Consider the following 69,956-nt stretch of genomic DNA (forward strand, 5'->3'; position numbering starts at 1 on the left):
GTTCCCTCAGATGGAAGTATAGATTTTAGTTATCTTTGCGTGACAGACATGAAATGAGAAGACAGATACTGCCATACGTAGCACAACTGACTCAAGTGCATAGAGAGAGTGAGAAAACTGCAACTCGCATTTTAAAGCCTCCCAAGGGATTATCCAGCTTGTCATTTGCAGAATATATCTCTCCATGATGCCTACACAACTGTAACCTAGCAAGTTCACAGTGTGGGAAGCAATCTGTAACACAGATGGTAAGTATTAAAAAACCCTGTTTATTAGTGTGTCATGCATGGGGATTAGGACGACAATAAGGCAGATTTGCATTTCAGCAGAGTACAGGCATATTTGCATGCACTAAATACATTTCTCTGCACAAGGTCTTCTGACTCTTTGGGTGTCCCAATTCTCCTGTGAATTTGCTGTCCTTTGAGTGTAAAGACCAGATTAGATTGGAACTATGGGCCTGAGCGGCAGTGGTATGTGTCACAAGGCTTTTAGGGATCAGGCATTCCCCTTTTCTGTACCATTTGCTTGTGTGTCAGTACCTAAGTACTCCACAAGCAGGATATTGGCTCTGTCCTAGGAAGTACCATTACTTGCTTAAAGCAGAAGAGTAGAATCATCAGAAAGGTTAAAAAGCCTCTTTCAGAGCTGCCGAACCCTTTCACAACTACATGCAACATCAGCAGCGTCTGCAAGGCTGCTGTAGCTCTGAAATTCAACCCTTGCTATAGTGGTGTGCTCAGGATTATCTGTTAATCTTGACAAGGGGGAAACTTCATACAATTCTACTATATTTATCGCAGGACTTTGTCTTTCCTAGACCAATAACAATTATCTGATTTTTACAGTTTGCTCATAGTTGTATTCAATAATCAAGGCATCGCACACAAACCTTAGTGCTAGAGAAAGCCACTGTCATCTTTATTATTTTTCTTTGACCTTTGGTTTAGTGATGTTCTCTGACACAAAGCAACTACTGTCCACCGATGGTGGAGTCTTTTGTGAACATCTGTTCAACATTGAGTGTTTTTTTAGAAAGATTCAGAAGTCATATTTTTTTTTTTTCACTAGTGATCCCAAATTATGACTTATTTTTAGCCTAAACCTGCTGGTAGTGGATAGCGTGCCATCATTCAGGAGCTGAACACAAGCAGAGCAAGCTGGAGCATTGGTGGTGAGAAGACTGAAGTCGGTATTAGTGTGCTGTCTGGGTGCCTGCTGGAAATTGTTTTGTTTCAGGTGGATACAGGTGCTGACTTTTGGGTTTATATTTGCTGCTCTTTGGTGCTGATTCAAAAATACTTTTGGAAAAAAGGTGCAGTATTGAACAGTAGAAAGATTGAGACCTTCTGACCTCCAGCTCACCACCAGAGTTTTATCCTGTGCTTGCAAATTGCTCTATTGTGTGCAAATACGTAAAGGTAACACTTAGGACCGGTTCCGTCTCTGGGTTGGTAGCATGTTTACTTGCACTTTAAATCAGTCTCGGTTTGGCAGGTGAATATGGACTAGGCTGAGCAATGAACTGAGCCATCAGGCGTAATGCTCACAGCTGCCAGGAGGCTGCGGCCGGCACCTCAGCTTCATGTGACACCTCTGACCACCCAGCGACCTTGAAACCTACCCCAGCGTGCAGGAAGACGAGCAGGGTGACACAGGGGACACCACGCAACATGGTCTGGCTCTGCAGCCAGGCACGGGCAGGGCTCTGGTTCTTCCAGGGAGAGCGGAGGGCTCCCCAGCGCACATGCGCACAGAGTAAGCGATGGACTTCAGCAGTAGTAAACCAGGGTGATGGGGTTTTTTGTGGTGGTAAATGTGAGAGATTCCACCCACTGCCGAATCGTGCTTCCACCCTGTTCACAGATGTGCCCACATTGCCTAACTTGCACTCGCACCAGGCAGTAGAAGGCTTAAAACTCAAATTCAAAACAGTGCTTTTCTTTCTTCCTCTGGATCAAGTCATCTCTGTCTAGAATAGCATTGTGAAAGCTTACTTGCAGTTTTACATAGAAACTTGGAAGGATTAGGGACAACGTTACTGCTAGAAAGCTAAAACAGGTTGAGTGCCGTGGTTTTAGTTTGGTTACTGATCCTGGCAGAGGGGTGCAATAACTTGGGTGCTGCCCCTGACAGCATATTGATGGGAGCCTCAGAAACATCTCTGGACGCCGTCCCTGCAACTGAAGAAATGCCTGGATGGAGCACGCTAACCCTGGGGCAGGTCACACGGGACAGCAGCAAGAGGAACCCAAAGCCCAGTGCCACCGAGGCTGATGCATCCGCATCCCTGAGCTGTGTCCTATCCTGGTCACATCAACAGCAGTGCTTTCCTTCTAAAAACGAGCAAGCACATTCACGAGGAGTCTGCTCACGCCTCTGTGGCGTTAAGGATACAGAAACCGATTAGCAAACTGGCTGCAAAAATCTTATTTTCTACAGTAACAACATGGAGGCAACCAAATTGCTGTGAACCGCGGGGATGGAGACCACAAGCATTTTCACTGATAACGAAGACACAGACTGGTCTGAAGCAAGGCCTGGTGCTTCAGGCTAGGGAAACGTAGAAGAGGCAGCGTTTCTTACCTTGCCAGAGGAGCTGCCCCTTCCAGCCGGCCCTGCTGCAGCAGTGGCCACGGGGCGCTCGCCCGCTCCGAGCACCTGGGACGCCCTGGACCACGCTGCGAACAGACGAACAGACGTCTTGCGAGCACGACCCCACGCCTCAGCCCACCGCCGTGCTGGCACCCCCCGAAGCCCCGGGCAGGCCTGGGAGCTGAGGGCTGTCATGCTAATCTGAGCACATCCCCACCAGCTGCGGGCACCGGCAGCGCCTCTCCTCCGGGCAGGGAGCAGCGCCGACAGCCGCGCACCTCCCCGCCAGCTTTCAGCGTGCCTCCTTTCGGAAGAAACCTCGCTAGGCTCCTCGCTGAACGTGGTATCTTCTGCCGTCTACGGGATCTCATGCTATTCTTGCATATGTTCATTTAAAATCAAATTTAGCTTCCAATTAACCAATTATTGGAGGTAGATATTGCAAGTGAAGGCAGTTGAAGATGCCCAAGCGTTGCCTTTGTTACAGACAGAGTAACTTGTGACTTCCCAGTTACTGGGTGTGACGAGATCGATGAGCTTTAACTTTTTTTCAGAAAAGATTTTTTTTTTTTCAAAAAAGGTCTGAAGGTGGATTGATTATATACATAAAGCTGCTGCTAGTCCTGGAATAGACTCACAATTTTTACTCTTTTCTTTATAATAGGAATGGGGCTTGATCTGTATCACCGACTCTGGCCAACCATGAACTCCTTGGCGACAAATTGTTGGTGCTAGTTAGCAAGGATTAAGTAAAATAACTACCTAATTGCTTTTAGTCTGGTCAAAACAAGGAAGGAGGATTTTTCTGAATTTCTAGTGTCCAGGACAAATATTAACAACTTTCTTGTCTAGCGTGAGGCAAGTAATTAGAGCTGAAAAGGTTTATATTGCCTTTTGATGCCATTTGTACAGTGTCCTCTCAGGTTTTCCTGGTCTTGCTCAGGTCTTTCACACCGGAACAATTCCCTGTCTCCATCTACATCAAACATCACCAGTCTAAATTAGGAGATTATTCATTTGTTGCAGGTGGGAATCTTTTGGAACCACAGGTCATTCCCGTTTTATCAGTCATTTACAAGAGGACCCAGAATGAACAAAGAAACACACCAAATTTTGAAAAAAATGTATATTTTAAAATCTCAACCAAGTACAGCTTACATGTACTGCATAAACCACATGCAGGTGAATACTATAAAAGATAGAAATATTTGTGCACATACTTCATAAACCCAAGCACTTACATAGAATTTATAAACTTTTCATAGCAGAAAATAGGTGCATAAAACCGCCCGCCTGCCCCAGTCATGCTGCGCCTTTCTTGGGCCGAGCCAGGTCCCCGCCCCGGGACAGGGACCCCGCCTGCCGCACGGCACGTTCCCCACTTTGGTCCTGTTCGCTGCGATACGGGACCTCCGCAGGGCTCGAGACCCTCCGATGCCATCAGTCGAGCCCCTCGTCGCTGCCGTGTCCCGGTCCCGTGGGCTGCCGCGGCCGTGCGCGCATCCCGCCGCAGAACTCACCCACGCTGTTTGCCTTCACGGGTGAAGACGGATGTGTCCGCACACCCGACTTTAAAACAGTCTAACCACAGCCTGTGCAAATCTAAAAAGCGTTAATATTTCTGCTTGCATTTCTTACGGAGATTACTAACCTTGTTTTAAAATCACGCTGCTCCTGCAGGTGCGTGGCTACAGCTAGTCAGACAAAACTTTCAGTTCAGTTTTTTGAGCTTGATTTTATTTTATACAAACAGTCAACTGGTAGAAACGCACCTCCTTTATATTCTTGAAGTTAATTTTTTTCGTGGCCCGAGAACATCAATATATGTGCTTAAAATGCCGATTTTACTACCCGTTCTGTCAAGAAAAGGCACGCAGGCCATGCTGGAAGCTCTGCAGGCATAATGTGAAAACGTTGCGTTTTCTTCTCCTAGCCGAGCAGACCACAGTCACCGCTGTATTTGTCAACAGCTCATTGGCCCAATTGCAGATATAGCTTTAAAATAAGCAGCCTGAAAGCTATGGCAGTGATGCTCCTATGAACATTCCCAAACTACTACTCTACAAGTTTATACACGGGATTGCAAGACGCATGGAAGACCTATTGTAACGCTGTGTAGCACCAGAAAATTATGGCATTTTATCCTCACGAGACATTATAGTCATCTGAACTGATGTTACAGTCACTCAGCATTTCCCACACCACAGTTCATGACCACTGATGGTCAGAGGAGGCCTGCACGCGGGTGAGGCTTTGCCCCCTTCTTCCCGCTGGGTAACTAAAGCAGAGCTCAACAATCCTCCGGACTGTGGTATCAACTCTGTTAAATTGTACGTGGGTAAAGGATCTGCGAGTGGAGGTTTTCTCATCAATATTCTAGATAAATTTGTTATAAATCACTCAGATGTTGGTTTCTTTCTTTTCTTTAAAAAAAAAAAAATTAAGAATCGTGATGGGTAAAACCGTACGCACCGACATCGCCAAGGCTGGCTGTGCCGTCAGAAGACGACATGACAAGCGACAAGTACAGCGATCATCAGCTCTCTGCGGGGCTGCGCCGACCTCCCCAGCGTGGCTGTCCCCAGCAGCGACCTCGGCTCTGCACCCTGTGCTTGTCATGTCCCCTTGTCCGGGCCACGGGCCTCTAATGAAGGGACACAGCGGAGTCCATGATTTCTAACCCTGGGTTATTTGCATACAGCCGTCCCCATGAATCTTCACAATCAGGTGTTTTAGGCAGTGCAGAAAGGCACAAAACGCTTCTTGGTCAACTTACCAGCCTGGAACAACTTAGTGCATCTCTGAAATGGTGGTGGCATGAATTCTATTTTTTTTAAGGACCTGGGCTCAAATCAAGCCTAATAACTGATGCAATAACGGCACAATCACTGTAGCACTGAAGCCAACCGAAGAATATGTTATAAATTTATAGGGCACCTCAACTTCCAGTCGTCTCCTGGCTTCTAGATCACCAATAGGAAACTTGTACCGATAGCGCAGCATGCCGAGGACCACGTTTTTCATGAGCTGCCGCATCAGGAGAATAATACAGATGCCCACGAAGAACCGGGCTAGCGCAACCACGAGTATCGTACCGATCAGAGGAAACCCCAGCTGAAAATTTTCCCTGGTGTAAACTGGCGTTGCATACTGGTTATTCAGCCAAAATCCCACAGTCGCTCCAGCTCCTGCTCCTAAGATAGCGGTGGTGTCTGCCCTGGTAGGGCTGTAATACTCTAGTTTGGGGTAGTTGTAACACAAGACAAGAGGCACAGCTATGGACAGCAGTGGACAGAAGGGACTCGTTAACAGCAGGTGATCGATGATGTCCCACACGGGATAGAAGAGCACCAGCAGCACGGCCGAAATCAGTGCTCCACCGATTACGTCCTGCAAAGAGAGCATTTTCAAAAACTTCTGTCAAACAGAAATCCTCAGATGGTTACAAAGAACCGACACCTGCATTCGTAAGAGCAGAACAGCAGAGGCACTCTCTGAATTCAGCATCTATCCACATTTTCTAGTCCACAGAGCAAGACTAAGGCCCTGTATACTTAATAGTGGAAACCTAAAGTTATGCTAGACAAAGTAAGATAATGGGTAAACCTAATCTTGGCCTTGTTCATATGACTATGTCTACAGACTCATATTTCCCCCCCCAAAACCAACAGCACAAATGAGATTTTCCCCCTCACCTGCTTTCATGTCTTAAGGGCACCATCTATATATTACTTCAACAGAAAAGACCTTTTTTTTGCACAACTTCATCTCATGGATGGTGTTAAGGTAAGAGACCTTAATACGAACCCGTCCCCTCCCATAATCCTGTCAGTAATTTCCTCCTATCAACAGGATTATCACTTGCTTTGCTTGCATAAACAGGAAGATGCTCTTTAGTCAAAGGAAACACCAATCCAGGAACACAACCTGAAGGGAAGGCAAGCGCAGAGCTGCAAGACATGGTGTGCATGTGATGGATCCGACCTACTAGGGCAAGAGAGATCACCTCTAGGCAAGAATAAATCTGTAAGAAATTCGTTGCCCAAGCCTCTGAAATCTGGCTTGTAGTTAAGTGCCTGAAGCAAGTGCATAGTTAAAACCTAATTTATTAACAGAGGCAAATAAACTGTTTTGAGAACTTGATTGTTATCAACAACAATACTGGGAAAGGAGACAACAGCTAACCCGTAACAAAAGCTTTCTGCACGTCACCGACAGCCATCACATAAAAAGCAACGTAAGAAGTTTCGCTGTGCTCCTCTCTAGACATCAGGACCAGCAGAATTTGTGTTCTTACCATGAAATTGATTGCAAAAACTACAGTTAATCACAAACAAAAACATCCTGTTCTCAAGATTTTATCTTTTTCATGAAGTCATGACAGTTGACTATTTCTATGCTTGGTCACAGTCTAAAATGAATTATTTATGAGACCTTCAGTTATAGCTACACCTTCCGTATAGCAGGAATGAGTGGACTTTTCTTCACGACAGAAATATGTCATTGCTTTCTAATAAATGCACTACTCAAATATGGTTGAACTTCAGATACTTACAACTTCCAGGCAATAGATTCACAGCACATTTAATTTTAAGCTACTCAATGAGCCATTTTGCATATTCCTAATACAAATTTCCAGTTAGGTTTATTTCCTTATCCTTGGCATTAGGATAGTCATGGAAATATTTGCAGTTGTTTACAGATGTATAAAGTGTAAATACCATTAGGTGTCAATATTTCACAACACCAGAATAATCCACCTTTTGATACCAATTACCACACGAGCACTTCCCGCCCAAAGGCGCACCTCGGCTTAAGTGACCACGTCAGGACGCAGCAGCGCCGGGTTTGCCCTCAGCGCCGACGCTCCGAAATTGCATCCCCGCTGCGTATCTCCCTTTCCCGCTCCACTATCTGTCCACCTTACATTGAAAAAAAATTTTTTTTTTGAGTCCTGACATCTCAACACCGCCTCCACGTGTGATTAAGGAGTGAAACTGAAAAGCTGTTCATGTGTTTTTCTGTTCCAATTAAAAGTACTTAATCAAACATTAACATCCCTCAAGCCAAATGCTTTACTTAGATTTACCAAGCTAACTCCAAACGCTACCTTTCAAGCTGTTTCAACATTTTTATCACTTTCTAAACTCTCTCCCCCACGGTGCATCAGGAGAGACTGGCCAAAGGAAACCTGCGCTGAGTTACGTGACACTTAGTCCCCCCAAAAGACCCCAGTCCCCAGAAGGGAGCCGGGCCTGAAACACCGTTTCCACAAGGCAACAGAGCTGGCTCCGCCAGCTGGTTCAGAAAGGATTGGACTAGTCCGACAATATGAATTATTTTCAAATTAGATTAGCCAGATTATTAGTTTCATTTTGTCCTTCCCCTCCAAATGCTTGAATGCAAATTTGAAAATGCATACTGGTATGCACAAGCAGAGGCTTCATTCTTCTAAACCCTGAAAAGGCTAAAGACCAGTGTTTTAAGAAGATAGTTCGCAGTGCAGAATTAATGACTTTGGCTCTTTGTCTATTAAACTTTCTAAGCAGATTACCAGAAGAGGAAGAACTGCTTGATTTTTGCAAGGAAAAAATGCTTTTCTGGAATCTTTGTATTGTACATTTAGAAGGGGGACCTTAATTTTTTTCCTGTCTTGGAGACACTTTTAATATTCCCAGGAAGCACATTCTTTGCCTGTTTGTCTGTGTAAACAGATTAGCATCCTGTCAAACCCGCAATTATATAGGAATGTTTAAATTAGGGAAGGAATGGCTTTTGCTCAAGGTGCAATGCTACCCGGCAAAGTTTAAAGCCGCCCACTTCCGAGCTTGGGCGCTCCGGGTCGCTTGACGCTCCCAAGTGCCGCGTCTGCCCTAGACGGGGCTTCTTCCCCCCTGCGAAGCCCATCTGCTGCTGCGCCAGGCCTGCGCTCGTCCCTGGCCCGCCCCCACCTCGTGCAGTCCTGCTGGTCTTGACAAGCAAAAAAGAGGCTTTATTTCTATCTATTTTAACTGGAAAGGAGGAATTTTGCTTTGCTACCTAAAGAATAAACCAGTATCAGGTTTCTAATGCTGCAAGTTTTAGCTATTTTCCTGTACTACGGGAAAGTATGTAAATAAAAACAATCGACATAAATATCCAGTTGCAATCGATACATTAGATACAGGATTTGAGCAATTTTAAATACCACTGACTTATGCTTGTGCACGGGTTCAACACCAGTTCAACAAACGCTACTTTGGGGACTTTTCCCAGGAAAATCGGGCATGTCCTCATGCGGTCCAAAGCTGGCAGCAGCACTATCGGCGCATGTCTGGTGATGAACTTTTGGTACAGGATTTTATGGCAGATTACTTTAGGATTGCAAAACCATGCGGTTTGGCTTTTTGAAGGCAAGACCATTTTATACTCTTCCCATTACAATTAAACTTGGGCTGAAGGCTGGAATTGCAAACACTGATAAAAGACCCCCGGGGCATCAAATGGCACCCAAACTTGGTGGCATTCAGTGGTGGCATTCTGGTATTTCCAGTCAAAGCAATAATAAGACTTTTCCTGCTCTCCCTTGTATGTAGTCACTTAATGCCTGAATTCCCTTCATGGTTTCACTTAGAAATAGGGTTATGCTATATTGGCTTTTCTAAACAGAAACATATTGTTGGCTTTCTACTCTCGAGAGACACCCTGCTTCGCCCTGTGAGGACTGTACTGCTACACAGTGTAAAATGATGCCAATATGCTGTTTATCAGCTTTATAATATTTAAGACAATTTCAAGATTAATGGTGTTATTAAAAAAAAAACCCTGAGATACAGCACAGAAATGAGCAGGGTGCCCGCTACCGAATCCTCTGTCTTCATGGTAGCGTAATTTGCAATAAGAGCATCAAGACTGAATCTAATCTATTGAATTGATCATTAAAAAAAAAAAAAAGGCCTTTTGATTTCTCCTTCCGCCCTACCCCCAGTGCTGGCCAGCACAGAACATTATTGCTCTTAAACCGGGGCTGCACAATGGGGAACTGCCGCGTTAGCAGGCTGCTCACAAGGTTAAACGTGGCTCTCAAGCGGCTGCCTGCTCCCCTAAGCTCACGTCGCCCGCCGGAGCCGGGCCAGCGCGTCACGGCCGGGGACAGCCCGGGGCTCCTGCGACAGCTAATGCAAAATCCATTAGCTTGGGGCATTAAGGAACTGCTATCACTGCCCTGAAGGGTTAAAGGAAGGACAAAAGCCTCCCTGCCTCCCCCTTGCTTTGAGGATCACCTGCAGCGGGTCGAGTCCTCCTGAACTTGACCTGCGTGGTGTTTCTCGTATCTTTGGGGGACGCTGTGTGCCCAAATGAACGCCATCGTTCATTGTTGCAAACACAAGATGACTCAGACATGCTCCAGCAATGGTTAGAGAGAAAAACTTATTCATCTCGCTGAGAGCGGGACCAAAAATTAGGCTGAAGTTTTAAGACAGAGAGTAAAGGGATATTCAAAGCACAAATGTCTGGAAAAAAATGTCCCAGTCCAAGTGTCTCCAATTGCTCTTTGTTCCTTAAAAACGGTCTCTTTAAAACTACGGACCCTCTGCTTCAGAACTAGACTCCAAATTTTTACGTCGCCTTTTCCTGACGACCCCAAACGGGCCCGTTGCCGCTCTCCAGGCCCCGTGGTCTGGGATCTGACAGGCCAGGGAAGGCCCTGCCTCCTGCCCGCCTCTCCGCGAACACGGCACAGCCTCGCCTCCAGGGCCAGAAGGAAGGTTGTAGCCATTCAGTTACCTACGAGTGGTGCAAGCTGCTGGCTCCCCCCGCTTTGAGGCCGCTCCTGACACGCGGGCAACGCCGAGCGGCAGCCCTCCCTCGCCGGCCGTTCACCGCCCCCTGAACTCGGAAACATTCGTGACGTCACTGGATACATTTCACTTGTTTGTTTGCTTTAATAAAAATATTATGATCACTTAATGCGTAACAATATCCTTTCCGTATTCATCTTCTGTTGAGGACCTAGTGAGAAGTCGATTTGGCAGAAGCGCTGGGGAGAAGGAAATGGTGGCCCAGCGCCGCCGTTTTGGCCAGCGGCTCGGCTGGGTCAGGCCCGCGCCCGCAGCCCGGGGGCTCCGAAGCACACTGCTGTTGGTAGGGAATCCTGAACTGCATGGGGAAAGTCGACGCCCAGGGTGGGGCCACACCAGCGAAGCAGCGACCCTGCCAAGCGCTGCTCCCCGCTCCTGCCCCCGCGAGACCTCGCGAGGCAAAGACCAGAGCGAAGCCTGTTTGGCCTATTGACGGGCAGGACTTCTCACAGTGTAACTGAGGAGCTTTCTTATTTTAAAGCCTTTTTTATGGTGTCAAAGGCACAAAGGACTTTTTCTTCTTTACCCTAAGATCCATCTAAATTTAGAGATGTCCTTCATTATCGTGGAACAGCAAGGGAAATATGCTAAGAATTTTTACTGATTGACTTGAGGTCACTAGTTAAGAAAGGATGTCTCCAGCTTAGATTTAAGATATTGTTTGGATCCACCAGGGCTGGAAAGAAAGGTCAGGCCATATTTTATGGATAACCTTAATCTCATAAGGGCTCTCTTTTTGATTTCATCAACTCTCTTTATTAGAGCAAACATGATTATTACTTAATAAAAGATGTAATATTTCTTCCTGTGCAACCAACGCACAATGCGCACCAGACACACGCATGGAGCCAGCTGGAAGTCTGTGGTCACACTTAGGGCCTTGGATCACTACCCTGACCGCTATGCGCAACAGATCTGTAACAGTCCCTCTCGTCAGGAAGCCACTTTGTAATCAAGGTTATGCCAAAATCTGCTCCTAAAGCAGGATGGACATCATTTTCTCTGAAACACTATGGTCTACAAGTTTATCCTACAAAGGGTCACAGATACTTTATGAATATTCTTGGATGAAGTACTTGTGCATCTAGGTCCTTTGAGTTTCCTGCCAGTTTAATACTTTTCGAAGCTTGTCATAATGACTTTTTAAGCTCTCACGTCCCTGCATGGTGATATGAAACCTGCTACTCCTCGGTCCCCAGCAGACAGCTTAGTTGTCAAGTTTTACCACGGCTGGCAGCCGGCATGACTCACGGAGCTGCTATTCCTCCCCGGCACTCCCAGGCGGACCCAGCCCACAGGGCTTCCTGCTGACAGCACTGATCCTATTGCCCAAAGAGCTGAGCTACACAGCAGCGTGAAGTTGCTCAAGTGCATTCTTCACAATTAAAATTTCAAAACATGGGACTACTAACCCCCACATGCTGGCAGGTTCCTTAATTGCACACATAATTCCCTTTCGCATTCAAATAGCAGTAGCCTGGGGGTTTCTCCCAACAGCCTTTGAATGCACAGCCTAAAATTTAGTGGCATTACTTATATATTCCTGCAGTGCCACGGCGGAGGCAAGACGTACATCATTTGAAGATTCGGAAACGGGAATCGCGTTGGGCACACGAGGGTGCGTAACGAGACCGCAGAGACGTGGGCGGCACGGGGGCCGCTCTCCTTACCAGCACGGTGTGCATCCCCGTGTAGAGCCTGCTGAGGCACACCAGGGTGGAAAACACCAACGCTCCCGTCAGCCCCAGCTCGAACGGGTACTGCGGAAAGAGAAAACACACACATTACCCTTTATCCACTTTAACGCCAGTATATATCTGAAATACAGTATCTGGACAGACAGCCTGACGTAGACCTAGCATCGGCCGATCTCCCACCCTGGGGAAAGGTCCCCTGCAGTCAGGGACGGCCTGCCCCACTCTGCAGGGGCCAGGCTGAGCGCGAGAAGCCTGGGCAATATGGGACATTTGCAGAGCTGGTCCCCTCGACGTCCCTCTGCAAAATGCAGTAGACCTGGCTCTAAATGCTAGCAAAGACCTTAAAGAAAAGAGAAAGGCAGAGCACATCCTACGAGCAACCACCAAGGTTTAATTGCTGCCTCTGATCACCTGGGAGAGAAAAGCGATACCCGAGTCTGATCTGATCAATAGTTCTCAAGCAGCAGGGTGGGAGGGAAAAATCAATGTCTAGGCTGAAGTGATGATGCAGTTATTAGAGCAGTCAGGACCACTCTTTCCTGTCACATTTAAAGATTAATAATCTTCTTATGAAGCTGTTTTCACGATTCCCTCTCCAAGTTGCCCAATACCATGGAAGCAAGTGTTGAAAAAAAAAAATCAGCATTTTTAAAAGGAAAAAAAAAATCACATTTGGTAAAGAATAAGCTTAACACATTTGGTAAAGAATAAGCTTAACACATTAGCACTTAATGCACTCATTTGAATCCTCTCTTAGGGCTCCGCTGAAGATGAGTTTGGTGGACTCATTTTAGTCCATAAGGGACGTTTTTCTGAAAAATAAAACAAAACTAAATATAGAAAAATGCAATAAATTCACCCAATTTGACACACAGACTCCCAAGAGTCTCCTGACTGAATAGATGACCACGGTGGCTATAGGTCAGGGCAAAAACTCTTCTACAGTTCTCTTAAGCATAACAACTCACTTCTGACCCTTTCCCTCTGGCATATTCTAGCCCCGATATAGATAGCTCAGACCCTGCCTACAGATGTCACTCCCAATTCATAACGCACTATTTTTTCCTCACTTCTCTAAGCCTTCAGAGTATTTACATCTGCTTTATCCTCTCTTTGGCAGGCAGGCTGGGAGCTAGTCCGGGTCAGTAATTGATTACCAGGGCAGCTTTGGAAGATGGCAGCATAATGTGCTGGTGGATTTTTCCATCTTAATAGAGGCAATTAAATCATTTAATTATTTTGCAGCAGCTTTACTGTTTCACGGCAGTTTCCAACGAGTGTGAGACTGCCTGTGAAGAGCTATGCATGCCACTGTTAGCTATCGACTGAGAAAAGGGAGAAGGTACCACTAACCTGGTCCTTCGGGCAGATCTGCTGAGGCACTGCAGCCTTCTGAACAGCGCACGGCTAGAAAGACAACGCAGCCTTCAGGAGAGGCTGGAGAACAGATTTCTCCTCAGATCTGATCTACTTAGAAGACCTCTGTGTCAAGGTTCTCACTTCTTATAACCAGAATTATATAAAACCACTGTATCCTCTTCTAAACAAAAACTGGAGTCCGTCTCCACTATTTAGAGCCCCATAACTTTTACCAGATGGCTGGTCACACTTTGTTCCTGCGCTTATGCTGGAACTACCCAGTGTGTCCCGGAGACGACAACCAGGGATGCTCAGACACTGGGAAACACCCAGTCAGACCGAGGCCCCCTTGGTTACAGGGGCTTGTCTCTGAAACACACTGGAGGAGGTGGAGAAACACATTTCAGTATGATGGAGCCAGGAAGCTATTATTGCTAGAATACAGGAAATAAGCATTAGGATTCATAAAAAGAAATAAAAATAAGCATCATGGAGAAAGGAGTCTGCAAGATCCAGGAGACAATTAGAAAAATATTTATTTTAGAATTTTAGACAATTTTAGAAAAATAAAAGGCTCAAGTTTAGGGAAATAATTATGAGATCTCCCCAAGCAGCCCACAGCAACAGCGCCGTGGAACTGATGCTGCTTGTCTGGAAAACAAATTGCGCTAGGTGCTGTTAGTCCGACGCAAGGAGATTTCCAAGGATGCTCTTCCTGCCTCACCCAGCGCATGAGGTGCCACGCAGCTCCTTGCGTTCCCGGGGCAGCTGGCATTTCCCGACGCGGAGCTAGGCGTGCTCGGCGCAGACAGCACACGGCCGCCCCAACGCTCGCGCAGGGATCCTCCGCGACGGCACCGGGGCTCCCCCAGGCCCCGCCGGGCAGGGCGGCAGGCGGTCACGCAGCGAGCTCCCAAGCCTCAGCGTGGTAGCACAACCCACGAGTCACCCTGAGTTCATTTCGAGCTACAGAAGGGACATTTCCACTAAATTTCTTTTGGAATCTACTGTCTGCCAGCTATGGGTAACTACACGGAAAAGCATATGCCTGTGGAAATACAGGGAGCTCCTCCAGAAGTGGCAACACCTTTGGATTTGTTAGTGCTTTCTGCAGCTTAGGGGAAGCAGCCAAATGCTTTCTCTTTTTTTTTTCCTTTTTTTTTTTTTTTTTTAACCCCCTTACCTTGTACTGGTTCATGGTTGCGATCAGAAAGGAGAAGGAGATGGCAGTAGCTGCCATGGCGTGGGTGGACGGCATCCCGAATTCTGCATCCACCCTCCTCTCCAGCTTCACCACGGGCGGCGAGAGGGGCCGGGGCCACTTCAGGATGTCCTTGGAGACCTGGCCGATGTACATCACTATCTGCGGGGAGAGGACCTCACAGTCAGCGCGGGGGACGACCGCTCGGCCCACCCAGGGGCCCTCTCTGCTTCTGAGCTTTTTGCTGCCAAATCCAACACTCCGAGAACAGAGTTAATCCCCTGAATTATTAAAGATTTTTCCATTATCCCGGGCAGTGAAGGAAGCAGTGGCTTTACTGCACAGCGTTGTAACTCGATCAGATCTGGGACCAAAAGGAGGTTTCACCGAAGATATACAACGCTCTGGGACGGGCTGACACAGACAGCTGGCTCCTATCCCACGTTAGCGAGGGTTAAGTTTAAATCGTTTGCCTTCTATCCCTTAAACCTTTTTCCTGCCAAGCAAACAGGCAGAGGCAGTTTTTCTGCCGCCACCTTCAAATCACGGCCTTGCCCAGGTGCACCGTGGCCACCTTAGAAGCAAGGTAGGACAAGCTAGGTTATCAGAAGTCTTCTCTAATGACAATTTCCACTTGTTAAAGTATTATTAGCACTAATACATAAGAGTATTACAGAAAGGAAAATAAGTCATCTTTGAAACAAGGCCGGTGCTATGACTCATCTGACGGTAGAAAGCATGCCAAACACTGGAGGTGGCACGGGTAAGCCGCAACATCAGGCGTGCTCGCCGCTTGCTTTTTCTCTCATTCCAAAATCACTTGTGATCCTCTTACTTTTTAAAAAGTATGTATGGTACAGACACAGTAATAAGAGCTGAGCCAATCTGCATAAAATACCCAGGGGAACCCAGAGCCTTTCAGGCTAAGCACTGCTCCTGCTTTTAGCTCCTCTGGGGGCTGTGCACGTGGTTTCACGTGCAACGTCCTGGACTGCGTAGCAGAAGTGGCACTTGCTAAGCACTCAGTCAGCCCCCAACAGCCGAACTGACACGTTTCTCCTGCAAGGCAAAAGAGGACGAGCGTGCCACTGCCAAAAGCCACCCAGCAAGGGTGCAATGCCCTCATGAATTTACCAAGGATAAACTTCCAGAGCTCATCCAGAAAGGGCAGGAAAAAAAAAGCAAGCATGATTCACCACAGATGTGGTCACGAGCGTTGCCCAGAGACCTGCAGCGCTGCGTTTCATGGCAGGAGAGCTGAACCGCGCTCTGCCGCGACTCTGAGCCTCCGAGGAGAGCGCATAGCTGCGTGGTTAAGTGGTGTGTCCTCTCTTAGGTCACATTTCATCATTTCATGACCTTATCCATTTTGGATTTTTTTCCAAATAATCCCAGGAAAGAAAGCAAGCAGACTGGAAGTTTTGGCCTGTTATTGGCGTTTTTCAGCCTAGCAGACAAGGAAGCCCCCTTAATAAGTAAGGAAGGATTGAAGAGCTAAACTTCATCTGCTCTTGACTTGAATTTCTTAGTGTCAAAAACCTTTGATGGCCCTGGGACACATTTAGCATGGGCAGAAATTGCGCAGCCCCAGCCCAGCAGGTTACCTGCGGCTGCTCAGGTCACCGGACGGGGCGATGGTGCTGCCGTGCCCAGCCGACCCGACACCAGCCAAGAGGCATTTCGGCTGCAGCTGGTTTTGTTTTAAAGTCCAGACACTTAACCATGGCTTTGGACAGATGAATAGGGGACAGCAGCTTAAGGAATGACCAGGGCACATGTCACCCCATAGCAGGTGACAGAAGGTTACGCATTTCCAAGCCTGAAAAAGGATGAGCCCCCAAGTTCGCAGTGCTGGTCCTCCTCCAGCACAGCTTCCTCCAGGAGAGAGCAGGGAGATTTGGGGTATCGGCTCCACCGGGTTTATTCGAAGAGGAGTAAATGGGTTCGCATCGTCCTTCTTTGTTTTGGGAGAGTTCAAAAGGGAGAACAAAAGATCAAACCATACTCATCTAAGATTTGAATAAAATTCATGGCAAAAACTCTTAGGTGCTTGTGCAAGTCTCCACCCAGCAAGTCTCCAGGCTCAAAGCGGAAAGTTTAAGAGGAAAGGGAAAAAGCCCTTGAAAACTGAGCAAGCGGGCACAATTTGCTGTCTTATACACACAAAAAGGAGAAACCTTGAAGTAAATCATTTCTTCATGCATTATTATGCATTTTGCTTCTTTCCTATGTTACTAACATTTTTTGTGCTTAGAGCATTACAGCTGTGTACATTACAGTGTACATTACAGTGTACAGTGTACATTACAACTCTCAATGCTATTCCTCTGTGATTATTTCTAGCGCAGGCTCTCTTCCATTCAGTTTGAGTGATGCAGATCAACCAAATTTTATGCTGTTCTGGTGGAAAACAGTTTACGGACATCTTTGGCATAAATAATTTTAATTTGCACATTAATAAGTACCTTTGTCTGTGCACGTGGAATTTGTCTGAACGCGGAGACTCTTCCCTCACTGAAGCAACAGAAGTCAAAAACGTGCTGGACGGCACAAGACAGAATTAGCTGGTGAAGGTAACTACAAGGAAACACCTAGAAATTTAGTTGAAATTTCACAGAAGTTGATGGGACAGGCATGGCTAATTCCCTTTGCATCGCTCTGTGAGCTGACAGCAGCAAACCCAACTACAGAGTAACTCGTACTGCGCAAAACTTCCAAAATAACCCCTACCTGCTTCGCACCCGAGTCACAAGCATGTTTGCAACGGAGCAGGGCTGCCCAGGCTCCCAAGCTGAATATACAGGCTACAGCAGCAAGCCTGGCACAGAAGTGCATTTTTCTAATGACAAAACACACAAAATTATTATTTCGTTCTGTAACTCTTTTCCGCATTTCCTTAAATACGTTTGCTCTTCTCTCCTGTGCATCCGCACTTTCCCCACCACCAGGAAGGAGAGTCTGAGGTCTTTAGAATTAAAATATTGTAACACGTGCAAGAAGCATACAAAAAATTGGGTAAAGACTTCTTACTCATTATATACACTTCTCCCACCCTCAGAGCGGTTTTCCGCAGTGCTATAAGCAACTTAAAAACCAGACTGGCCTCGGACCCCGGGGCCGCCGGCACTGCTGCGACTGCCCGGGCCACGGGCAAGAACCACCACCCCCTGGGGCCAAACGTACCGGGGGGGGCAAGGCAAGGGAAGGAAGGCAAGGCAAGGCAAGGCAAGGGAAGGAAGGCAAGGCAAGGCAAGGCAAGGGAAGGAAGGCAAGGCAAGGCAAGGCAAGGGAAGGAAGGCAAGGCAAGGCAAGGCAAGGGAAGGAAGGCAAGGCAAGGCAAGGCAAGGGAAGGAAGGCAAGGCAAGGCAAGGCAAGGGAAGGAAGGCAAGGCAAGGCAAGGCAAGGCAAGGAAGGCAAGGCAAGGCAAGGCAAGGGAAGGAAGGCAAGGCAAGGCAAGGCAAGGCAAGGGAAGGAAGGCAAGGCAAGGCAAGGCAAGGGAAGGAAGGCAAGGCAAGGCAAGGCAAGGGAAGGAAGGCAAGGCAAGGCAAGGCAAGGGAAGGAAGGCAAGGCAAGGCAAGGGAAGGAAGGCAAGGCAGGCGTCATGGCCACCGTGGGTCAGCAGCGGACGCCTCACCGGGGACATGCAATCAGCAGTGGCTATGGCAGCCCGCTAACCGCCGCAGCCTTTCCCCGACGGCTCCCTGCGAGTTTGGTCCCAGTCCAACGCAGTGCTGCTCCAACGCACACCCTCCCCTGGGGGTCTGCACGGGGAAGCGAGACGAATCCAACCGGGGCACCCGCGTCCCCGGCTGCCGAAGCCCCGCGCTCGCTCCACGGGCTGGGGCCTCCGCGGGGAAGGGGGTTTCTCCTCCCCATGGCATCAGGGTCCTGCAAAGCCACCAGGCTCCTTGGTGCTCACCAAACTCCACTATCGCTTTAGCAACCTCAGAAGTATTTTCCTCATCCGCAGGTGTTCACGACCACGCTGCCTGACCCTTTTAAATGGCTTTCCCTCGCTCCATTTGCCATCGACGGCCCTCCCACCGCCGGGAGCAGAAGACCTGCGCGCAGGCTCACCGCCCACCTCACTGCCTAGGAAAAAGATGCGACTTCCCACCTGCAGCGCTGACGCGGCACGTGCCGAGACCCCAGGCTTGGCGGTTTTTTGGGAGCGGGAGGCGGGCGGCAGGCCCGCTGGTGCTGCAGTGGGGCACGTCCTCCTCGCACGCCGGCCTCCAGCTTCAGCCGCGACGTCGGCACAGGGACGGAAACACCAGCTCTCCTGCACACGGGGAAAGCTTGGCAGCAGCAACCCGATCGGTTCCTCTTTCTACACCCTGCAATATGACTTTGCCTAAAGAAGGTGAACCAGAACATACTCGCTTTCAGCCCTTGATTTTGCCGCTTTGCCCCCTGCAGTGTGATCTACAAAAAGGACACAGCAGCTTCTCGGGAAAAATACCTCCCCCACAATAAACAAAACAAAAAAGTAAAGAAAAAGAACAGAGCAACCTGGGGCCTGCCTGAAATTACCGAGAGCTTCGATCTTCAGCCTGCCCGGCACAGCGGGTCAGTGCCCGGTGGCGACGTGCCCCGCTCGGCAGGACCTGCTGCCCGAGGTCCTGCACGCCAGCGCCCCGCTCCGCTCCGAGCCTCGGCCACCGCTTCACCGCCCGGTCTCAGAAACGGGAGAGGGGACTCTGGGTCCCTCAGGTCAGACCTTGGCAGACCTAAACCAGAATAACCAGCCTGACAGGCCACTGCCTCAGCAGAGCGCCTGGCTTCTCCAGGAGCATAACTGACAAACCCTCCGGAAGTTCACTCTATCTACAGAAAAAGTCTTCAGACAAAAACCCAATTGACTATTTCATGATGGATTTAATTTAGCTGGGGAGGAGCTAATGAGGGGAATTTGGGCCCACTGCTTCGTGGGAGCAGCAGAAGTTACTCTCACATTGATTCTGTTTATCACTAATACCTAAAGCTGGGGAACTGCTGCACCTCGTAGTTCCAGTGAAATACAAAAATGTCTGATTTAAACTTTGCCTTAAATTATTTCCAGCCAGGTTACTGGAATTTGGCACTCCTGACATCACATAGTGCTTATCCTAACTCAGTGTCTCCGTTATGAAAGCTTCATTTGCAGTTTCTGCACGTGCTGTTACTAGCGTTTACAAAATTCATGTTCAATAAAGAGTTCATCATCTTGCACATAGACCTACACAGAGCTAAACTTCATCTCCAGTTGACTTAAATTTATGTCAGAAACCTCTGATGGCCATGGTCTATATACCATTTATTTTTGTCTTCTGACATTTTGCGTTACATACATGCCCGAATACAGTTTTACACGTTCGTAGGCCGTGTGCGTGTCACGTATGGTGCTTTGAGGAGTTCACACTGAGTGAAAACGCTTATCAGCCGTGAGGAACTTGTTTCAGCGAAATGCTGCAAAAGCACAAAACCTGAGATATGTGTAAGAGCCAATAAACCACAGTCTGCTGCAAAGGGAGCTTCAAAGCAGCATCCAAGAATTCAGTGGCTGCACAGCAATGTCCTGCTGTGCAGGGTCCTCCAACAGCAGCACCCTGAATAGGGCCAAACTCCTGCCGGGTATTAATCTACCAGACACCTGGAAAGCCAGAGTTCAGAGCCCACCGTTTGCAAATAATCAAATGGTAACAGCCTTTGCAAGATCGTTCCCCTGGAAAGCAGGATGCGAAAGAAAACTCTGAGGGATTCGGATGTGGCCCCGCCGCTCCCCCCCGCGCAGGAGCCGCGCAGCAGCACTCAGACCCTGCTCGGAGAGCACGAGCTCGCGAGCGGCAGCAGCTGGGTGGCTTCTGCCTTGCCCTGCGAGCTACGCAGGCTTCCTCCTTCTTTCTGACCTGCCAGTTCCCATTAGTCATCAGCTTATCTCCGTGATTCACCGACGGCTTCCAAGCCTGCCCCGGCAAAGTCCACGCTGGCCAGCTATTATTTATGTCGTACACATTAAAAATTTATAGGCCTAAAAGAGGCGTGTGTATGTTTTGCATTCACACACCCTGTAGAAGAATAACAAGAAAAATATTTCCAGGAAGGATGCTGAATGGCAAGCAGAAAATAGAGCTTTTTTTCCTTTTTTTTTGCAGGTCCCTAACCTTACAGCTGAAATTCCCCACCAAAATAAAGCTTCCAGCCCTGAAGGAGTGTAAAGATAAACAAACAACCGCACTAAACCTTCACCTTTTAAGCTCCGATGTGCAGTAAATTTAAAATACACTTGAGAGCTGGTTTAATTGAAGCAGTTTTTCACCTTTGCGCTTCCTGGTTTAGGCAGGGAGCCGCGTGAGTGCAGCTGCTGGGAGCCACGCGGGGACGCGAAGGCACCGGGGTACCCTCAGCACTGCCCTGGCACCTTGCGCTGGGACTTCTGGCAGTTATTTCGCCTGTCTCTCTGTGAAGTAAGGGGTAAAGCCAGGTAAAGCTGGTTTGGAGGACAGAGGTTGGAGAAGACATCCCAGGGCACCAAGCCCAGTCCTCCGCTGCTGCGCAGCACTGTACGCACTCTTCCACGATCCTCCCTCCAAAGCTCTCCCAGAAGCTGGCCCCCATGCCTCAAAGCCTTCTGCTCCACCGTACCTTATTCACAGCTACTTTATGCCCATTTGTTCTCGTGGCTATTTTAAGGAGTTCCTTCCTTTCCCTGGTTTTTACAGGCAGCATCAATCTCTCCCAGACTTCATTTTGTTAGGAACTTATCTAAGCTTTCAGTCTCTGCCTGTTCCCTCATCATCCCTGGACCTGCTCCAGTTTAAATATATCTTTCTCAAATGTGGGTGCCCAGCACCGCATAAACTCTTACAGACAAGATCTCACGAATGCCTTGTAAACGCCATTAATACTTCTTCAATTTTTACGGGCAGGAACTGCCCTGATCGCTCCTCCATCATTTCTGACTTGCAACACAAACTCATAGGTTTAATTCCCAAACAATGCAAAATAAGTACCACACTTAGCATCACTTCTATTTCTCTGCTACTCAAGGGACATACCCACTTCTCCTGTATGGTGCCCACGCTGGCCAACCATGTTTTATCAGCACGTGGCCCAAACACCCATATTTTTGCGCCAAAATCACTAGAAGATCACTTTGTCCCCCTGCTGAAGAACTTCACTAACACTCTCTCTTCATCGCAGACAGTGTTAAAGGGGAACAACAACTACCTTCTCCTTAGCCCTCAGAGTTTCGATACTAACTCTCCTCTCCAGCTGGGTAAGAGCTTTCTGCAGGCCGTGTATCGGGTGCCGGACTCAAATTAACACATTCAAAACACCACATTTCCGGTGTCCGACAACCTTACCGACATGCCACAGATGGTCTAATTCCCTCTCTACCTTTTCCCTTCTGAAGCCTTACACACTGCTGAAGTCTCACCACCCAGCCTCAGCTTACCTAACCCACTTCTGCTCTCTCCATGCGGACACAGAGAGCTTCCTTGCCTTTGTACTTTCCTTCTAACTTTCTTCTAGCAGTTATTGTCAGAGACTCTTGGGCTACATGGACTTCTATCTACCATGGCTGTCCTCGGCCCTGCATCATTAGCCACACAGAAAAAAGAGTATTTGTGAAAAACGTTGAATTGCTGATGGCCTGCAGACCTGCATTCCTGTTCCCCACGTCGCTGGTCAGGCACGTTTTCAGTGCTGTCACTGACAACCTTGCAGCTGGAAAGCACAGGTTTGCCATATCGAACACCCTAGTATTTCCCACGCTGCTCAGCCAATTCTGCTGGTGCATACATGGCTAAGGTCTCCAGGCAGGCCAAGATCACTAATAACACAACAAATGCTTATTACTGTCCAAAGGCTGTGTGCCAGTAATTAAGCCATCCAGCTGCACTTGCCATAACATTAACACAGAGCCCTCAGACGTTTTCAGCCATTCCACAATTACATATAATTAAAATGTTTTTAAAACTACAGATTGTCAAAATTTTATGTTTAAAATATCTTCCCCTTTTTCCCTTTTCAGTACAAAATGCAATTCCACAACTCTCTGAGCAACTGGAAAAAATAATACTAATAATCGTAATATCAAATGCTTGAACACTAATTAAGTTGGGCTAGATCTGGCCAGTACTCAGACGGACTCCTTGCAAGGTAAAGCAAGGCAAGTCTTCAGAAAGGTACGGCACTAGCTCTGAAGAGTCATTCTTTGAGCAATGTGTGAGAACAGGAGGCTGTGACTAGCAATTCTCATTTTCGGTGGCACACTTCCAGAAGCAGTAGGTATACTCCTGGCCAAACCCCAACTCTAATTATACAGTGTCCACCTACCTCTAGATTTCATCTGCAAGTTATTTTTCCATCTTCTCTTGATAAAACTTATCGACTAGGGTTACTGCCACAGAGCAATGGATGCCTTCCATCCAAGACTGGCTGTATTTTAAGTGCGTGACTCAATTCAACTTGTATTTATTATTTTTGATCATATTATTTGGACAAAAGACAGAATATTATTCATCAGAATTGACTCAGTCAAGGCGACGTTTCACTGTAAAGAAGCAAAACTAGCTATCACATCCAAGTTTTCACCAAGTTTCAATTTCTCTAATCAATGTAGATTGACAACCAAACCCCAAGGGTCTGTCATTTGCCAGAGATGGTCTAAAGTGCTCTTGTTTGGGCAGCAAAGATCTGATCAATAACAAGATGAGCCACAGTAGTGATAAAACAATATAGTCATTCCCGGATAACAGAATAAAGTGCCTTGTTATCTATTCATTTTGAGAGCCAGAATGGAAATACATTATTTTGGCCGCCCCTAACTGCATTTGCAAAAGCTGAAGCAGTGCTAAAACCTGTTGCAGGTTTTCAGAATGCCCCTGTATTAACAAAAATTAGCCCTTTGAGCCTTAGCCCGCAGCAGAGAACTCGATTTTTGTTTTGAAGTGGCTTTTCTTTTGAAGCCCCCCCTTTATCCAGCCTCAGCCTGCGTATCCCCTTGCTCACAGATTTACACCAATACGGACCACGCCTGAACTGTACGAACAGATCATGCAGAAGAAATCGGGGTGAGAGAAAGAGCCCCCCAACAACGAAGAACGATCCTTAAACTACCGGGATGCATCAGAAAGGGAGGGTTTTCTTGCCTGTTCTGTGCAAACCCTAGCAAAAGCAGCTAAATCAGTCGGTGGGCTGAAAAAACATCAGTCGATCCAAGATGCCACACAGACGAGGAGATGCTCTGCACGAGCGGCCGCCTCCTGCCTCCCGTCTCCAGCATCAGCTGCCGTCGCTGCAGGGACCCGCTCCAATGACGCCTATCAGCCCCTGCCATTCGGCAACCAGGCCAACGGCAGCTCCGGCTGGGCAGCGTTTCCAATCGGATGGAGCAGCAAGGCAACGCCAGAATTCACACGGCAACAATTAACCTCTTTAAATGCTTAAAAGCTAGAGCAGCGGCCGCCTGCGCCGGAGAGCATGGCCGCAGTACCATGGGGCAGCACAAGGGGCGACCACAACGCGTGTCCCAGCGTGGGCAGGAAGGGTGCGGGGAGGGTGCTGGGGAGCTGCTCCCGGCCACCGGCGGGGTCCCAGCACTGCCCGAGGTGACCCAGCGGCGGAGAGGGCAGAGGGCTCCTGCGCAGCCTCCCCATGAGCCCTGCTCCTCTCCCAGGGACGGCGACGATGAGCTTCCCCGGGTGAGCTTAGTCCGTGCGTTTTCCGTAACAGAACCAACGCTCTGCAAGGAGCAAAAATGAAACCCTGGGTGAAGCCAGGCTTCGTAGCTCTAGCTTTCGATAAGCAAATGCCCAAGTATTTCAGATGCCTTACAGCCAGCACAGCGGAGGGGAAAGGAAGGGAGCAACAGTCCAGGATTTGCTCGTTCGATAGTTCATCCTTGTGAGAGATGTAGTACACGGCTGGAGACACTTACTGAGAACAGCATAGACAACATCGGGGTTTCTTGTTCAAAGGAGTTTTGTCTGTTAGTGTTATCCTTACCCTTAAATATTCATTTGCTACAGCTACAGAATTAACAAGTATATGTTTAAATAAGTCATAGAAATACTTACAGACCAAATGACTGTCATCCTTCTAGACACAGAGTGATCTATGTTCCAGTAGATAAATGGAAGGAAAGTGATATAAAACACCTCTTCACCCAGAGCAGCCGAAAACCTGAATAAGTAGTAGTAGAAATAGTTCTTCACAACATACTTCTGCGCGCAATCCTGAAAAGAAGAGGATTTTAGAGAGTATTAGTGAATTAAACCAAACATCTAAGATATTTTCTGTCATAATTCCCAGCCCCATAAACCAAATTGTTAATCAAGTAACAATTGATTAGAACGAACCTCAAGAAATTAAGTTCAATTTTTATACTAAAACAGACACCACAGTGTTTGATCACATTGACTGTATATCAGAAATCTGTTCAAACTAATTAAGGGTAGCAGTCACTTTGAAAAACAGTTTTTCAAGAGATCAGACCAATCTTTGCTCTAGGGAAATCATCTATACCTAACAAAAGGGTACCAATGTTTTAATCTTAAAGTTTCTACAGCTAAAAAAAAAGAAAAATATTGCTTTTGCTAGAAATGTGTTTTGAGACAAAACAAATGAATGGATGAACAAAATGGTTCAGTAACTGTCCATAATTTGCCTCGCTGGATCAGCCAAAATTTACCCTGCTAGCGGGCGGCTCTTCCCTGCTGACGCGAACACCCCGTGAAGGTGATCAGGTCACCCCCGGACCGAAACGCGGCAGCTCTGACTACAATGCTTAAACTGGAGGTGATTTGGCTTTCAGAGCGGTATGGACAGATGTAGGGAACAGCAAGGCTGTGGATGGGCACGAACAGAAGAGCTGCATGTTTCACCGCCTGATTTCCACTTCTTCCGAAGGCAGCAGGACAAAGTGGTGGTGGGACCCTTTTCTGGGGACACCCCGTGCCTCTCTGGCCACCGGCTCTGCCAGTCGGTCCCGGCCCCCGTGGGAGCTTCCTGCGAGCCAGGGCAGTGTGTTTTATTAAAGACAAGAGATTTTGGTCATTTCATGGAGGCTTTTGCCATTGCTGACCTTTGGGACGAGTCCGTCACCAAGAAACCTTTCACCTCGTCACCAGGAGCAACGGGCAAATGAATCGGATTTTATACAAATGCCTGAGTGCTTCAGAAAAGAGAAAAGGAAAGATTTTTGAAGAGGATTTTTAATTTAGGAGGGTAAGGGAAGCCAATCCCTTCTCTCTCCATCTCTCTCAAAAGAAAGAAGGGGGGGGAAAAAAAAAAGGGAATTTGGCAGTGTAAATACGAGGCAAAGCTTCCTAACCATGAGAGCCGAGAAGGGATCAGGAAGGTCTCAGCAGAGGCGCTGGCGAGTTAGGCTAAGACACAGCTTCACCATAAGCTTCTGAAACCCTTCTGAGAGTAAAACTATTAGGCTTTGAGCCGATTGTGAGCCTAATCTACCAGAGAGAAATCCTCATCCTAAATACCAGTGGGAAAATGTAAAAATTGCCTGAAGAGTCTAGACATTCAATTGCAATTCATTTCAAAAGCAATTAGAAGTTGCAATCCCTTAATCTCCTTTCAATACGGAGATTATTAGGCCAACTGTATGAAGGCAACAAAAGCAAGACAGAAAGAAGTAACATCCATTTGCCTGTCATAGAAAAAAATATATATATTTAAATTGATCTTAGCATCAATAAGCAGAGCAGAAAAGATGAGTCATTGCTTTTGAAACACTCAGGTTGCAGGAGTGTTCCCCCATGCATCAGTAATAGAGGTCACAGATTAGTTACCGACATCACTAAGTAAATTTAGAAGTTCGAGTTAAGGAACAAGCCGCCTGAGTGTCTTGGGTCTCCTACATCAATTAGAAATCACCATCAGTGCAATTAGCAGCTCTGACGCTTCTGCTCGAGATCGCTAACCCATCCGGGGATGTACTTATGTGTCCCGGAAGGACGCTGCCTTCTCACAGCGGCGATTCTGCAATTAAGCAGCCCTCCCTGATGCACCAGGAGCTCTGTGCTCGCGTGCCTCAGGCCAAAGAGGAGCAGACGCAGCCCCAAGGCAATTCCTATATACTTGAAACCTCGTGGGGGGAGGGATAAAGCTTTCTAATTACAGTAATGTGTTCTGCGGGGAAAAAATATTGTTTTATAATTCTTCGGGTTCTAAAAGAAATCTGGAGTTAAAATATTTTGAGGGGGGAAGCAGGTAGTCCTTCTATATGATTTTTTAATTTTTTTTTCTTTCTTCCTCTTTTCTATCACAAATCATCTCCCACTTGATTTATTTTTTTAAACACTTTTTTGTTTTTTAATACACCAGCAGTTCTGAAGAGCCTCGCAGGTGAGGTCCGAGACAAGCGGACCATGTCTATGATACACGATGGCAACAACCACACTTTAGGAATGAGAGGTAGCACAGAAGAGCTCCATTTGGTATTATGTAGTGTATGGTTATTTAAAAAAAAATTGCAATCATTATGGTCCTAAAATGTGACTACAAGAAGCCTACTAAAAGTCTGCTGCATGCCTTATTGCACTGGCCCATGCGAAGTCCACATGCAGTTCCAACATTGCCAGTGCTAAAGCCAACCAGTTACTACTTTTTATTTACTGTTTTAACTCATTATTTCTGAAGAAAGCAAACATTGCTGTAAGCATCCTGTGAAGCACGTTCCCCACTTTATTCCCATTCTAACCTCCATGCAGGAGAAAACCATTATAATTAATTTTCATGTGAACATTTAGAGTCTTCTCACTCTCAGAAGTTTACTCAATCTCTACTTTTAAGTAACTTGGACTTTTAGGAGACTTTCAAATTATTAAAATGTAAGAGTTGTTTATACTTAATCTAGTGAAGTGACTCGGTGCCTTCAACAACCTGTGAAGCACTCTGAATGAGCCAGCCCCTCCATCCATCTCCAGCGTTACTCGGTTGGAATCGGAGAGGTTTTACGGCACAGTAATTAAGGCTGTAAAGAAAGTCAGACTTTTAAGAACATTTTAGAAGTGTAATGAGCAGCTGAGCCACTAACACAATATATACTCAGTTAAACTCTGAGGGTTAGAGCCTGACCCAGAGACACCGTTAAACAACGGTTTGTTCTCGGCTTTCAATTACCTTGGCTCTTCCAGGAGACATGCAAGCTTAACTGAAGCTCCGGAGGTCACGGCAGCACTTCGCAGACAGCAGAGCTGCCCTGCAGAAGACCTGCAACTTCCCTCCCCAAGCCCCTACTTCACGCGGTAGGATACTCCTTACTTAAGGGTTTTTTTAAGCTACAAGAAAGTCGTAAAATTTAGAGAAGCCACCAAAGACCAGGCACATGAAAGAAAAACGCTGGAAAATCCTAGCTAACCCCGTTTTTGGCAGCCTCACCGGCCAGCCGGGAGCAGCAGGAGCGCCCGGCACGCAGGCAGGACGGAGCGCGGCCAAGGCGGCGGAGCCAGAGGTGCTGGCGGGGACGGGCCCTAGAGCTAACCGACACCCGAGACGCATGGGGACGGAGAAAAACAGAAGCCATCTCCTCCATTTCATGGAAATCACAAGAAAAACCCTTCTTGAAACATTAGAAAGTTCTGACCAGCTCTGATCTCCCCAGACAGGGCTCGTCTGCCTTGCTGATTAATAAATAAAGAGGCAGTGTCCTGCGTGCAGCTGTTGTGCCCTTATTTACAGCGGCACGCGCTAATGGCGTAGTCCTGAGGCACGCAGCCTCCGACCACCATCTCGCGCAGAAGGCGGACAACCTCCGCGTGAGAAGCGGCAGCGGGCGAGCTTCCCGCCGGCCATCCACGGCCCCTCCAGCGGCCTCCGGCAAGCAACCCGCAGGGAGCCTCACAAACCGCGTGGACCTCTGGCAGCGTCTCCGTGGTTCCTTACAGCATGCAGAGCACCAAACAAAAAGGCCAATATGTAAAGCTCTGAGCAAGGCACTTTAGCACTTTCCTAGCCTTAAATGTAAGGTCTAATCCCAGTTTTAGTAACAGCTATTACATACCTTGCTGAATCCCAAGCTACAGGAATATTACACAGCTCGTGAAAAAATCTCAAGCATAACTAAGCAAAATCAGCCACTTCAGACACGAAAAGACGGTCAGCAGAGACGGACACGCACGCGTGCAGGACTGCTCAACGTGCCCAGCACACAGTAGCTCTGACAGGTCCAGGATGCACTTAAGAGACCTCATTTTATCCCTGAAGATTATCATTTTTAATCTTAATTGCAGATGAGTTTCCTTTCCACCCTGATTAGTACTCAGGTGGTAGACTGAATTATACGCTAAATTACTGTCCGCTGCCCTTGGAGGAACGTAATAAGGCCTCCCTCCTTTCAGCGAAAGGACACAAACAGACCCCACAGAATCTGTCAAGTCACTTAAGTATAAAACGGAACAGAGTAAGACCAGAGTTGACAGAGCACTCATTTAGGCAATTAATATGAAGAACTAATGAAGGAAAAAATGTGATTAAGTCATCTTGCTAAAAGGAAGTCTTCTTAATTAAAAAAAAGGGGGCGGGGAGTGGAAGGGAAGAAGAAGAGACAGAAAAACCCATAAGCCTTCAGACTTCACGGCAAACGCCTACGCGCACATCCCCGACACGAAGGATAACACCCTTGCCTCGATTTCCATACATGCTTTTTATGGAAAATCACCCTTCTCGTGAATATCCCAACTGCTCGAGCAGCTCCCCAAGCTCCCGCTTCTCCAGCTGCTGTTTTTAATTGCTGATGAGTGCCAACAGCAGCTTGCTGCCAAGAAAGCCCTGCAACACTAGCGTAAATTAGGCTGTGCGCATCTATCTTCTGACAAGCATTCGGAGGGCTGCTCATCTTCCCGGCTTAACCTGCCAAAGGTTAAGCGAGCTGGCTACGAGGGCCTGCGGTGCCCTGACAGGGCCATGGGCTGCCGGCACGCTTCGGCGTCCTCCCACATTCCTGCAGGAACTGGCTGGTTTGTGCAATAAGGAAGGAACACGGCAAGAGAGAGGCAGAAGAGGGAAGGGCAGAAGAAAAAGCTTCCTTCCTCCCTCCCTATTTTGCAGGAGAACGGGTTTGTTTAATTGTGTTCTAATTCTCCAGGATTAGACTGAAATTTTGTGGGATGCACCAAGGAGCCTACATCTGGAAGTGCTGGAAGAAGTCACTGCAAGGATTAGGAAGCTGCAATGTCTGTGGACAGAGGGGAAAAAACGCTGCAAGAACTGGAGAGAGCAAGTTCCCGACCGCACAGAAGGACGGAAGTCTGACTTCCAAACGGAGATCAGAAATCGCTCTGACACCCAGCTGTACTTCATAGCTCTGAAGGCTGAGCGTTACGAGCAGCATTTTTGGATAGAAGTATGTGTCACAGAACAAGTTTTCAAATCACGCAATATTAGACGGCCAACCTGCCCACACACTAGCTCCCAGCCAGCACCGCCACCTCGTACACTTTTGACTTCTTGCCAAAACGCCTTAGTCAGTGCATCAGCAGGAGCGGCACGGTTGTGAGATGCCCACACTGCTCTGCAGGAGCAGGAGAAGGGGTCAGGGGGAGGCGGGGAAAGCTGCTCGCTCCCCTTTTCCCCAGCACGCCGGGGTCTGGGGAGTCTCAGCTGACGGATGACTTAAGTCAAAGGAAGCATGAGGGAAGGGCCAGATGACCATGGAGAACCAGGACTTTGCTGTTACGTTTCTCTTTGGAGCAAAAGGCTTGCTCTCGACTTAAGATTTGGTTTTAGACACTGACCACAGCCTGGAAATTTGAGCCCAAGGATTAGTAACCTATTTCTCTCCAGCAGCATAACGAATCCCCTTGGCTTGCCTCTGTGCAAAGGCTGTTTCCACTGCAGACATCTATTTGTAGAGGCACAGAGCAGCAGGCCCTTTTTTACACTATCTTACAATCAGGCAGCAGTACAGAGAGAAATGATTGTTTCCTTGGCAGACAGTTTTAGGGTCCAAGCCAAAGAGCAGTTTTCTGAGGTGGGGCCAAGAAGGCTTCAGGATCGTTGCATTAACGATCACTGTAAACACACAAGTCCCAGGCAGATATCCCCCGCTAAGGCAGAGACCACTGCAGACGGGCAAGGGGCACGGTGCTCAAACTGCAGCTCTGAGCAGAGAGAGGCACCTGGCAGACGTCGCAGCAGCGAGCCAGCGCCGGGGACGAGCCCGTAGACAGGACGTGCTCAATCCACTGCCTTCCTCGTGATTAGCTGCAATTAGCCCAGGCCACACTGCTGTTGGTCCCGTTTCAGACGGGGTATCTCACAAGGAGGACAGCAGGTAACCCAACGTGGCCAGCCAGCGCCATCAGGAGCAGATGGCCATGCTGAAGGGGCTACTCTGGGACTCCAGCGCTGCCACCCACCGTGGCATCCTCCTCCTGTCCCTGCTTCATGCAGCAGCTCTGTGCAAAAGGGCCCCACCTCTGCCAAGGCACGGGGTCCTCGCTGCCGATGCCAGCGAGCCCTTTCACACGCAGACGAGCACTTTGTCTCTGCCCTCTCACGGCATCAACGAGGTGTCTAACTGACACTGTCTTCTGTAAAACAGACTATCTGGACGTTCTCCATTTGCACAGAGAGACGTCGATATGGAACACTGAAGGCAATACATTAATTAAACTCACTAGCAGTTTATTGTTACAAGTATTTCTAGCTGCAAAAGGGATAACAGCAAAATGGCCTGCTATTACAGAATGATTACGTTATCTTCATGGGAGCCACAACCGGCAGACTCAAGGGACTATGTTAGCAGTAGTCCACAACAGCCAGTTTTCTTCAAGAGAAAGGATTAAACATACACATTTTTTCTTCTGTTACAGCTAGCAACAAATATGTAAAATAGTAAATAATATACTGATAAAATAGTAATACATGAGTCACATAATCCTAAAAGCAACTGTATACCTCTAAACCCTTAGTGGTTTATTTCAAAAAAGAAGATCCAGCTGCTGACTATACTGAAATAATATGAAGCCCTATCATACAGGAACTTTAATAGTCATTTTAAATAAATAAATAAATAAACTATGTAGTTTCTCATATTTAGACAACACTACGTGTCCCTTCTAGATCTCAGATTTACTTGCCTGCAAGCCCATAGCAATCAACAGTCATCTTTCACTGCCTGTGCAACCCGTGCAGAGCACATACACGAGGTAAAGTAAAGGAACGGCCTGTCCAAAGGATTTCCCAAGGAGAACAGATTTCCTCTGGCTCCTTGCCCATAAACCTAGCCTGTACTCCAGAGATCCAGAGGAGAAAAATGACAGCAGATGAGGTTTTATTCTTCTGTTTGATATCTGAACTAATGGCCTAAGACGCTGAGCAGAATTATAAAACAGTAAGTGGCTTACCTCCGAGCACCGGCATTAATCCCAGGACCCTGACCGCTCCTCACTGCAAGGTCCAGCGGCCTCCAAAAAGATGACTGGAGCCGTGCACTGGGAAGCACCGAGTCATGAAGCCCCTCATCACCGGTTCCCCACTCGGGCCAACTGCTGCCTTTCTGCAGCCGCCTCCGTCGGCCTGTCCACCGCTGCCAGCTGCCACAGCAGCGCTCAGCGCGCCCCCGCACCACCACCCATGTCCCCCCCGTGAGCCATCTCCGGAGCAACAGGCACCGAATAATTAAACAGGATACACAACACAATCCAGCAGCGCCAGTTCACAAATGTTTACTAGCATCAGGTGTTTCCACAGCAAGACCTAAAAGATTACTAAACGCAGGTAGCAACCTGCACGTGCCTGGCTTTGTTTGCTACCTATTTTCTGGACTTTTTTTTTTAAACCTTTTCTTATGGTTTTCCAACTACTTTCTGCTGTCATGCACTACCAAATCTTGGCTATGACTGTAGGTACTGTCATCTTCAAAAGGACTTTCACTCATAGGACTCAGGGACCAAATTGTCTGATCAATCCCTCTCTCTCTTGCAGATTACCTAAGCACTTACTAATCATTTTCCACGGGAACCTCAAAAACTGGACCCCTGCAGGACAGACAGGCTCCCCAAGCAGCCACAGCAGCAGTGGGGACGCAGCCGAGGAAGCCCCGGAGCAGTGCTGAGGAGCACCAGCCTCATGCACAGCACGCCTAGATAAGCAACAGGATCCCTTGTTTCTCCAGCTGCAGAGGAACTTCCTTGCTGCAGAGGAACTGCCAAAATACGAAGTTATATTCTATACGAGGAGAAAGAGTTGGCACTTCAGCCAGAAATGCCTTGCTGCTGACAGTGCTCATGGGCTCTTCATGGAAGGTGCTGTATCTCCTGCTGAGCCCATCTTGGCCACTGTCAGCTTCTGCTGTACTGTAATGGGAAACAATGTGAAATCTAGTACGGCAGTATCATAATTAAAATAGGAAAAATAAGACTCGGGCTGATGTGAAATCTATTGCAAGGGAGCACAACACAGTGGAAGACCTTGATTTGAGCTCTAGAGCAAGCCTACTTCAAAATTACCTCATGCCTCATTACAGCAAAAGCAGAGCTTTCATCAAGGTGGAGCCAAGAATTGACTCAATTTCTAGGATTACAATCCACCTGAGATGGATGCATAGTTTCATCTACCTTTTCCATTTTTGGTACCGTCACCTTCCTACCCTGGTAATTAGCCTGCTCCTCTAAGACGCGAGCAAGAATACAATCATTAAATGGGGCCAGGCAGCTTGTAAACATTATACTGGTCTGGAGCCGCTCTAACAGTTAAGGTATAACTACATAGCAAATACGAACTGTACTCTTTCACAGTCAAAAAAATAGATTTCAAGAGATGATAAAGCATCCAGGAAATGGAAGAAGGGAGAAAAAAAACAGGCGAGTCTCTGCAGAGGACTTTAAATAAGAGATTTTTTTTCCTCTGTTCCCTTTAATTCAGAATATCAATTTAATGAGCAAAACTCCATCAGGATGTTACAGATAAGCAGAGCTCTACTCTTTAAATATGAATATTTATTTGGGCACTCACTAAAACACTGGACAAATCTTCAGGAAATTAGGCAGTATTTTTAAGTGTGCTATTTCAGGACATCAAGAAGACCATCAGGAAAAGACACCTTCCAATCAGTTTCAAAAACAAATCCCCCGTGAATCCAGCCAATATTACAACGGAGTGCAGAACACCGAGAAGTATCAGCTAGAGACGGGATAATTCAGACAGCTAATCATAAAAAGTTAACGTCTTGTCTTCCACAATAATAAAACTTGACAGTTCCTTCCATGAAAACCCACGGGTCTGATATTAAGTCTCAGCCAGGGCATAAATCCAGCTAGCACGTTGCACTCGCACTGTTTCACATTATCTCCAGAAATCTGAGCTTTCGTTGAAGTGGGGGAAAATAAGTGTTTCTAACCGATCTGGTGAGCAAGGGAACATCAAGAACACGGACTAAGCAACTAGCTCAATACTCGGGAAACACCCGCCGCCCTCGCTGCCCCACGGAGGGGCATCAGCCCGGCCTGGCCACCGCGCAGCTCCTCGTGGGGCAGCCGGGCGGGACGACAGCGACGCGGAGCACAGCGGCCAGGCACGCGGTTACGCGCTCCGTTTCCACGCGTCCAACCCGCTGACGGCCCACGGACTCGCAAGCGGAACCTGAACACCTCCGGGACTGCTGTGTCACAACAGCGAAGGCACAGCAATGAGAAAACTGCTACCTCCTAACACCTCCGCCCTGAAAGCGCCGCTTTGAAACCCCGCAAACCGCAGAGGGCGGCGGGAGCGCCAGGAAGGGGCCCGAGCGCCGCGGGGCCTGAGGGCAGCGTCCCAGCACGCTGCCGCGAACGCCCACCGCCGAAAGGTTACGGGATTTTGCTGAGGACTTTGCCAGGCGTACCGGGCTCCCAAACCCACCTCTGCGGATGCGTCCGGGCCGTGCCGGTTCCCTCAGCAGCCGAGCAGCAAGCGTGCTCGCCTGGCAGGTGGAAGAGGCAAAGTCAGGTCCCTTCCCGCACCACGACGGTAACCCACATTTCCCGACTTCTATTCCGGAAAGGCCACGAACGGCAGGTTGAAAAAGACCCTCTTTGCAACGTGGATTTTCACAGGGCTACAGAGAGCCCGTCTGTAATTCCAGCGCATCACTGGGGCATCGCTCAAGCCACCGCTCCTGTCTGTTTTCTTTGGATTTGAACCCCACTTCCATGCACTTCAGAAGCGAGTACCCTCATTACACGGAAACAAACCCTCTGCCCCATCCCCACGGCTCGCTGAGTCCCGGCCCCGGGCAGGCCCTGCTCCCGGCACGGACCAGGCCCACGGCAGCTGCTCCAGCTCACGCAAACGGCTCCGCTCACAGAGCATTCGCTTTGATAGGACTTCATTATCGACACGACCACGTTACCTGTGCCACTGCTCAAAAGCAAGTAGTGACATCTTACAATGAGTGTGTGCAAACCCTATTTTAAAGAGGGTTAACTGTCATTCAGAAGCGAACAGACTGAGGGAGTACCCCAATTTTCTTTACCTCCTAACTGAGGCAGACGCTGTTGGAGAATTTTAGATGCCTGAAATGCAAATCTAAGCACACGTCCAAGGGGGGGGGGGGAAAGGCCGCACAAAACGGGAGGAGCAGCACCGTCCAGGCAGGGCAGGCCGGGAAGGCGCTACAAAGCCGTCTGCTAACGAGCCCCGGGTGCTGCAGCAAGGGGGAGCAGCACGCCCGACCCGCGGGCGCAGCTCGCATCACGCCCTTCCCGGCTCCGCGCAGCCTGCCGGGCCGCCCCCGCCCCCGCCCCCGCCCCCGCCCCCGCCCCGCCGGGGCCCCGCAGCCTCCGCGCGCAGCCGCGGGAGGGGGGCGCAGCGCCGCGCCGCGCTCACAGCAGCAGCCGCGCTGCAGCCCGCGATGCAAAGAAACCAGGGCAAGCGAGCGGCGCCCGCAACCGGCACGGGGGGCCGCGGCCGCCCGCGGGGACACTCACCTGCGCGGTGCTGCCCGCGGCCCCGGCGCCGTGCGGCCGCCCGGCCTCCGCGGCGTCGCCGGGCCCCTCCTCGCCGGCGGGGAAGAGCCCGCAGCAGCGCTGGAAGCGCGCCACGGCCTGCGACCCGCGCAGGCTGCGCAGCAGGCGCGACATGCTGCCGCCGCGCCGACCCGCGCAGCGAAGCGCCGCAGCGGCGGCGGCCGCGGGGCCGCGGCAGGTGCCGCCCCGCCCGCTCCCGCGGCAGGTGCGCGCCCCCGCGCCGCCCCGCCCGCGCCCGCGCCCGCGCCCGCGGCAGGTGCGCGCCCCCGCGCCGCCCGCCAGCGCCGCCCGCCAGCGCCCCCTGCCGCCGGCGGCGCGGCCCGAGCTTGCGGGTGTCCCGGGCGAGGAGCCGGCGAACCGCGACAGAGCCGCCCGGGAGGAGGCGACGCGCCCCCCGCCCGGGGCGAAACCCCGCGGCTCCCGTCGCGGGCTCCGGCGCTTCCCCGAGGCACCCGGACGTGGGCGCCGCGCACGGCAACGCGGGCGGCACGGCCGCTCGGAGCGCTGCCCCCGCGCCGAAGGGCGACGCGGGCCTTCCCCCGCGCCCCGGCACTCGCGCTTCCCCCCGAACGCGCACATGTATGTGTTGTGTGCGTACGCACCCGCGTGTACTCGTACCCAAAAGGACACGTCTCCGAGTAGTTTCTCACCCTAGACACAGATTTCGCGCTGATTGCCAAATCATCATTAGCTCAGCGTAGGCTCAATGTGGGCAAATTTATTCCTTTTTTTCCCTTAAATACCCCAAATCATCCAGGATTGCATCGAGGCTCTCTTCCAGAGCCCTGGAAAACCGCAGCCGTGCTCCCGGGGCCAGGCTGCCCCCCGGCATCGCCGGGATGCTTCGGCAGCGCTCCTGGCGCGAAGCACTTTCTCGGCTGCTCAGAATCCAAGCTCCCGCCGCGGGGGGTTGGCCCAGCCACCACGGCAGGTGACCCCACGTCTCAGGCGTCACTATTTTCCGATTGCTGGTGCGTGCACATGCTCGTCAGCGCCCGTGATTAACGAGTTCGGCTCGCTCGTTAGCAGAACCAGTTCAGCGGCGGCCCATGCTGGCCTGTCGATGCATTTATGCTGTTTACTTGCAGGACTTACTTACACACTCGTTCACTTCTGGGTTTGCTCTTTAATGGCTGTAGACTGTATCAGGTGCAGTCATAACGGTCTAAGAAGCTTTTGCTGCTTTTTCCCATTTCTTGGGCATGCAAAACCTCCACGAGTGTGCAATTCCCATTAAGGATTGCATTATATTGCTCAATTCCTTCTACACAGAGCGACTTTGGTGGAGCCGGATGAGAAATGACTTTGGCCCATAGTTCCTTTATGCTTATTTTCTTTGTGTGACAGAAATAGTCTTCAAAGAGATTTCATTCTTATTTTACCCACCTACATGACAAAGTGCATGGGAGTTTTCAACAGGCTAATTTCAGGAGGAAAATCACAGCCCCGCTGAGGGCGACGGGAGCTCTGCCGTGATGGCAGAGAGATAGCATTTCATCCAAAGACACACTGTAAAGTGGGAAAGCAGGAATGAACAGGCATTGCTGGGGCCAATACTGTACCGGGATTTTAAAACATCTCTGTCAACCGCAAAGTCAATACTTATCTGATCTGCCTACATACCCCACTATCATTACAATGCTTCCCCAGTATTAAAATAGAAGTGACAATTTGTAGCCAACTTTTACCTAATTCTTCTCCAGGCAAAACACTCACTAAGGTTAGTGCCGTATACTTCAGTGGGGACTTCAGGATCTGGCCCATAAGAAGTCAGGAGGGCTGAATAAACTCGAATGAGGATTTATTCCAAACTTACATCAAACCTAATGAAGCTCCAAAAAAAAAAAAAAAGAAAAAAAGAAAAAGAAAAAAGGATTTCTGCCTATTGTTTATCTTGATCTGTATTTTCCATATCTTTGCACAATCCAGCTCTTGGTTCACCTTTTATTCACTGAGGCCTCCAAGAAAGCCGGGGAGACTTGGGGACGGAAGTCAGCTTTTAAGAATTTACCATTTTCTTCTGTTGGCTTAGTACAGCTGTGGCTTTAGATTACTTTGGCGGATTATTTTAACAGAAGCAGAGGATTTTTTTTTGCAGAGCTAGATAGGATGGGAGGCAGGATCGTGGGAAGCACCGCAGAACAGCGTAGCGGGAGGTGTCTGGGCCACCGAGAGCGCAGAGAGTTTGAGGAGAGCGCGGCAGGTAGGAAACCGCCTGTTGCAGGGGAAAGGTCCCAGTGACCCAAATAAAATCCTAGAGGAAACTTATTTCATTATTTGTACTGCTCATGGAACAACTCGTTTATCCCTGGTCGGAGCAAGAGCGGGGATGCTTGCTCTCCCCTGGGATAACCGTGCCCCAGCGGCCCGGCCCCGGGATGTGCCTCACGCTGCCTCTGACTGCCGATACGGATGCTCAGCATTTGGCTCCTTGAAAGATTTGCTTGAGAGGGAGAAGAAAAAGGAAATAAAAACTGCAGAAACTCTCCCAAACTTTGTATGCCAAATACAGATTTTCTGACATTTCGAAATGCCATTTTCTGTAAAAATAGCATACACAATATCACCGCTAAAGGGCTAAATACGTGCCGTTCTGAGAGTGTTTAAAAGAAGCTATTTATAAGCCGTCCATTTGCAAAGAGCATTTCTGAAGTCTTAACTGGTGAAAGTGCCAGAAGACCTCCCCGGAGGCTGGGCAGCACACAGCTGTGTTTTCACAAGGGACAGAAATCAGCCCCGGGCTGAGGCGAAGCAGCAAGGTGAGGAAAGGAAGGGTGACTTTCCGGAAAGCCAAAAGCACGGCACCGGCAGAGCACGGCTCGGCAGCCAGGCGCGAGGCCACCGTCCCGACAGCCCGGCACACCTTGCCTCGGTATCCTTCACCATTTTTTGGTAATTTGTGTTTTTCACTGTGTATATTGCAAAGGAAACTGTTAACATTGGTATATTTTTAGTACCAGAAGTCCAAACTACTCTTTCGATAGGATTCTTCCATTTCCTTTTTATTGAATTGACACATCGCTGAACACTTTGCTTTGGGGCCAAGACTTCTCTACCGCACGTCAGACCCCACCAGCCACCAGCCTCCAAGGCAGCAAGCTGCAGCTCGCCCTGTGCCTGGGGCAGAACGGGAGATTTCCAAGTAAGGGGCAGAGAGGGGCAAGTTTCGTCACAGGTGCCCTTGGACACCAATGGATGAGAGACTATGGTTTCCACAGCACTTCCATCTTTCGCTTTTGGTTTAAGGTGTATCAAAGTTCATATAAATTCCATTATGAAGAAATTTCCTGAGCAAACATATTCTGCAGCATAGCTCAATAAAATAAGAACGGCAACGCTTCAGCAGGCTTTGCTCTGCGTCTGCAACGTGAAACCGGGATAGGTGCAATTCTCACTGAATCTCTTCCAAATTTGATCTCCGTTTGACAAGCCGTAACATAAAACCAGCTTGACTTTTGCACCACGGGAGTCTCGCACAGCTGTAACGGGTCTCAAGCCGGCATGTTTTGTATGCCTTTTCTGACTATGAGAAAATACATGCAAATATTTTCTTCTTTAATTTAACTGAGCAGTATGACAAGACTGGGACATGTTTCCGTGGTACATCAGCCATCTTCAGTGCACTGAATGTGTACCTGACTGTCTTTGCACAGATGGTCTTAAAAACATAAAGCTCCAGCACATGGGATCATATGTGCTAAATATATCATTCCTCTAAAGTCCAAACTGCTCCTCAACTCTCATTAGTTTAGATACAGAAAAATGGAATTGTAGACCCATGTTTTGACAAAACTCACATAATTTTATTATAAAATTCTTATTGTAAATGTGGTGATATTTCCAGTTTTAGACAGCATAAGTACAAAAGCAAAGTGAATTTTAGAACTTCGAAAGATGAAAGCATCTCCTCCAAAATCTGCAAAAAGGAGAATCTGCCAAAGCTGCTGCTGCTGCTGTCCTGGGTAGGAATAATTAACTTTTCTGTTTGCAGTGTAAGTAACCAGATAATGCTATGTAATTGCTTATGATTTGCATTGCTTGAAATGGTATTGCTAATTTCCAGCAATGATTAGCATGTCATTTAAATAATTATTCTGCACCGTATCATGTGGAGACTTCAATTGCATGCATCTCTACTGTGAAATTCCTAGAGATGTTCTCAACATCTCTACTTATTTGTAGGCTGTACCATACCTTGGCTGTGTCACGGTTTGGGGACAGTAACAGCAAAAGGGAACTCAATAACGCAGTATTTCAATAACTATCCTAACCCTTAAAGATATTTTAAAAGCATGGCTATCGAAAGAGTTGACCTGATTTTATTTACAATTCCATATTTTAACCCTTCAGGAAACCTTTCTGATGGGCTCAACGCAGGCCTGAACCGCTGCACAGCCCCTTTCCCAGGGCCGAGCGCTGCCTCGCTGCGCCTGGATCGGCAGGAACGGGTTCCCGCGCCGGCGCCACTCTCCAGCGCGTCCCGCTGATGACGCCGGTGCTGGGAGCGGAGGCAGGACGTGGCACGACGGAGTCCTGCACCGTCCGTAAGGGAGCCGGTAAAGGCGCTCGTTCGCCACACGGGAGGGTCTTTGCTGGAGGCGCCCGGCTCCCAGGTCGCTGCGCCTGGCTGCCCTCGGAGGTCGGTCCAGCAGCGCCCCGTGACGGCAGCGACGTGGCCACCGGCGAAAGACAAACGCACTTTCCTTTTGTTCAGTTTTATTCTGAGCAATCTTCTAGTTAGGCAGCCGCGGACAAACTTCCATGGCGCACGCGGAGCAACGCGGCAGCTCGGGCCGTTACCGCCGCGCGCGGTGCGGCAGGGTCCTCCGCCAGCGGCCTCGCCGCGAGGGCAGAGACACCCTCGCGCAGGCAGGAGCCCGACGGCCGGGGCTGCCCACCGGGGCCGTCCCGCATCGCAGTGCACGCTGTGCGGCACAAAACCTCCATTTTTTGTGCAACTTTTGGCTCTTGCTTCAATCCTGTATGAAGGAGGGACTCCGCAAAACGACCGGGCTGCTGACTTCTTTTACTTGGGCTTTTTCTTCCCTCTGTTCAATTTTTATCCTGATTTTTGCAGTCATGAACTAAGTGTATGTTCTTATTTTTAATCACAGCTTTATAAAATGTACAGTGACTAACACAAATCCGTTCTGAAACTCTTCTACTGATAATACTTTAGCTCATAGATTTTATTTTGTCTGTATGCGTGAGATCGGGGTAACTAATATTTCTGAAACCACCAAAAAATGAATGTTCAGTCAATTCATTCAGCTATAAAGAGCTTTGAGATTCTCTGCATTTCATTCTGCTGCCACCCACATTACAGATGTCATCCTAAAACCATAAATAGCTCTTGGGTTTTTTTGCTTTATTTGTACTATTTACACGACAAACCTTAATGTCATTGATTCTATTTAAAAGACAACAAAAAATCCCACACCCGTATGTCAATTTTTTAGCATTGATTGACTGGCAGTAAACCAAGAAGGCTATATAGGCACATCCTCGATGGTATGGGAGATGGAGCCAGTCATCAGGAGGTCAGACAGTGTTTGCCTTGATTCATTAGAAATAATATAGGTCATCCAATTTAAACACTGTAAGCAATAAAATGAACCGTAGTAGTTCACAGTAGTAAGAAAAGCATATGCTGGGAATCGGCCCTGATTCTAGCCCTTGGTACTCAACGATCGATGGAGCAGGAATACTGCCCCGCTTACACCTGGATAAAGCAAGCTGAGACTACGCTGTGTCTCAGGCAGGACACCGAGGTCGGTCCCCCACTCCAGAGCAGACTTTTTCTGCGTCAGGCCTGGACTGGCCCCGGAGGGCTCGAACATAGCAAAGCTCTGTGCAAACCAGTGCAATTCCAGAGCCGCGGACTGACACGCCCTTGCTTTCTGAAATAGGCTGGAAACCCTTATAAATAAGATCCTTCTCAAACGGCGGGAAGGAAGGAAGGAAGGAAAAAGGACCCACAAGAAAGACAGGAATACAGGGCTCTTTGGGGAGAGCAGTGAACGCAGATTCAGACAGTTCAGGCGGTGGCTCGCTGGGCTGTGCCCCTCATCCCTGGGCACAACGCGCTTCTCCTTCTTTCACCTCCAACAACTCATCACAGACGTGTTTTTCTGTTATGCCTCACTCTTAGAGCAAACATTGTGCTGTTGAAATGTGTCTAAATATCACCAAATGGCAGATATTTTCAGTATTTTTTGCTGAGGAGAAACGTGGCCATACTCTGTCCCATAACGCAAACTCTACCAACTGCCTGTCCTGCTGTGTTAGTAACAATCCTCGTTTTTCAGCATTTTAGCAAAAATATTTTCTCTGCATCCCGTTGTTGCCTATCAAACCTCAGCCAGGAGACGATGGACCGCACCAGGCAGGAGCCGGCCGCCCTTGCCCGGGAGGGCCAGTGTTCACGGCCCTACAGCCTCACCTACGGCCCTTGCACAGGAGCTACTGGCCCTGTACGACTTGTCTGCACGCTACCTGTGCTGAGCTTTTACTGCTGCTGAACGTTCAGAGATCTATCGGAAAGGCTGGACCTCCCTGCCTGCGAAGCACCGCTTGGCATCACCGGCCTACGGAGCAACCGGGGACACGAGGCTGCAGACATCCCTTCACTGCTTCACCACAGGCATCGCTGCCGCCCCGTCATCTCAATTTATATGCCCTCATTTGGGGAATATGCATTCTTTTAAAAGACAACGGCAGTGTCTGCAGAGCTTGTAACCACGTTTGGTCTCCGCTCATCATGGCTCATCCATCTGGTTGGCAGTTTTCCTGGCAATGTCTGCGGAGAGAATTCTATTTTAACTCCCTCTCTCAGCAGCTATGAGGTCTCCAGCGATGCAAGAGCTGAGAGAAGATGTGCTCCTTGCTTGCTTTCTTGCATCCGCACCTACAAATCCGAGCCACAGCTGTAGCTCAGTCCGTGCTTCCGGTGGAAGTCACACAGAAGCTTCGGACAGGCTTCTAAAATCGCATTTCAGGCATCACACAGTCAAGTAGGTGAGACGGGACTACAGAAATACATAAAACAAAAATATTGACCTAAATACTCCGTGAAAAAAAAATGTATCGCTGAGATTGCAGCAGGAGGTTTTTGAGGGCAGGAGTGTTTCCAGAGACCTGAAGTGGCCCTAAGAAATATCCTCCCAAACATGGTATTTTTCTCTCAACATGAAGAATGGTCAGTATAGATCACATCTCCCCAAATGAAATATAGGCTGATTCCTAGCATGAAGAATGAATTGCCTCTTCTGCTGTTGATAAAATCATCTAAAGGGCTCTTTTAAAGCAAGTGCCAAACCAAGCTTGTTTTTCACTGATTTTGTAATCTGCACATGAAAGACTCGGTCTGGAACGGAGCCTCAGCCTGGCTCCCCGTTACACTCCCTCAGGTCGGAAAGGGGGAAAATTATGCACGGGGGGCATGACTGGGTATGGACTCAGGAATGCATAAGCAGGGTAACTGCAATGAACCCAGTGGAGTTTCTCCAAATTGGCATTCACTGGTGGGAGGACAAATTTAGTCCACATTCTTGTGGGAAAAACAATTGCGAATAAAAATTGCAATTGAATTAATTTGCAATTATTCTTACTCATAGAACTCGGGAACCATAAACTCTTCAATTAAAGTAATTTAGATTTCAAATTGGGGTGAAGGAGTCTTTTTCTTGACTTGGCTAGAATGGCATTTTTAGTTAATTGGACAGTTTTCTCTCCAGCTCCAACATCCTTAGTTCTCGCTCCCATTGTTAGTTGTTTTCATTCCAAAATATTAAATATCTAATCAATCCATTAGAAGCAAGTTTCTCATCTTCCCTTCCAATATTATGGAAACCACTGGCCAGCATGACAGCACAGCTAACAGCCGTACGCCAAGGAACAAACCAGACATCCTTTTCTCTCTAGTTACGGTCACCCTTGGCAGGGGAGTTCATGGCTGGCCGTATCCTGCCCGGCAGTGCTGAGCCCCTTGGCGCGCCAGCCATCCGCAGCATCCCCGCTCGCCGCCCCGTCTTGGCCGGGGGCTCCCGGCTCTGCGGTTTGCTCTTGCAGACCTCGGGTCGCCCCGGCTCCTGGGGAGGCGGCGAGGGGATTTTTAGGTTCGCGGCAAGTGGTTTTCAAATCTGGTATTTCTTGGGAGGAGATATGAAAGTTTGTCTAAAAGACTAAGAAACTCCCACGTCATCATTTCAGCTCAGAACAGAAAAATTACAGTTTTAACATCTGCATAGATGCAGCAGCATGAAAGCAAAAAAAGCCCAAATCCTTGAGCTGTTTCTTATTCTGAATAAAATTGATTTGAGCATATATACACAATATTGTGGCCTGACTAACAGTAGTTGTTTTAAAACTGCCTTACAAGATAAGTCCCTGTCATTATCGAGGTTTAAATCTTCTCTCCTGGAAGCTTATGAAGAAATTCTTACCAGCGTCACTGGGTCAGGATGTGACCCCAGGAATAACCACTCCTATTTTAATTCAGCGTTGCCGACGATCTGCTGAACAAAGCTCCTAAACCTCTAACGCATCTTCTACCCGTCGAGAAACAGCTTTGCTCCGTCAGGGAAAGGCAAGGACCATCTGGGAAGCAGAACCAAGAGCAAACAGCGATGCCGGCACGCACTAACTACGCTAACCACCATTATTTGGGATTATTCATCCTGGCTGTACTTTCCCACGCAGGCGCTTTCACGTGCCCAGCAGAGCCACATCAGGGAGCGGGTTTTACGGCCCACGCGCCCACCAGGCCGAGCCGCCCCGAGCGAGCGTCCCGCCGCGCCAGCCGGGCCAAAGCGGCTCAGGCGGCCCCGCGCTAGCGCCTGCACGAGCACGTCGCCCTCCGGTTCGGCCTGCGCCGTCGCTACCACGCGCAGAGCACACAGTGCTGCCCAAAACAAAGGGCTGAAGTCCAATTTTTCCTTTCTTTTAGCTTTGTTTTGGAAAAAAAAGAAAAAAAACAATTAAATTAGTGCAATTCCCAGAGTCCTTTCTCAGTTGTATCAACAGGAAAGGGTTTGAATTCAGCTGTTTAGTAGAAGGTAAATTTTATAAAAATACATTTATACTATACCTGCTGCTGCTGCAACCAGCTTACAAGGCTGCACCTCTTGAAACGCCATTTTCTACAAGTTCAGTTAAATCCCTGCCAAAACCTCATCCTCCCTTAACCACAGCTTGCAGCGCACTTACCTGTTTGTCACCCGCAAGCAGAAAAATAACGTGGAGAATAAATGGGGGCGAATAGTAAGAAATTGCACGGGATTTCGTCGTTCCCAGCGCTGGTGCTGCCTGCGCTTCTGCAGCCCGCCCGGCACAGAAGGCGGCTCGGGAGATGGAGGCTTGTCCTCCAGGGCAGGGCCGGCGGGAGCCTTCCCAGCGCTCCCAGAGGAGGCACGACGTCCACCCCGGTCTTTCTCACCCTCCAGTTGAAAGCAGCTTCACATACAGAAAACCCTGGATCTTTGACTCGTTTCTTGGGACAGCTGATCTAGAACCACATTTAGCAGCTACAAGAGCATACGGAGGGGCTGGGGGGCAGTCAGATAAGGCACCCCTGCATCTACACACAGTATCTTTCCTGTGAAATGCGTACGACACGTGGTGTATACGGCTATGACTGACACGTGGAATTGGTCCTAACCATAATCCTTTTTCTCTTCTTTTTCAGCTCCCGCAATGGCATACAAGCACTATTGAAAATTAGCATTCTCTTCTGCACCAAATGAGACAGACAGCACAAACAACAGCTTTTACAGTAGATGGAAAAGGTAAAAAAGCACTTTAATTATAAATTATTCAGAAATACGTCACACAAAATAAAATGTTAATGTGAAGAAAGCCAAAGCTGGTGTTGCAGCATCCTACGATGCAATGATAGGGCACAAATGTAATGCACAGCTTTTGCTACCCCTCAATAGTGAGCAGAAAGGGGGTCTGAAGGGGAAATTTGTGGAAATTAATTTCCATGGAAGGATGAAAAGCAGGAGAGTTCTCTTCTTCTACATATTTACCAAATGAGCTCTAGGCTTAGTAACTTAATGCACTCTAGAAACTACTACACTAAGCAGACTTTGGTAGAGTAAAAATTCTGATATTAAAATATCATCAATAAGCTGCTGATGTCAACCAGAATAACACATTAAACCACAAGGACTTACTAAAAGAGCTGTCTGATTTCTTTTGCATCAGTCCAAAACGAGCTACTCCACTGTTAAACTGTACAGAAAACATAAGCATGAAAACACTTCTTAACCCTGTTTTACCCGCGAACGTGTTGGCATCCCATCCATTCCTGCCTCATGTATCCATCAGAGAAACCTTCCTCCTACCTGTAAATAAAGATACCAAATTTAACTAGATCCAGTAATTGTACAGCAATATAGAGATTCTAAAGAATTAAAAGAGCTAAGCGATACGTGATTGCTACGGGGACGCACGCCAGCGCGCCCCTGGTGAAAAAGCGTGGATGCTTTTATGATGTTTTGGGCTTGATGCATCAGCGAGTTCATTTTACGCTGCTACATCTCCCTTAGATTAAGTTTTTTACTAGCATAAAACTGGCATACCGCACTGGGTAAATCAGGCCCAATATTTAAAATGCTAAAAAAGCAATTCTTACCAGCTGAGGGATTATTTTAAGTAGAAAAATGTGTATTTCATAAGGGTTGTTTGCCACTTTTGCTCAGAATTGATAACACAACTTCTGCTGAATAACATCCAAAATCTTAGATACTGGTTCAGCCAAAAGTCAGCTCTTAAAATCAACTCAGCCGAGGACTAAAGGACTGAAATCATTAAGGGTTTCATTCCATAGGAAGATAAACGCTCGTAAATCCCGTTGCTGTGGTCCCAGCCTCATTTCCTCCGCTGGCCACAGCCACCTCCGTGTTCCTTGCGTTGGCAGCAGAGCTGATGCGACGTGACAGCGAGCTGCTTCAGAGCTGGTCTGGCAGAAAAACCAATACAAAAGTGAACGGGTTTTGGCTGGAGCATCCCCACAACCTGACGCAGAGTGCGGCCACATGAGCCCCCGCACGAGGCAAGGACAGGGACCGCAAGTGCCACGGGGCGTGCAAACACGGCAGCGACTCGCTGCATCTGTCCGGAGAAAAAGCAGCGTCTCAAGACAGACCAGGACAGGGAGACCCGCCGTTGATTCCCCACGCCGTTCACATTTTCCATAAGGTAATACTGTGCACGGACAGCACATCGCGGGATGACCTTGCTTGTGCAGGGTGTAGCTACAGCGTAGCACTGTGCTCACGAGAGCAACTATCATCAAAGCAGTTTCTGTGATCACACATCAGTTTTTCTAACGGTTTTAGCAAAAAATGTAAATTTTATCCTAATTTCATATCTAGCATTTTTAATTAGTATGTATTTTCTTTTTTTTAGTAATGCTCAACCTTGCAATTTACAGGGTTTTCATGCCAGAATTACAGGAAGCTTTCCCAACGCTGACTTTCATATTCTCCTTACGTGGAGTTTCAGCTGACCTCAAGGCAGATACCAATCAGATAAGAAAACTCAGAACACAAAAGACAAAGGCAAAGCAGTTTGATCCAGAAATGCAGTTGATATATCTGGACTTTATTAAAGCATTTGATACAGTGCCTCAAAAAATTTTGCTTGAAAATTTAATTCAAATTTGCTTGGATCTAAGCACTTTCACATGCCTTGAAATTTAATTGAAAGTTGTAGGGTAATGAAAATGGCAAGAATATTAAGTGGAAGGGTGGCGTCTGGGATAACTTCACATACCTCTGTGTTAAAGACTGCTGGAAAGTGAACAATGAACTAATTAAATGAGAAGACAATGCTAAACTGGGAATTGTTGAAATACTAACAGGCAACAATAAAAAAATCGCAGAACATACATTAAAGAATTTAAGAAGGCATACAAGAAATAAGATGAGATTCGGTGCAAAAAATGCAAGATAAGAGAGCTGGAGGAAAACAGCCCAAATGCAGGAGGGATGATAAGCAGCACCAGGAAAGCAATAATATTGAAAAAAGTTCTCAAGATGAATGTGGGTAGATTAGCTCTGAGGTTATAAATTGTAACAGGGGCGATTTTTGACTGCACATGGGGAAGTAGCTATGCGCTGTGGACGTTGGGAGCAAAAGTCATTTCCCGCTTCTTTTCATGGACTGAAGCTAGCTTTTTAATAATTCTGAAACATGCCCTGGGATAAATTATAGAAAGGATCTGGCCCCTCTACAGAGAATATTCTTACTTCCTCCATGTGACTTTATCCCATTATTTCAGTTTCTGCTAAGCCGATCAACTTCAAACAAGTTCTTCCTGGCCCTAGATTTATCGTTCAAGTCTTTGCGGACAGTATTCAAACCTGCCCTCGTAATTTGGCAATATTATGGGCCTCTCTGTCTTTCCAAAGAAATCAGTCCTTTAAACAATTACCTGTTTCCCAATGTGTTCAACTCCTTCAAGGACCGAAACACTTGGGACTGCAGGAAAAAAACCCCATCAAGGCCTAGCAGGGAGAGGTTAAGAGCAGGGGCTGCTGCGGAGGGAGGGCGCCCGTCCCCGCAGCACCCGCACGACGGGCGCCTGGCACCGCGCGCACACGGCGGGGACGACGCTGCAGCCGGGGGTCCAGGGCTGACCCGCCCGAGACGCAGCCCCGGGGCAGCCTGGTGCGGCTGAACACCCCCTCGCCTGCCTGCGGCTGCCCCGACGGCAGCTGCATTTTCAGAACTACACAGAGAAAAATATATTTTCACGGCCTGTGATACACGTGAAAGATAACGGAGTCACTCCAGATTTACATGATGCAGCAAATCAGATCCTGGTTTAGTAAAACCTCTCAGGCTGCTCACCAGTATGGCACGGGGAGCTGTGAAAGCCTTGCTGCTTGGATTGGTTGCAACTAGACTGGACAAAAGCTCTCGACACCGTGGCGCGAAGGTGGAGCACGCACACAAACCTCCGCAGGGAATTCTGTCTGCTCTCCTGAGAAAAACCCACCTTTTATTCCCGTTGCTCACGACGAAAGGAAGCCGCCGGGCGCGCCAGGACCTCGGCAACCCGCCCGGCAGGAGCGCAGCAGCGGCGGCTCCGCGGGCCCCCGCGTTAGCGGCCTCGGCCCGGCCCGCCGGGAGCGGCCGGGAGCCCCGCACGGGCACCGCGCCGCCACGGGCCCCGGCCCGGCTCCGGTTCGCGCTCGGCGGGCGCGGCGGGGCCGGGGGCGGCGGGGGGCGGCGGCAGGCGCCGGGGCCGCCCCCGCCCCGTGACGGCGGGGCGCCGGCACCGCCAGCGCGGCGTCGCAGCCGGGCGGCCGCGGCCGCTCTCTCGCCGCCGGCCCCGGCGCGCAGAGCCGCGGGCGCGGGAGGCGGCGGCGGGGCCGGGGCGGCGCTCCGCGATGGTATGGCCGAGCCGGCGGCGGCGGGCGGCGTAGGGCGCGGCGGGGCGGCGGCGGCGGCCGCGGCCCCAGCCAGCTCCGAGGACTACGAGTGCAAGATCTGCTACAACTACTTCGACGCGGAGCGGCGGGCGCCCAAGCTGCTCGAGTGCCTGCACACCTTCTGCCAGGAGTGCCTCAGCCAGCTGCACCGCCGCGCCGCGCTGCACCCCCCGCCCGCCCCCGCCGCCCCCGCCGCCGCCCCCGCCGCCGCCGCCGCCTCGCTGGCCTGCCCGCTCTGCCGCCACCGCACGGCGCTGCCCGAGCGCCGCGTGCACGCGCTGCCCCTCAACACCAGGCTGGCGGCCGCCTGCCCGCCGCAGCTGCGCGCCCGCGACCCGCTGCCGCAGGACCGGCTGCCGCCGCTGCCGCCGCCCCGCGCCGCCGCCCGCCCCGAGAGCTGCCAGCGCTGCGAGCGGGCCGCGCTCCGCGCCGGCGGCGTCTGCGTCGCCGTCGCCTTCCTGGCCATGGTGGTGCTGCTCTTCGCCGGCCTCGTCTTCGTCAACCGCCGCGGCGGCGAGCCGGGGGCGCCGCCCTCGCCCCTGGGGCCCGTCTGCCTCTCGGTGGCCAGCGCGCTCGCCCTCGTCGCCGTCGCCGTCACCTGGCTCCTCTGCTGCCTCAAGTACCGGCCCGAGGCGGCGGCGGCGGGCGGCGGCGCCCCGCCCGGCAGCGGCCCCCCGCGGGGGCGGGCGGCGGCGGCCCGCGGCGGCGGCCGCACGTAGCGCGGCGGGACCCGCGCAGCGGCGCGCGGGGGGCGCGGAGCCGAGGCCGCCGCCGCCGCCGCCTCCCCCCGGGCCGCGCCCGCCGCTTGCGCGGAAAGGCGGCTCGCGGTCGCCCCCGCCTGGACGGCGGCGGGAGGGAGGCGCGGAGCCGAGCGGAGCCGCGCCCGCGCCCCCGGTTTCCCCTCGGCGCGGTGGAGCGGCGGTGCCAGGCGCCGTGGCAGCGGGGGGGCCCGGCCGGGCCGCAGCCTCCCGCGGCCTCTGCGGGGCGGTTTTGTGCGGTCCCGGCGGCGCCCCGGCCGCTTGCGTGAGGTAAAGCTGCGGTGCCTGCGCCCTGGAAATGCTCATCCGGTGCGGGAGGTAAAGCTGCGGTGCCTGCGTCCTGGAAATGCTCATCCGGTGCGTGAGGTAAAGCTGCGGTGCCTGCGTCCTGGAAATGCTCATCCGGTGCGGGAGGTAAAGCTGCGGTGCCTGCGCCCTGGAAATGCTCATCCGGTGCGGGAGGCTGAAGCGCGGCGATGCGCAGTTTGCCGGAGGCGACCTGATTAACGGGGCTCTGAAATACCCCCGAGGGACTCCCGTGGTGGAGAGCAGGATCTCGCTGGCCGTGGATTTCAGGTTTTGCAAAGTGCGAGAAGCCCCTGTTAAAGTGCAGACTTTCCGCATCGCACCGAAAGTGGGATACCGCAGCGCAATTTGCGCGCCTAACATTTACCTTCAGTCCAGGTAGCTGCAGCTTGGCGGTGGTTTTTCCCCCGTGGTTTCCCTCCTCTGTGTTACGAGTTTCTGCAAAAGGCCGGTAGGAAACACTTTTGTTTTCGCGAGCGGGAACATCAGTGATACGTTTGAAGTGCGATGAGATGCTCGTAACACAAAATGAAAAACGTTGCCGTATGACCGACTTTGTGGTATATTACGGAGAGCGCTCTCTCTAGATGCTGTTCTGTGTTGCAGGATAATTCATTTGGTGCCTGAATTTTTTTTAACTTAATTAATTGCTCTAATCTATCATGTCAGGAATAAGATAATGCTTCTTATTCCAGCTTTCTACACAGAGCAGTACTGGAATGACGTAATTATTTTCGTGCTTAACAATTCAAGAAATTTGGAAGTGATCTTTTAGTATATGTATTTTGCAAGTTGTCTGCATGATATTCGGACATGTATTCTCTTAATAGACCTTTGCCTGACCACTTCTGTTTGTCACAAGTGCAAAGGAATTTACTGACTGTACAGAAATGTAAAGACAGCAACTGACGATGTAAGCGTGATGTGTTTTATGACGGCACAAGTGACGAGTACTGTGCGTTCTCTTGATTATTCCAGATCTGTAAAAAAAAAAAAAAAGCGAAAGCAAACCCCCCACGTAGTATTAGTACAGCATCCGTTATCGTGGAAGTAGACGATGGAGATAGTACATGATTTTCGTGTCAATTATGTTCATTGAAAAAAATCCTGACCAGCCTTTTAAAGCAGTGTATAACAGTATGAAGGCCCTGAGGAGATAAATTGCTGGGGTCAGTTGTGGCTCTGACCATGGCTGGTGTATCTAGACCCGTATTTTCGAACTCGGAGTTGTAGGTTGGTCCTGTAGAAGGTGGCCTCCTGAAGTCGGGCCCAACCGTTAGCCCCCACTGACTTCCGCAGTAGTTGTGGATGTTCTGCACCAAAGAAAATCGTGAGACTTTTATTTAAGCATCTAAATGAGAATTTAGATGGCTGACTTCAGGTACAAACATATGAAAATTTTGGCCTTAACCTCTCTGTTCTTCAATTAATGCATCTGTAAAGTTTGATAATAGTGTTGACCTACCTCACAGGCAAGATGTGAGGCTTTATTTATTCAAGTTTTTAAGCAATTGGAGATCCTTGAAAAGAAGGTGCTATAGAAGTGAAAGTATTATTATAAATGATACTGTTGTGGAATAACTATGTAATTTAATGGACATAGCAGCAATGTTTTCTAAGAAAAATAAATATATAAAATATGTACGTGTGTACATCATATGCACCCATTTATGATTTAACTGTGCTTCTGCTGCAAGTGCAGTCTTTTTATTCCATCAGGTAAGCTCCGGTATTCACAGTTCAGATTAGTCCACCCAGCAGTCCTTGCTGCAGCTGCATCTCACGCGGACGTGCCAAAGCGAGCTTTAAGTGACCGGGAAGCTCAGCACCAGCCCGTGCCCTGGCCCTTACTTTGCGCTGCTCCCGCGGGCTTGGGGGCTGCAGCGCGGGTGCCGCAGACATGCTGCTGGCGCCCTCCGAGCTGCCCGGCCTGTCCGTAAAGGAGCTGCACTCGCAACCGGCTATTCTGTAGCTATCCCTTAAATACTGATTACAGTAGGAAATGTGTACTCCATCCTTTTCTTTCCACGTCATAGTTTATTTTTGCCTTTTCTTTGTAAACAGTATTTCCCATTTTGTCCAAACCAGTGGTTTCAACTGGGACCCACGGATGACTTCTAAAGGGTCCGCGAAAGGTAAGTAAGAGAAGCAGATCTACCATCAGAAGCTTCAGTTTGTTATGCGAGGGTCAATCTCAAAACATTTAGAAGTTTGCACATTTAAAAAGGTTGAAGATCACAGGCCTGAACACAATTTTCAGACTCATTCGCAACTGGGCAACCACGTTACATACCTGCTTCCTAGCCATGTAGTTGAAAATATTTCAGAGCTAAATTAAAACAGACAGTCTGACCCTATGCCAAATCATCCTCTGTGTTTATGCAAATCTGGGGAAACTCTGCTGGCTTCGGGAACATTGGTCTGGATCCACATCACAGCACCAGGCAGCAAAGTTCGTGCGTCGTGTACCTCTCTGGCTGCTGTGGGATGCCAGGGCTATGTCTGTGCTTCGGGCGCCTTTGAGTGTACAGGCTGCTGGTCCAAAGCCAAATGTTCAAGGTGCAGTGAAAAGGTTAAGTAAAATACAAAAAGAGAAAATCAGTGTTGCTGGTGTCTCCTTATATTGACCTCAGTCAGACCACTTGTGTTTTCTAGTTGTTTAAAAATGCGCAGAGCCGCGCGGCTGCGCGAGGTGTGCATCGGTTACGCTGCCACGCACGCTGCGGAAGAAACAGCGCTTTGGGGTCTCCGTGGGAAAGGGGAGATGGGCAGGTGATACCACCACCCCATGAGGCAAGTCGGGGGAAATGCCAGCTGTTTCTTTGTTTGTGTGCTTATTTATTACTACAGTCTTTTTGCTGTGGACCTTTTTCCCGTGTTACGCAGTCAGGAGCAGGAGCAGCTTTGGCCAAGAAATGGAAGCACCTGGCAATCGAACGAAGGTCAGAGGCTTTGTCGTGAATTCCTTGACCTGTCTGAGTTCACAGGCTGCAGGAGCGCTGAAAGATCCCTGGTTTTTAGTCACGCCGAAGATCCTCAGTTTTGCGTGGTGGTAGTCCCCTACTCCCCTACCTGGGTGGAGGCATGCTGGACTCAGGCCTGGAAGGTCAGATAACATGTGCTCTTTTCTTTGTCGTGACAGGTGCCGAATGTCTCCGCTAAAGACAAGTTCTCATTTAAGAGAAGTTCTGGCTGAAGCTTCCTGCAGCCACAAGACAGAGCGTTGTATGTGCCCTTTGCTGAGGAGTGGAGGGGACCTTCTGCCTTTTGAGATGCATGGGGATGTGTGAGCACAACCACCACCACGCTACAGCTCTGCTTCTTTAATGTTGCCCTTCTTAATCGCAGTGCTTAAGAAAAACAGGACACGAGTTAAAAACGTAATAGTGCTTAGCAAAATGAAGCGTGTGTCCTGTGTGCGTCCTGTGCCACAGCGTGGAGCTTCTTATGCATGTTCTCGCCTTTGAAAGGGTCTCTGAGAAATACCGTGGCTGCAGGGAAGAAATTATGTTCATTTTTACATCACTAGCCCACCAGTAGTAAACAATCATGCAATGATGATTTACATAATTGCAGATTTTTATCTTTTGAAAAACAAGTTTGATAGAAAAACACCAAGTATTTCATGGATGCTTGAAAGGAATAAAAACTTTTATAATCTAGTCTGCTTGATCATTTAAAGGCCTGCAACAAGAGGTACTTTTGTGTTCCTTTATCATACAAAAAGCAGCAGAGCAGTTACTCTCATATTTACGAGCATTAGAAATGTATCACAAAGCCACATATTAAAAAGTAACTATCAGCAATGGGTGCTGAGTAGTGCAGCACTGGAAATTAGATCAGTGACCTGGATTTCCAGAAGTGACTGGTGTTTTGGGTCCTGTCTGTTTTTGCCTGGGTTGAGGCAGAAGAGCCTGGTTTTCCAAAAGCACATTTTGAAAATCGGGCTCAATAGTGGTACTGCAGAGGGAGAGCCTAGGAGAGCTTCTTAGTGAGTTTCTGTCTGGGTTTATGCTTTAGAAAACAAGAACAAACTTGGAGGTTTTTTCTTTGTATTATTAAAATATGGTGGATTCTGGATACATATGGAAATACTACTGCTTTGAATTGTCATTCATGGCAATGATTCGGTTTTGCCTTCAAGGTTTAGGTCCCAAAGGAATTAGCTTATTGTGAGTAACATTTTGTATAAAAAACATCTACAAATGATGCGAGAGTGAATTGCCTTCACATGGACAGTCAGCACTGCCTCTGCAGAGTACAGACGGCGTTACGGTGTGAATGGGGATATTGCGCTGCGACACTACCTTAGTCAGCTCTTGCTGGGGCGAGCAAGCTCTCCCTACCGGCCGAGGCTAGCCGGCTGTGCAAACAGACAAAATCCTGCTGAGCTGGAATTGTGAATGCATGAGAACTGCAAGTTTCTCTGGAAAACTGTGCAATTATGTAGGCAGGCCTGGGTTTGAAAACCCCTATTTGGGGGAAGAGCTGTTGCAAATCCCAAAGACGACCACGGTTGCAGCTCCCTTGCTCTTGTTTTTGATTGACTTAGTACACTCTCTCTTCCATGCCAGTGGATATGAGCCAAAATTTAACAACTGCTGAAGAAGCCAGCATGTAAATATGTGTACATCCTTCAGCTAAATCGTTATTAATAATGCAGATAAATTGTTATTAATAACCTCTGACTTACAGGGTTAAGCATAAACAGTGCTTTGGATGTTAATACAGTACAAGATACATTTATGGGCATGGTATCAAGTGCTTACTATCCATTGGAAATAAAAGTGTAGAAGTGTTTGCCTACCTCTGGTAGAGTTCCTGTTGCACATTGAAATTCTCCTGAAGTCAATTGTCCTTTTGCCCATATCCACTGTAGATATAAGGTCCCTGTCTGTTCTACTAGCCTAGAAAATATGCTTTATCCCACTGGAAGTTAGTTCATTTTCTTAAAATTCTACATTGCCAAAGAAAACTTTATTTGTATTAACCTCTGATCATTTAAACCGCATCGGAGACAGCTCCCTGTCGGTCACCTGCTCGTGCAGTATCTTCACACAAGCAGTACAAGTGTTGCTTTAACGTTACAAATGGGTAAAGGAACCGGGCTGTGTGACAGGTCTGTCACGGTAACAATTTCCCATGTTTATGAAGAGTAATTGAATTTGTTGGCGTGCTTCTATTAAACCTAGAAAACTCCGCAGCTTCTCCTGGTGTTACATTTTATCCAGGTGCATTTAGAAATCGGGATGCTTAAAAGAAGTGGCACAACTGCATTAACAAAATGCAATGTATATCACGGGGGGATGCATATATTTGTACCTATATTGATACAGATATATTTGGCTGTACTGATCTATGATCAATGCTACACAAAATACTGTCGCTAGCGCAACAGAGAAGGAATAATATTGGACCTCGGTTTGGTTGGTATCACCTCTTCTTGAAAACACCCTGTTCTGAAACTGGCCTTGCAGCTTGGATGCCGAATTAGTCTCAGCTTATTTTTAATGGTGAGATTTTGGTTCAGGATGATTGCAGTCTCCTACATATAGCTTCGGCTAAGAACCATTCCAGCTATTTTAAGAAGATTCTTACAGTAAACTGAAATATCGTGAGGCTGATTGGTCTCATCGGATTATGAAATTAGGGAGGAATAGCTCCGAAGATTTTGACATCCTACCTCTAGGCTGCTTAACACTGCGTTTAGCAAAATCTAACAAATCCATTTAAATCATTATCTTGGCACCTTTTGATTAATAGTGGATACCAATAGCAGAATTCGCTTTGTTTTTGCATTGACTGAAATTTGAGAAACATGTTTGCGATACCAATCAGAATTTGCTTTCTTTTAAAAATGAAAGGCATAATGGGACTTTTTATGACTTAGAAAATGTGATGGTAAGCAATAATTCTAACTTTATTTCCACATTGAAATTAAAGACTCATTAAGTCAGCTGGATAATATTAGGGGGACAGAAAAAATGTACTTCTGTAAAGAAAAAAAAAGCAGTAAACTCTTGCAGACTTTGAAGTAAATTAAGTGAAACCGTGAAACTAAAATGGGAACTGCACTTTCTTCGAGTCAAGCGGTAACGTCGTCGAAGCCCGAAGCTGCCACGGGCTGTGCGCTGCGCCGAGGGCAGAGACGCGCGGCCGCTGCGGGCGCGGGGCTGAGCCGCGGCCCGACGGGGCGGGCAGCGCCGGCACCGGCACCGGGCAGCAGCGGGGCGAGTCTCCCCCGCCGCCCGCACTGCCCCCGCCGCGGCCGCCTCCTTTCCTTCTCCATCGCCCTCTTTCCTGTTTTGTTGTTTTTCCTCTCGTTCTTTTACTTCGTCTTCCCTTTCTCTCTTCTCTCTTCTTTCGTTCTCTCTCCTTTTCTCTTTTTCCTCTCTTCTCTTCTTTCTCTTTCTCTCTCTTTCTGCCTTTACCCCTTTCTCTATCCCCTTCTTTCTTTTCCTCTCCCTTTCTCTCTTCCTCTTTCTTTCTTTCGCTCTCTTTCTTTCTTTCTTCCTACCTTTCTCTCTCGTTCTCTCTTCCCAGATTTTAACCCCGTTCATCTCTGGAGGAAGAAGTGGCCAAGTCCCGTAGCTGCGGCCGCAGTCCCGGCTGGCGAGCTCGGTGTCCGCGCCGGGGGGCCGCTGCCCTGCGCGGCGGGGGGCCTCGGCTGGCCCCGGCTCGCCGCCGTCGGGGGGCCCGCTGCGCCCCCGGCCCCGCTGGGAGCCCCGCGGCCGGGGGGAGAGGCGTCTGCCCGGCCCGAGCCCGCAGCTCCGGGAGCCGCGCGGTCCCCACCGCGGCCACCCCCCCCCGGGGAAGTCTCCGGCGACGCTGCTGGAGTTCATCGCCGCCGCGGCTTGCACAAGTCATTAACGGGGATTAGACGCTTCGTTGTGAAACGCGGCTGCTAATCACGGGGGCGGCGGGGGCGCCCCGCCACGGTGACCCCCCGCGGGGCGCCCTCCCCTCTCCGAGGCTGCCCCAAAATTCGGTGCCGATCGGCGAAATCAGAAATAACACCTGAAACCTGCCCTCTCCGCGCCCCGGCGCCCGGCCCGCACCCATCCCGCGCCAAGCTGCGCGCCGAGCTCGGGAGCCGCCGGCAGACCGCGCTTTGGGGGCGAGGCCCTTCTCCGGCACGGCACCGGGGGGGCCCGGAAGGGCCCCGGCGCTCGGGGAAGGCCCTGCCGCCCCGCGGGGCCCGGCGGCCGCGGAGCCCCTCGTACGGCGTTGCCGCCTCCGCGGGTCGCGGCGGGGGGCGGCGAAGCGGTCGCCGCTCGCTCCCCGCTGCCCGGCAGCGCCGGCACCGCGGGTGCCGCCCCGTCCTCCGGCAGCAGGCATTTATTACCGTCGAGTGGCAGCTGCGGTGTCGCTTACCGGAGGGTCTGGTAGCAATCAGAAAGGTGAGGAGTTAGTGAAATACATGTTGTATTTATTGCCGCTTTAAAGGGCGCGAGAGGGCGGCCGGGGCGGCGGGGAGCGCTCCCTCCAGCCGCGGGGCAGGGCTCGTCCCGGCGCGGCCCCCGGCCGCGGGCCAGACCCCCGGGGCGACGCGCTCCGCTCGCGCTGCTTCTCACGTCCCCCCGGGGCCGGGGCCGGGGCCGGGGCCGGGGCCGGGAGCCGCTCCCCCACCCCCAGGTCTCCGGACGCTCCCACGGCAGAAAGCGCCTCCCTAGGGGCAAAGCCCCCCTCTCCCCCCGGGGCGCGCAGCGGGGCTCCGCGCTGCCCCCCGGGCTGCCCCCCGGGCTGCCGGGGTGTCTCGGGGGCGCGAGGGGGCCTGTCCCGGCCCCTCTGCACCCCGAGCCCCCTCGGTGCCCACCGCCCCGCCCCGAGCCCCGAGCCCTTCGCGGGCCGGCAGCGTGCTGCGGTGCTGCGCGGAGGAAACGTGGCTTAAAAAGGGGGGGGGGGGGGGGAGTAAAGAAGGCTGCGCTGAGGCGTGTGGATGGGACATAAAAGCGGTGGAAAAAAAAGGTTCAAAGCTTTCGGTGATGACTTTTCAACCTTTATTTATGTGCCTATTAATGCAATATCCATCATGGAGATATGCATCTTTATCCTTTCAACTGATACGCTGGGAATCAATTGGATCTGCAGATTACGTTTCATAAGTTTCCAAATGTTAATCTTCCCGGCCCTTTGCTGGTAATTTTTTTTCGCCAAATATATTATATTTCCGCCACGGGGGGGGGGGGGGGGGGGGGATGGTGGAGGGGGAGAAGCCCTTAAAACAATTAATCTTGAGGGTACTTGTCCCTAAATCTTGGCGGAGGCTCGGGCCCGGGGAGCGGGGCGGAGGCTGCTCCGCGTCCCCATCTCGGGGGGGGGAGTAAAACGCGCGGCGCGGCCTGCGGGGACGCTCCCCTCCGCGGAAACCCCGCGGGGGCCCGATCCGCGGAGCTTGTTCCTGGGAGCGGAGCGGGCCGCCCGCCCCGCCGGCGCTGCCCCACGCGTGCCCCTCGCCGTGCCGCGGGGCCTCCCACGCCCGCCGTGCGGAGCGGGGCATTTAATAACCGTTTCCCAGGTCACTAAAGCAGCTCTGGAATTCCTCTTCCGTGGCGTTGCGCAGCTCGCCCTCCTCCGCAGGCAGCTCCCTTCCACTGAAAACGTCGGGTTTTGTCCCCCTGCCCCGGCTGCGGGGTGCGGCCCGGCCCGGCCCGGCCCCGCGCGGTGCCCGCGATGCCCGCGGTGCCCCGGGCAGGAACCGCGCCCTGGAAGAGGGGAAGAAACAGGGAAAGCCGCGTCACGGCCCTCCTCCCCGGGAGCCGGGTAAAGCAGAACCTGCCCGCCCGAGGCAGGCCGGGCCCGCGGCCCCCAGGCAGCGTCCGCGGGTACTGCGCGGCCGCTGGGGAACGAAACCCAAAATTATAGGTGGCCGTGTATTAGCTTATTCCGGAAAGCTCCCTGAAATGCATCGGTTTCCTCGTTTGCTCGTTTGTTTTCTTGTTTTCTTTCTTTTTTTCTTATTTTCTTTTCATTTTCATTCTTTCTTGATTGCTTTCTTACTTCCTTGTTTTCTTTCTTTCTTGTTGCTTTGCTTCTTGTTCTTTCTTGCTTGCTTGCTGATCTTGCTCGCTTCCTTGTTTTTTCTTTCTTTCTTTCTTTCTTTCTTTCTTTCTCTTTCTTTCTTTCTTTCTTTCTCTTTCTTTCTTTCTTTCTTTCTTTCCTTTCTTTCCTTTCTTTCTTTCTTTTCTTTCCCCCTCACCTCCCTTGCAAATAGTTCCGTAGAGAATTCTGCCCGAAATCCGTCTGAGAAATTAATGTATGCGCACAACCCCGGAAACAGTGTAATTGATTTATTTCTAATAGAGGAGAAAACAGTAATGTTATCGCGCAGAAATGATTGCCCCTCTGCTCCTAATAGCTCTAATTTCCACTGTCCATTTGATGTGCTGCAGGTTTAATATAGAGCACTTACTAATCCAATTAAAAGTGCACCTGGCCTGGAAGAGCTCTGTAATTAGCAGGAGCATTTTTAGCTATTTCCACTGGAAAAGCGTGAAATCATCTCTGCTGGCCTAAAGGACTGTAATGCGGGGGTGGGGGAGCAGCGGAGGGAGGAGCGGGCCAGGCGCTGGGGTCTGCTCTCCTCGCCTTGAATTTTAACCGTTCCCGCGCGGCAGGACGAGCCCTTTCCTCTCGGGGCAGGCGGTGCGCGGTAGCGCGGAGCGGCGCGGGCCAGCCGGGCCCCACTAGGTGGGTTGGGAGCGGTTTCCCGGCGCCGCGGAGCCGTCGGGGCGCCGGAGCGGCTGCGGCCCGGAGCGCGGCCGCGGCGGGCAGCGCCCCCGGCACGGCGGCGGCGGGGCCCGGCCTGCGGCACCCCGCGCAGCGCGGCCCGGCTCCGCACACGCGTAGGGGGCAGGAAAACGCGGCTCGGCGACTCTGAAGCCGCGTCTCGCAGGAGCGGGGCCGCGGGAGGCTCCGCTCCCAGCTCCGCGGGGGTGCGCGGAGGAAGCCCGGGTGCTCCCGCCCGGGCGGCCGGCGGTGCCGACGAGCCCCTCGGCAGCGACGCGGCCGCGGTGTCCGCTCCCGTGTACCGCTGCTGAGCGCGGCGCGGGGGGCTCTACGCTGGCGAGCTCATGTTTTATTCCCGCGCGTACCTCTCTGCCGTGCGAGAGGTCCAAGCACGGATTAACTCTTAAGTAGTTATTTAGTTTTAGTTTTCATAGTACTTCTCCCACATTTCTTCTGCGATTAAAAAAAAAAAAAGAAGAAAAAAAAGAAAGCGTGACAAATAATGCAGCCTAAATCCTGCGTTTGGCGAATCTCTGGAGAGCCTGCCTAGTCCGCTAGCACTTCTCCTGTTTGAATCCGATCGCAACACGAGTGCCGGGGGGCACCGCAAAGCCTGGAGAGCACCGGCAGCCACGGAGAAAACGCAGTAATTTCACAAACGGTCGTGTCCAAGTTTTCCAGCTTTGGCTGAGATTTCACAGGTCTCGCTAACGTTTTTCTCAAAGTTTCGCTCATTAGGATATTTTGCAGAATGCGAAATTTGTGTAAAACATACACCGACTTTTCCTGTTGTGCGGACTGCTGCTTCCAACCTGTTCCTGGCCGTTTCTGAAAGCCTCTCCCGGTCTCCGCTCCGCGGCCGCGGAGAGCCGCACGTTTTACTCGGCGCGTTACAGCGACGGCGCTGCCGAGGCGGTGGGCGGCGGAGGCCCCGCACCCGGGGCCGCGTGTGCAGCGCCGAGCGCGGCCCGGTCCCGGCGGCGGCGCGTCCCCCCGCAGCCGCCGCCCGAGGCTCCGCCGTCGCCGGAGGCCGGTACCAGCCGCGGGATCGCGTCGGGGGAAGCGGCTCCGCGGCTGGAAAACATTGTTTCCTTGATTTCAAAGGGGGGAACCTGAACGATTCTCATCCTTTTGATTGATTAAGGTCTTGAATAACTTGGAGCTCGGGAGTGACAGTTACTGAATAGACTACTGCAAATAAAGAGCACTGTGGAAAGCCGGGCTGGCACTTCAGAGTGCAAAGGAGGCGAGTTTGCTGGCACTTACCAAGTTATAAATAAAAGGCCATGCACAATAGTACCTTCTTTAAGGACAGACAGTCTTTACAACACTCCTGGCGTCATATCCTGCTGTGGTCACTTCAGCTCCTAGGCAGACTTTACCGCTTTTATTTTTCCAGCAGTTTAGTTTGAATACTACAATAAATTCCTGGGAACAAATGCTGGTTAGCAGGACTTCAGCAGACACCGCCCCGCACACAGGCACGCACGCATGTGCACCGCACCCGCGCATCTCGCGCAGGGCCGCTCTCGTGCCGTCCGCTTTAAAAGCAGAGATCCCCACCGAGATCAAGGGCAGCTCTCGCTCCCAAGACCGTTAGGACCATTTGGTCCAGAGATGTTTCCTCCCGGCGGCGACAGATTTCAGCGCAAAATAAATAAATAAAAAGGAGGAGAGAAACTTTTTTTGTTGATGGAAAAGTAAAAAGGAGGGGGGTTGTGTCCCGTCCCCCCCCCCCCCGGGCTCGGTGCGGGGAGGAGCGGGGCCGGGAGACAAAGCGCGGCGGCGGGAGCTGCCCCCACGACGGGCCGCGCCGCCCCGACGGGCCACGCTGCCCCGCGCCCGGCGCAGCGCAGGACACGGCGCGTCTCGGGCCGCGGGCACCGCGCAGCGCGGGGCCGGGCCGGGCCGGGCCGGGCGGGACCGAGCCGAGCCGCGGCGCTCGCCCAATCAGCGGGGGCGGCGCGGCCGGGCCGGGCGGCGGCGGCCAATCGCGGCGGCGCGGAGCGGCGCGGAGCGGCGCGGTAGAGGGTCCCGGCCCGCGCCCGCGCCGCCGGGGCCGCCCCTCTGCCCTTCCCCGCCCCGCGCGCCGCCGGCCGCGCTGCGTCCCGCCGAGGCGCTCCCGGTGCCGCGGGCAGCGCGGGCACTGACAAAAGGGCGGCAGCGCAGGTCCCTCCTCCTCCTCCTCCTCCTGCCCCCGCCCCGCGCTGCGCCCACCCCCTCGCGGGACTTGGGCTGCCGCGGAGGGGCCGCCGGCAGAGCGGCTCTCCCCCGGCCCGCCGCACCTGGGCGCCGCGCTCCGGCCCCGCGCCCGACATGACCGCCCTGGCCGGCGCCGTGCCGAGGATGATGCGGCCGGGCCCCGGGCAGAGCTACCCCCGCGGCGGCTTCCCGCTCGAAGGTAAGACCCGGCCCCGGCCCCGGCCCCGGCCCCGGCCCCGGCCCCGGCCCGCCCGGCGCAGCCGCCCGCACCGCTGTCAGGGCCGCGGGGGCTCGGCCGCGCCGTCGGTGCCCCGCGCCGCCTCCCGGGCACCCCGCGGCCGGGCGGCGCGACCAGCCGCTGCTCGCCGGCGGCTCCTGCCCTGGCGCTCGGCACCGGGCCCGCCTCCGGCCGGAGCCCCGACCGGGGGGGCGGCGGTCCGCGGATCCCCCCGCTCCTTAGCAGTGAGGGGGCGATTTGGGGAGCGGAGCGGGAGAAAATGTGCGAAAAGAAGGAAGAGGGGAAAAAAGAACAAAACCAAATTAAGTTAGCCAAGATGACTCGAAAGGGACCTTGGGGACAAACGCCCCCCTCATGCTGCCGGGCTGCGCCGCTCGCTGCTCCGGGAGGCTGCCGCGCCGACGGCCGCACCGCGGGCAGCGCGGGGGCAGGAGAAGCCCCGCCGCCCCCTCCCTTGCCCCGGCAAGAGCCGCAGCGGGCAGCGCCGTCCCGGCCGGCCCCGCTCGCCTCCCCCGGGCGCCGGCCGCCGCGGCCCGGCGAGAGCAGCAGGTGACCCCGGCCGGGGGGCGGCGGGCCGGGGCGGGGGCTCCGCGGGGGCCGCCGCAGCTCCGCGTGCGGGGCGGGTGGGAGAGCTGCCTCGCGGAGAAGGCAACCAAAAAAAATTAAAAAAGAAAAGAAAACAACCCAGCAGGAACCGAACGAGAAGTTAACGCCATTTCCCCCTCCTGCCTCCCCTCCCCTCCTTTTCTAGTCTCTACTCCTCTAGGCCAGGGCAGAGTCAATCAGCTCGGTGGAGTTTTTATCAATGGCAGGCCTTTACCCAACCATATCCGACACAAGATAGTGGAGATGGCCCACCATGGCATAAGGCCCTGTGTCATCTCTCGCCAGCTGCGAGTGTCCCACGGCTGCGTCTCCAAAATTCTCTGCAGGTACCAGGAGACGGGCTCCATCCGGCCGGGGGCCATCGGCGGCAGCAAGCCCAAGGTGAGCCGCGCCGCAGGCGCCGGGCGCCCTCCGCACCCGCGCAGCGGGACGGGCGGGCGGAGGGAGGGAAGGAGCCAGCGCGGGGCTGCGCGGGGCCGGGCGGGCTCCCAGGGCGCGCACCCGCACCCCGCGCACCGGTCGCCGCAGTGTCAGAAACTCGTCGAAGTCTTGTGGCTATGATTTGCTTTTTTCTAAGAAAATGCAAATTAAAAATCGACCTTCCGAAAGGAGCCGAGGGGATCCGGGGGGCTCCGCTCTGCAGGGCGCAGCCCGGTCACGCTGCCGGGGCCGGCGGGGAAGGGCGAGCTCCCGGGCCGGGCCGCGGTTCTCGCGTTTGCTCCTCTGCAGCTCCTAAAATTATCGGTCTGTCTATCTGTTGCTCTTTCTCCTACCGTTTATTTTTCGGTCTGCCCCAAAGCTGCGTGTATTTATAGCTACACTAGTAAAAAGTTTACGCTCGCAATGAGGCAGACAAATACGGATCCGTATCTCAAGATCAGCCACTTCCCTTTATTATATCTTTTTATCTCCACAAAAAAGTAAAAGCTCGAGTTTCTGTTGAAAGTTGGCTTGTAGAGATTTTTTTCCTGTGCAGCTTCTTAAAGTAGCGATGCCTGAACTTTCTGTTCCGATGTTAATCTGCGGAGACTTTTTTTGAGTGTTTTCCGAACGAAATGTTACTCCCCGCCAGGAGTTCTTTGCTTTGTTTGAATTCGGCTTAATTTTACAGCCTTCAGGCCACATGGGAGATCTCTCCGCATCAGTCTTGGTGCGCACCAGCATTTTTATTACGCGACTTTTTATCCGGCGCTGCGCACTCCGCTCCGCGGACACCCTCCTGACGCCGTGTCGGTTCCCCCGACGCCCCCACTCGCGGCGCTGCCTTCGCCTCCGGTTTTCGCCTCCGCCGCGGGCGTTTCGGCGCTGCGCCCCGTGCTCGGGCGGGATACTTACTTGCACTGCTGTGTAATTCTGGGTTTGCACTGCGGAGGGCTCGATCCTACCTTCTCGCGTAACCCCAGAGGATTTGGTGGGAAGTTTAGTTTAACGCGGGGGGGGGGTATTACGCAGGCCCGTTGTTAGGTTTTATGCCCCTTCGTATTTTTCAGTTGTGCGTTGTGCCCGTGGTTAATTTAGCTTGCCCGTCCTCAGGCGGTTTTAAAATCGGATATCGGAGAGGGGCCGGTTTCTGCGCTCGCTGGCAGCAGCGGGAGCCGCGCGGCCGCGGCAGAGGGGCCGGCACCGGGGCCGGGGCAGCGCGGCGCTCCCCAGCCCCGCGACCTCGGCGCCCGCTGCGCTTCCCTTCACTGAAGCAGGTGACGACGCCGGACGTTGAGAAGAAAATCGAGGAGTACAAGAGGGAAAACGCGGGCATGTTCAGCTGGGAGATCCGGGACAAGCTGCTGAAGGACGGGGTGTGCGACCGCAACACGGTGCCGTCAGGTACGGGGGGCTGGCGGAGCCGGGGCAGAGCCGGGGCAGAGCCGGGACGGAGCCGGGACGGAGCCGGGGCAGAGCCGGGACGGAGCCGGGGCAGAGCCGGGGCAGAGCCGGGGCAGAGCCGGGACAGAGCCGCGCCGGGGCAGAGCCGGGGCAGAGCCGGGACGGAGCCGGGGCAGAGCCGGGGCAGAGCCGGGACGGAGCCGGGACGGAGCCGGGGCAGAGCCGGGCCGGGCCCGCGGCGGCGCAGCGCGGCGAGCGGAGCCCCCGGCCGGGCTAGTGCCGCGGGAGCCGCGACCCGGAGGGTTTCTGCCCTCGGCGGGGGCTTTCAATTAAATCGCAGCTGCATTTCCCCCCCCCCCCCGGGTTTTCGGCCGCCCTGGGGCTCCTGGCGGAGGGGGGTCGCAGGGCTCGGGGGGCGCCGTCGGAGCCGGGGCCGGGGCGGGCGGCGGCGCGGCTCGGCGCGCTGCGGCTGCCGGCGATTTGCGGCCGGGGCGGCCGGACACGGTGCGGCGGCGGCGTTTGCGCCGGTGTCGGCGGTGTTCCCTTGTCACCCGCTGCGCTGGCCCGGGAGAAAATAGCGCCGGAGCCGCCTTGCTCGCACCGGGGCTCCGGGTGCGCGGACACCGGCCCCGAAATCACTGCCCCGAGGGGGCGAGCGGGCGGCGGGGCGGCGCCGCGGCAGCCCCGGGGGCTCCGCCACCGGCCGGGGGGGGGGGGGAGAGGGGCGCCGCCGGGGGCTCCTGGGGCGGCGCGGTCACAGCTGCGCGCTCCCCCCGAAGTGAGCTCCATCAGCCGCATCCTGCGGAGCAAGTTTGGGAAAGGCGAGGAGGAGGAGGCCGAGCTGGAGCGGAAGGAGGTGGAGGAAGGCGACAAGAAGGCCAAGCACAGCATCGACGGCATCCTCAGCGAGAGAGGTAACGCGCGTCTCCGCGGGGCTGCGCGGGGGGGCCGCGCGGGCGGAGGGCCGGGGGGGCGGCGGCTCCCTCCCTCCCTCCCTCCCGGCGGCCGCGGCGCGGGGCTGCTTTTCCGTCGCTCCGCGGCTCCGCGCCCGCGGAGGCCCGCGGGGGGCTGCGGGGGGCGCAGGCTCAGCCGGGGAGCGGGCCGGGCCCCCGGGGGCCGCTGGCGCCCCCGGGCCGGCCGCGGCGCCGAGGTGCCTGCCCAGCACATGCAGCGGCCCTGGGGAAGGCGAGACAAAAGTCCCAAATGAGCTGGTCAAACATTTGTACAACTTTTCCAGCTTTTACAAAGAAGGCCTTCTATACACAACCTACACTTGGAGATGAACTTGGGAAACAAAGAGGGGGGAGTCCATTGAAACTCACACTTTGGCTTTGCACAGACAAAGCTTCAGCTAGCAGCAGCTTGATGTGGACAAAAGAAGGCAACCTTTTTATAATTCAAGGAGAAAAGAAGAGAAAACAGCCCCACAAAAGGCCGAGAAAAGACATTATGGGCTTGCAATGAGGGATGAATTATTCAATGAGCCCCTAATAGCCAATGCTCCACGCAGTTTTATGGACTCTCCACCGTGGAAAAAGTGGCCGTTTTCACCTACAAAATGTTTCTAGCATTTCTAGACATCTGGAGATGCTGACTGCCCTTCGAGAAGGACAGGCGAAACCTGTTCTTTAAAACAGGGTATCCCTTTGTCAGGACAAACCAAAAAACACTCCCAAAACTTAGTTTTCAACTCGGTTACTGGGGCTTTAGGAAAGCTTCATCTTCAGTGTGTCTCTGCCTGTGCAGATGTGTAGTACACGCACACAGATGACACAAACAGCGTTGCAGCTTTTGAGGGCAGAAGGAGGCAGCCCGCCTGCCCCGTCTGTCCTCCTCTGGTGACAGGTCACAGGAGTTTCCCCCGGGACCTCTGGCAGCAGCGAGCTGCTGTCTGGGAGCGAATCGCTCCTCTCCCTGAGAAGGTCGCTCGCCGAGGGGAAAAATGGCTAAACTTGGAGCCCCAGTTGTTAAAATAACTAGCTTTTCTGCCTCCCCTGAATTTCTGAACAGAGATTGGGAAGATAAAAGCCTTGATAATATCCCTGCTTTGTGGAGCAAAGAGCGGTAGATACAGCAAGAGGGGAAAAAAATATTATCACGCTTTTACCTCTCTTTGAAATACTCTTTATGTCCTTCGGCTCTCTGCTCTTCAAAGCTGGGATCCTGATTTACTGTAGATGAGTTTCTGCCCCGCCGCGGGAAGCCCGGCAGGGCCCCTGGGGGTGAGCGGGGGGCCGCTCGCATCGCCCGTGGGGTCCTCGTCCTCCGGAGGCCGCATCCCGCCCCGCGGCGTTCCCCTCCGTTACCGCCGCCGGCCGGAGCCGCCCGTTCCCTCCGCTGCCTTCGTTCCCTCCGCTCCCGTCGCTGGCGGCTGGGGGTGGCAGCCGGCGGGACACGCTGCTCGTCCCCGGGTGACTCGGGCCCTGCTCCCCCGACGGGCGCTCTGTCGCTCAGCGCTGGCCGGGCGGAGGTGCCGGCGAGAGCGGCTGCTTAACACAGCGCGTGCGGTGCGGTGCTGGAGGGACGGCACGCAGGGCAGCACGGTTGAAAAAAAAAGAGAAAAAGAGAAAAACCCCACCCCCCCTCTCCGCGCGCAGCCAAGAGCAGGGGCTGTCCAGCCCCGGGGCCAGCGGGGCAGCTGCGGTTGCACTCGGGCTGGAGGAGCCATCAGGTCGCATCCTGCGCGCTGTTTGCACGAGGCCTGATCCTTCCTACCTAGGCAGCTGGCAGTGCTCCGGCGTGCCGGGCATCTCTACCTCCGCGGTGCGTGGGGGCCAGGCTGCCCCAGGGCAGGCGCGGCCGTGGGGGGGCTCCAGGGCAGCCTCCAACCGGCCCTGGGGCAGCCGGGGAGCCGGGAATCGCCCCCGCTCCGCAGGTGGGAAGCAGAGCGCGGTCCGGCTGCAGACGTCCGAAGCGGACTGAAATCGCCTCCTCGCCGAGGGCTTTTGGGTGATTCTGGGAAACCCGGAGGATTATTTTCTCAGGGGGGTGGGGGGGCAGCAAAAAAAGAACGCTAACTGTTCTGGTATTGATGGCAGCCAGTTCAGGCTTCTCAGGGATCTGGGATTTTGTGAGTACTTGCGGCAGAGCAGGAGAAGGGAAAAGAAAGAATATGGCATTGCTAAAAAATGTGTGATAGAGCATGTTGCATGTCTTGGCATTTCTCGCCTGTGATCACCCCATGTGTGTATACATATACACACACATACACACACACACACACACACACACACATATATATATATAGGTAAACTTTCGTATGCCCCGTCGTATTTCTATTTCAGCCCCTGTTTCCCGACACTGAGCTGCGTGAGCAGACAGGCATCGCAGATGCCCGGGGGTGCAGCCCGCCTTGCCGTGTTTCTGCGTGGGCGTCAGTGTCACCCTGACGCTGCTTTTGGGTGTATACTTAAAGAAAAGCGTAACGGACCCAGCGCATACCAGTTGTACCGATGCTGTGTGTGTGTGTGGTACGCTCTTCGGAGAGGCGTAAGTGATAACCGAGGAGCACCAGGGAGGCGCTTTCGTGCCCTTCCCGGCCCGCCGGGGCGTGTTTGCAGACGACGGCCCCGGGAGAGGGGCCGCGCGCGCGGGGTTTGCTGACTGACGCGCTGGCTCCCCGCTCCATAAGATAGCTGTTGTTTGCGGGCCGAGCGCGGCGGCTGTCGGCGGGGGGGGCGGGCTGGGGGGCCGGGCCGGGGCCCCCTCAATGGGGCTCTGTTCGCGGCTGGCGGATTTGGCCCCCGGGCCCGTCCCGGCGGAGCCGCCCCCGTCATGCGCGCCCGTCCAAAAGGGCCCTACTCATCCCGGCCCTCTACCCTCGGCTTCACTGGGAGCAATTCAGGCTACGCGGACTAAATTGCCTCCTTTATTTCCTGCTTACTTTCATCTCGGACCAAACCCTTCCCCCCTCCCTCCCCTTCCTCTTTTCTTTTTTTCCCCTCTGTGCCTGAGGCTCACATTAATACAATTTCGGCACCACCCCTATTTTTGTGTGTGTATGTGGGGAGTTTGAAGGGGAGAAAAAAGAAGGGCTTAGCACAAAAGCGCTGCTCAGCAGCTCGGGAGTTCAAGCCGCCGCGGCTTCTCCAGCCGCGCGATGCTTTTCCTGTTTGTGCGTTTCGGGAAACATTTTTGCTTTGTACTGTAATGGAGTTAGAGGACAGATGCTGACTGTAAACGGGACACGCGACTACCAGCCCCTAGCTTAAATATTTAGATGCAATGTTACAATTACGGGCTTGATGCGCGGGCTCGGAAGCGGCGGCGCCTGATCTGGAGGGTAGCTCGGGCTGGCCGGTGTTTTAGTTCGGGCCGGTCAGTCCCGTGCAGCCAGTTATTTTTAGGCTGTTAAACTAATAAAGGCAGTTTATTAAGGGGAAGGATTAACACGCGGACACCAGCTATCGGCTCGAGTCCCCGCGTCCGCTCCCGCGTGGTGGCCGCGGTGGCTGGGGCGCGGGACGCGCGGCGGCTCGGTTAGATGCAGTCTGCGCTTTTCCGACCTGGGGCTCGTTGCGGTGCTGCCGCTGCCCAGGGAGCAGCAGCGCCGGGACCCACTCGCCGCGCGAGGTCCTGCTGTGCCTTAAGCCGAAAAGCACGCTGCGCTTCCCTGCTCCGTGCTGCCGGTAAAGATTCACTTGGGGAGTGAAACGTGATGGCCGTGGCTGCAGGCAGTTACCTTTCTGAGTCTGGAATTTCTTATAGTGCTTTAAATATTTGGTCATTAGCAGGTCTGAGAGACCGGCTCGTGTGATTTGAACAGAATTTCGTTTCCGAGGCTCTCGGAGCTGACGAGAAAATAGTGCTGAATTAAGAAAAACTCCCTAATGACTTCAGGATTTGGCTTAAGGCAGACAGTGTTGATAGCATTTTTGCCTGTATTTTTTTCTTTTCTTCCTTCGTTTCGCAGTAGTACGTGAGAGTTTAGTCATGGACTAGAAAAGCCTTTGTGCTAGGTGCTGTACAAATGTAAATCGATACAGCTGGATGGCAGCTCCAGGAGCCTTGTTTCTCCTGTCTGAGCACGTCTGTCGCTGCGGGGCTCTGGGCCATGGTCAGGCTCTGAATCTTTGTTCTAAGGTCGTAATAGTAATTAACAGCTTCAGTAATCGATAACTTAGGAACAAGTGAGAGTGATGTCACGGCACGGTGAGCATCTTCAGAACGGTGCTACGTCTTCAATTTTACGTGACTTCAGAGCA

At 51.6% G+C, this 69,956-nt stretch overlaps 3 protein-coding genes and 1 long non-coding RNA gene across 5 annotated transcripts in view; 2 read left to right on the forward strand and 2 right to left on the reverse strand.

Moving 5' to 3' along the window:
- Positions 1-3,706: 3,706 nt before the first annotated feature.
- On the reverse strand, positions 3,707-35,815 carry SGPP2 (sphingosine-1-phosphate phosphatase 2). Its single transcript, XM_064516927.1, has 5 exons — positions 35,609-35,815; positions 24,758-24,916; positions 14,676-14,855; positions 12,107-12,196; positions 3,707-5,985 (listed from the first exon to the last, which is right to left on the reverse strand). Exons 1-5 carry the CDS (start codon positions 35,759-35,761, stop codon positions 5,443-5,445), a joined length of 1,125 nt encoding a protein of 374 aa, XP_064372997.1. The 5' UTR covers positions 35,762-35,815; the 3' UTR covers positions 3,707-5,442.
- Positions 35,816-45,095: 9,280 nt separating this feature from the next.
- On the reverse strand, positions 45,096-48,774 carry LOC135329175 (uncharacterized). The gene is made up of 3 exons (XR_010390516.1): positions 48,654-48,774; positions 46,284-46,610; positions 45,096-45,993 (listed from the first exon to the last, which is right to left on the reverse strand). It is a non-coding gene; the product is annotated as an uncharacterized LOC135329175 (long non-coding RNA).
- Positions 48,775-48,940: 166 nt separating this feature from the next.
- Positions 48,941-49,808, forward strand: RNF228 (ring finger protein 228). Its single transcript, XM_064517180.1, has one exon. It carries the CDS (start codon positions 49,053-49,055, stop codon positions 49,806-49,808), a length of 756 nt encoding a protein of 251 aa, XP_064373250.1. The 5' UTR covers positions 48,941-49,052.
- A 12,339-nt stretch (positions 49,809-62,147) lies between these two features.
- The window catches only part of PAX3 (paired box 3), a 75,948-nt gene continuing 68,139 nt past the window's right edge, over positions 62,148-69,956 (forward strand). Inside the window, exons 1-4 of one of the 2 annotated variants that reach the window (XM_064516928.1) lie at positions 62,148-62,283; positions 63,074-63,309; positions 64,623-64,752; positions 65,532-65,666. In XM_064516928.1, the coding sequence (XP_064372998.1) occupies positions 62,199-62,283; positions 63,074-63,309; positions 64,623-64,752; positions 65,532-65,666 (586 nt within the window). In that variant the 5' untranslated portion in view covers positions 62,148-62,198. The remainder of the gene's footprint in view (positions 62,284-63,073; positions 63,310-64,622; positions 64,753-65,531; positions 65,667-69,956) is intronic. The other variant, XM_064516929.1, reaches the window with a different exon arrangement.

The sequence above is a fragment of the Dromaius novaehollandiae genome, chromosome 9 (assembly GCF_036370855.1).
Source record: "Dromaius novaehollandiae isolate bDroNov1 chromosome 9, bDroNov1.hap1, whole genome shotgun sequence".
In the NCBI taxonomy this organism is placed as follows: Eukaryota; Metazoa; Chordata; class Aves; order Casuariiformes; family Dromaiidae; genus Dromaius; species Dromaius novaehollandiae.

What these genes read in the sequence shown, in the direction of transcription:
- SGPP2 (XM_064516927.1), bottom strand. Translation starts at nt 35,761, where the DNA reads ATGTCGCGCCTGCTGCGCAGCCTGCGCGGGTCGCAGGCCGTGGCGCGC. An exon ending in CCGCGGGCAGCACCGCGCAG is followed by an intron (nt 24,917 to 35,608) that starts GTGAGTGTCCCC and finishes TCTTCTTTTCAG; the next exon opens with GATTGCGCGCAGAAGTATGT. An exon ending in CAACCATGAACCAGTACAAG is followed by an intron (nt 12,197 to 14,675) that starts GTAAGGGGGTTA and finishes CTCTTTCCGCAG; the next exon opens with TACCCGTTCGAGCTGGGGCT.
- RNF228 (XM_064517180.1), top strand. Translation starts at nt 49,053, where the DNA reads ATGGCCGAGCCGGCGGCGGCGGGCGGCGTAGGGCGCGGCGGGGCGGCG.